The sequence below is a fragment of the Camarhynchus parvulus genome, chromosome 3 (assembly GCF_901933205.1).
Source record: "Camarhynchus parvulus chromosome 3, STF_HiC, whole genome shotgun sequence".
Taxonomy (NCBI): Eukaryota; Metazoa; Chordata; class Aves; order Passeriformes; family Thraupidae; genus Camarhynchus; species Camarhynchus parvulus.
The window spans coordinates 30,571,817-30,640,947 of record NC_044573.1 but is presented as its reverse complement, the minus strand read 5'-3'; the positions used below and the strand labels follow the sequence as shown (position 1 = coordinate 30,640,947).

General features: G+C 49.9%; 2 protein-coding genes across 5 annotated transcripts; one reads left to right on the top strand and one right to left on the bottom strand.

Moving 5' to 3' along the window:
- Positions 1 to 9,304: 9,304 nt before the first annotated feature.
- On the bottom strand, positions 9,305 to 19,575 carry MRPL14 (mitochondrial ribosomal protein L14). 3 transcript variants are annotated; one of them, XM_030945215.1, is made up of 4 exons: positions 19,531 to 19,561; positions 18,396 to 18,495; positions 12,313 to 12,399; positions 9,305 to 9,963 (listed from the first exon to the last, which is right to left on the bottom strand). In XM_030945215.1, the coding sequence occupies exons 3-4, from the start codon at positions 12,384 to 12,386 to the stop codon at positions 9,597 to 9,599; spliced, it is 441 nt and encodes a 146-aa protein (XP_030801075.1). In that variant the 5' UTR covers positions 12,387 to 12,399; positions 18,396 to 18,495; positions 19,531 to 19,561; the 3' UTR covers positions 9,305 to 9,596. The 3 variants fall into 3 exon arrangements, with proteins under 3 accessions (XP_030801075.1, XP_030801073.1, XP_030801074.1); XM_030945213.1 differs by lacking the exon at positions 18,396 to 18,495 and having other exon boundaries at positions 19,531 to 19,575; XM_030945214.1 differs by lacking the exon at positions 18,396 to 18,495 and having other exon boundaries at positions 19,559 to 19,572.
- A 79-nt stretch (positions 19,576 to 19,654) lies between these two features.
- On the top strand, positions 19,655 to 68,531 carry TMEM63B (transmembrane protein 63B). Of its 2 annotated transcripts, none has more exons than XM_030945005.1 (24): positions 19,655 to 19,829; positions 49,777 to 49,984; positions 50,608 to 50,687; positions 52,195 to 52,233; positions 55,728 to 55,818; positions 56,612 to 56,649; positions 57,396 to 57,538; positions 57,810 to 57,861; positions 58,148 to 58,256; positions 58,770 to 58,840; positions 59,621 to 59,701; positions 59,831 to 59,954; positions 60,049 to 60,182; positions 60,325 to 60,462; positions 60,738 to 60,891; positions 61,160 to 61,266; positions 62,026 to 62,112; positions 63,491 to 63,556; positions 63,696 to 63,858; positions 64,027 to 64,132; positions 64,267 to 64,434; positions 64,575 to 64,690; positions 64,914 to 64,994; positions 66,026 to 68,531. In XM_030945005.1, exons 2-24 carry the CDS (start codon positions 49,799 to 49,801, stop codon positions 66,188 to 66,190), a joined length of 2,499 nt encoding a protein of 832 aa, XP_030800865.1. In that variant the 5' UTR covers positions 19,655 to 19,829; positions 49,777 to 49,798; the 3' UTR covers positions 66,191 to 68,531. The 2 variants fall into 2 exon arrangements, with proteins under 2 accessions (XP_030800865.1, XP_030800866.1); XM_030945006.1 differs by having other exon boundaries at positions 19,655 to 19,843.
- Positions 68,532 to 69,131: the final 600 nt, after the last annotated feature.

Sequence of the window (69,131 nt, the reverse complement as noted above, 5' to 3'; positions counted from 1 at the left end):
TTCCTGCCTTCACGAAGGATGCTCTGGGAAAAGCTCCCAGACACCAAACCACACAATTCTAAATTACCAGGAAAGTTTTTCCATTAAAACACCCACTAGGTCTGTTTTCTGCTCCAGAGACAGCCATGGTAAACCACATCCAAGCCCTGCATGCTGCACCTGCCCACAGCCATATCCCTGGAGGAGTCAGAGGTGGAGCAGCCTCCAGCCTGGCACAGAGGCAGGTGACATGATGGCAAGAAGTACCACACTCCTATCCAGCAAGGATGTGTCCCACCACCTTCCCACCTTGGCTAGCAGTAGCCTGGCCATGTGGCCAGCACTGAACCCACCACATAAACCACAATTACATCTTAGGTAGCGTGGGGAGCATTTCCAGCCTGCACTGCTGGTTGCTGTGAAGAGATATATTTACCAATCAGCAATAGCAAGACAGAGGGAGCATGGCAGGAGGATAGGTGGCATAGGATGGAGGTGGGGAAGTTGTGCCACTGGACCATGGCAATACCTGGTGAGACAGCAAGGAAAGGGTGGAGAGTGACTACGTGATGCTTCTCAGGGAGAACTGATCTTATTAATAAAAGCTGCTCCTTCCCAAGGCCTTGATAATCTCTCCTGCTGCAGATTATTTACAGCTGTGGAATTTAATACTCCAATGAACAAAGCTCTCTGAAGCACAGAGGGAGCAAGCAGACTGTTAACCCTTCTGCATGGCACCAGGGGCTTTTGGCTCAGGTTTGACATCTCAATGCAGCTGAGCTACAGGCTGCCACAGCCCCAGCAGATCTCAGCACCTATGAGGCCAGCACCCAAGCCAGGCTGAGACTCAGTAGAAAGTCCAACCCAAAGCCCACTCAAACTCCTGGATTCTGTTAATTAAAAAGGCAGGCCAGTGAATAGTGCTTGGAGACAGAACTTGGGCAGGGCTGGGGGGCTGTGTTGCCAGTGAGGTGCTGCTGCATTGCACCACCAGGTAAGCACTTGACCTTCCAGGTACTGGGTCAATAAACTCAGCCTCCAGGGTGAGGAGATTGTCAGCCCTAGGTAAGTTATCCACGCCTAATGTTCAGTGCCAGGTGTGTGAGACCTGGGAGCCTTGCTGCAAGTCTGCCACACTGCTGGGGACACAAGTGCAGCACAGCCCTCCTGCTGCCTTCCCTGGGACCACAGAGCCCATGGCTAAAGTAGATACATTAGTATATGCTCTGCAACGTAACCCCTTCCTCAGAGTGTCTTGAAATCTGGCGCATCTCAAGAGGAGGGCATAGGAACTATCAGACTTGGCTTATTGCCTCAATGGCCCCTTAAACACAGGTGATTTGGAGGGGGAGATAATAGGGTGGGCTTGAGGCACAGCCTGGCAAAATCAGAGGTGAGAGGGATGTACAGGAAGGACTGGGTAATCATATGGGCTTGTCCCACCAGTGCGTGGGCCTGGTTTGAGTGTGTGCATTGCTGGATGGGATGGGCACAAGAGAGCAGCTAGGGTAAGGGGTGGGCTGACAGATGGAGAAAGGCAAACACCAGCCTCACGTGCATGCTAAAATCCACTGACCACCCCATAACATAGTGGCAGATTTTGGAGCCATGAATGCAGCCTGGGTTTGGTCTGCACCTCTCTTAGCATGCCTGTACTTCAGACATTCCCCAAGGACCACACAAATTGTTGTCTAGTTCTGCATATCATCCTTTAAAGGGTCACAGTAGCATCCCTGCCATAAACTAGGTAACTATAATCCCTAGACATGATAAACAGCCCCTATCCACCCCCCCTAGTCCATGTAGGAAAAAACAGAATTCATGTGGGATCTTTTGTCCCCACAGTCAGTAAAAGCCTGATTGCTGAAGTGCAAGAAACACAGAGCTTGTGCACAACTCTGGAGACTCTTGGGGTGGTAGTCCCTGTATATCTCAGCAGCACTCAGGCTTTGCACAGCCCCAGAGCAGCACAGAATACCTGCCCTAAAACCTCCTAGCATATGCCTCCCAGGTTATGCAACCCCATTGCTCTGAACTTGAAGCCCTCTCCCTGCCCTGAGATGCCATCTGCCAAGGATTTCTCAGGGCTCTTTCCCATCCTTCAACCATCCACAAAGCAGTAGCTGGAGGTTGTAGAAAGTAGTTTAGCTCAGCCTCAGGTGCGCCAAAATTTGCACAGGACAGCCCATCAATGCTGCATTTCCCCATTCTTAAAAGTCTTAATGTTTGTTCAGCTTCCCCCAGAAACACAAGGTACTGCCTGCCAGCCACACTCTGCATTGGCAGTGTTTTGCCCTTGAGTTTCCCTGCAAGCGAGGCAGGCTGGCAAAGTGGAGACACCAGCAGTGAAGGGAGCACAGGGAGTAGGGGAAGGGTGGATCCCACCCCCCAGAGCCTGATGGATGTTTGGAGGTCCTCCCCGGCAGGCAGGTGGGCAGCCTGGCTTCCCTCTACCCCAGGTGGTTCCACTGCCTGAGCTGTCAAGCCTTCATGAGGAAACTGCCTCTGCAGGGCTGCATTTGATGCCCTGGAGGTGCCCATGTCCTCAGCCCACCCCACTGCAGGTGAGGCCTCCTGGGAACCTATTCCTCCTCCACAAAGCAGAGCCAGGCAAAGTGTGGGACTTGTGAAGCCAGTTAAACCAGCTATTTACAGATGTTAGCATTATGAAACACAGATTGGAGGCGTCCTGGAGCTGTCTAGAGCCTCTGGAAGAATGTCCAAGAGCCAAGAGTCAGGCCCTGGAAACAAGGGCAAAGATAACATCTACCACCCTACCACTTCCTCTTGTCACTTTCTACTTCTCCAAGCAGAGTTTTCTGCTGCCAGTGAAGTGGAGACTTTCCTACCCTTCTCCAGACACCCACAGGGAATCTTGAGCATTGTTCTGAAGAGAAAAGTAAACATGATTAGGAGTAAAGCTCAGGTGGCTGGGCAGCACACAACCATTGTCTTTGCTCCAGTCAAGCACAAATACAAAACCCCAAAACTTGTCCTGCAGAAGTAATAGGTCCTCCTGCACTGGAGATGGGCACCACCTTCCCAAGCCTCCTGTGCATCCCAGGCAGATGCTTGGGGTGAAGTGTGAAAGGTCAGGACAAAACAGCACCTGAAGGCCCTCAGCAAGGCTCCCTTAGGGATGGCCTAAAGCACAAGAGTAAAAAACACATTCTGGTCTGTTCAGCTGTTGCCATCCCTGGTGAACCTAGAGTGGTATGGAGTTGTCAGTGCCTCCAGGGAACTGCGACTGCACCATCAGAGTGGGCTGGGCATCATTCACCCCACTGTAGCTCTCTGTGCCCCATCCCAACATGTGGTGCCTGTTTGAGTGAGCAGCACCAGGCTTGGCAGGACCAGGACATCAGGGAACACCTGAGCTCCTCCTGTCCCCTGAACACAGTGGGTGAAACATGCCCCCAGTAGTACATGCCACCCCTAATGTTTGACTGCTGCATTCCCAATCCACATTACTCATTTTGGAGCCAAGAAGGGAGTACCACTTCCAATCACTGCATCATATTGCCCCAGAAATGTGAGAAAGATTTACCTCACCCACGGTCAGCATCCAGTCTTACAAGCTGGAGCAACAAATCTTTTAATCCCAAGAGAGGTATCTAATATGGGAAACCACATTGTGGTGCCACAGTCACAACTGGGGGCCATCAGAGGAAGACATTTTTGTCCATGTCCGGGCCTTGGCCCTGGGGAATGGTCACCAGTGCCCCTCATACTCCACACCCATAGCCATAGCTATGAAAAGCAGTTCATTTGAGCTAGAGGACGGGCTGGATATGGGTACAGCCTTGTAACAAAAGACTGTGGATGTCCTTCCCAGGCTCTGCCTTAGGCCATGCTGTACCTTGGGGCTTGCATGTTTATTTTTAAGGAACTGCATTTGGTTCATGGAGTTTACAGCCTTCAGACACTTGCAAAGCAAGCTCATATTTCCAAGGCCCAAGGGACAGCCTGTCTTTGGTGTCTATGCCACAATAACTGGGCACATCACTCCCCAGTCTTCTGGGGAGGGTGTGTGTACTATTCACACTGAGTACACTCACTGTAGTCAGCATGGAGGTCAGCATCCAGGTTCATTTTGAGCTCTGTTGAGCAGTCAAGCCCTGGAGCAATGAACTTCATGAGGCACCTCATGTTTTGGGTGAAAGGAAAAATGAAAAAAAGGAATTTTATTTCCTCCAACAGCCTGTTTGATTGAACACTGCCTCTACTGCCCTCTCACAGAAGGTGAATGGATGTGCCTGATGTGTTTTCTCCACATCCTTCTTTTTATCCTTCTGTCATGAGCCCTCATTAATCTTTCTTCTTTCTAGGCTAGACACTCCTGAGCTTTCCAATTCTATTTTCTTGTTAGAGGGTGTATCTGTGACAGGCCTAGGAAAATTTCCATCCTCTATCCTTGATAAGTTCTGAGATAAGCTGACTAGCCTGGCATGCTCACTTGAGGCTCCACCACTGCAACAGCATTCAGACTAGATTCAGTGTCATTCACCACCCCATTTCTTATGCTGTAGAACAGGAGAAACTACACAGAAAACGAGGTGGCAAGGCTGTAGTTGGTGCTAATGCACTCAGGAGAGAGCCCTTTGGGCAGTGTCCACACAAGCTGTAACCTTGGGGCTCTGTCCTGGCAGCGGTGCCAGCCCCATCCCCCTTCCCTCAATCCCAACTCTTTGCTCCCTTTGCCCTCTCTGTGTTTCCCAATGCAAGTGTCCAGCCCACTGAGTTTCCCTGATGGACACTCTTCCCCTGCCCTCATCTATCATGAACAGTAGCTGCAGGACATAAACAAGTGTCCAGCTTTTTCCCTGTCCTCTTTGCTCTTCCTGGGTCATGTCAATCTTAGACAGCCCAGCCACATTCAGATGAGATGCAGACACTTTTAAAAAAAGTGACAGCCCTCACTTGTCTCCTCAGAAGGGCTCAGCAGGGTCCTGCCACTGCTTCTTTGTGCGGCTGGGTGGAAAATGCTGCTCAGCCTGCAAACCTGAGGCTTGGCATGCCTTCCCCTCAGGAAAGGAGATCTGGCATCTAGATGGAAGACCCTAGCAAGGAGTGACAGTGCATTCTGAGGCTTGTTTTGCATCAGGAGAGTGGCCCAGCTCAGGGCTTTGCAGGAGAGCCAGGCTGTGCCTCCCTGCTGCCCAGCCCCAACTCCTGTTTTACAGCCCCCTGCAACCCATGAGCAGCATCCTGCTGCCGTCTCTCCTCTTCCCAGCCAGCTGCCAGCCCCACGGGAGTCAGAATGATGCCTTGCAGACCGATCTTCCCAGTGATCTTCCTAGACCCTGACGCCCCTGGTTACCCAGCAACCCTCCGTGGAGACAGGGCTCATAGGCAGTGAGAATTCCCTGGCTCTCCCCGGCTCTTTTCCCGAGGGAGCAGGTTAGGCTGGGTCCCCCCAGATGCTTCCCGCGGCCGGCCGGAGGGCGGGCGGGCGGGCGGGCGGGCGGGGACCGTGCTGGGCGAGGGGGATTCTTTGCCGCCAGTGAGGCCGCGGGGCCCGCGGGGCACGGGGCAGGCTGCCGGGCACACACGGCCACATTGCCATCTAGCCTCCCGCTCGGGGATGTGCAGCTCCCCGCCCGCAGCGCTGCCAGCCGAGCGAGGCGGCCCGTCCCCGGCCGGGGTTTCAGCTCTCTCCCCCTCCTCCCAGCCCCAAAGCCACCAGCTGCTCCCCCCCAGCTCTGGGGTCCATCCACCCTGCTGGCACAGGGCCACGAGACGGGGCCGCCTGTCTCCCAGCCTCAGTCTCCAAGCAGATGGAAGACATCAGCTCCCTGCCGCATCCTTCCACGATAATCTGTCTCGCCCGCTTCCTTCCAGGGACACCTCTTCTCACGGCCAGTAAATCCCCAGTGCTTGCCTGTCTTTTTCCAGACCCCAGCCTCATCACGTCTTTCATGGGTAAGCATCTTCCCAAAGGCCATCTCTCCCTAGCCATGCAGGATGCCCTAAAAAGGATGCCTCTTCCCCAGCTCCCATGGAAGAATGTCTGGGCACAAAGTCCCCACCATTACCAGCAAATAGGCACCCTCTTGGGAGCTTCAGCTGATGCAAATCCTATATCCAAACATATGGGAATGTACAGTAACCCAAAGACCCAGTTGGAACTGAAGGGGAGAGGGCACATTTGTAATGAGGCAAAAAGACTCCAGGACTCTGCCTTTGGCTTCCCCTTCCCTTTGCAGCAAGTGGCAGCTCCCCCGGAAGCTGCACAGGAGATGAGAAAATTCTTCCTAAGCATGTGTCATCCCGGAATTTTTTTCCTATTGTTATATAGAAGCACGTTAATGCCAGAATAATAAACAGGGACCAGGGGAGAAAGTGACCGTCTGGCAGCAGCTGAGATAGGAAGTGTTTTGGTTTTTCTTCCCTCCTCTGAGGGATTCATTCCACCTGCATGTAGCCATCCTATAGGAAAAGAACCTGCAGGAAGAACTGCTACACAGGGAGGAAATCACATCTGCTTTCCTTGTACGACGGATGCAAAAGGAAAGGTCTCCCATTTGGAGAGAGTTAAGCCTAAGCAGACCCCAAAGAAGGATACCCCAAGCCAGAGCCCAAAAAACCCAGTAGCTGCTCCCAAGACAGCACTGGCTCACTGCTCAGAAGACTCTGGAACAGAGCAGAGCACAGCCTGGAAGCAAGCAGGTATTATCCCCTGTGCAGAAACAAAAGAGGGGACCTGGAAATGAGGATCCCTGAGCAGGGTCTGCCCAAAGGAAAAGATGGAGAGCCTGCAGAACCCTCATCAGCCTGGGCAAGGCACCATTCATTTGCCCCTGCTTGCACAGACTCTGCTGTTGCAGAGCCTGCAGCCATGGCAAGGCCCACAGCACTGGGATGGGTGGCAGCAGGCTATGGCCTCATCCACGAGCTGGACTCTCTCCCCTCGGAGAGATTCTGCTACAGGCAGCACCCGGAATTTGCCAAGCACAGAGCTGTCAACATAGGCCAGGGATTTCTGCTGAGACCATACTCCTCATCAGGGAAGACAGGTAAAAACTGCAGGAGACGCACTATGGGATATGCTTAGCTTAGCTGTCTGCATGTCTGCCTATTAAGCTCTGAGATTAAGGATTTCGTTCCACACGTATCAGTTTACTTAGAACTAAAGCATCACTTCACATTTTAATCTCAAGTATGCTGCATTGTCTTGCCCGCTTCCTCTCATGCCCTCTCCCCATGACCTCTTCCTCAGCAAAATGCTGGAAAGTTATTAGCAAATATTATGTGAAATGTTTAATATCCAAACAGCAGGGTCTGGCATCCCATGAGAGATTCATAGCCCCTATGGTCAGGACAAGAAAAACAAGGATTGTTTGCAGGCGCCCAGGTCCTGCTGGTTGATGCTTTGAGGCTAGAGTTGTTGTTAAGCAAAAATCTCACAGTAAAGTGTCCCTTCAGACAAGTTATAAACCAGGCTAGGCAGGAATGAGGTATTCAGCAGGGGTCAACTCTGCTTCGGCTCTACCCACTGACTGCACAGAAACAAAATACCCCGTACAAGTGCTACTTCAAATTCTACTCTCCAGCACTGTGTTAATGGAAGGCATTTTCCTCTTCCATTCTCAAAAGCACTTACATTAAGGAAGGCTGAGCTCCTTCTGTCTGCAGGAAGGCCAGGACAGACCTGTCAATTTGCTTATGATTGATTTAAAAATTATAAAATTATTTGTTTATGTGTTTATCAGGGTTGGAGGAGTTTCAAAAGTTACAGCAGGTTTTCTAAAGCAAGACCTCAGAGCAACTGAGTGGCATAAACACTTTCCCTAAAATTGCATAAAAGCATATACCCTTTTTCTACTCCAAATACTATCCAGAAACAAATCTAACCATGAAAAAAAGGGCAATGGACAATGTTCGAGACATCAGGCTGTGCCATGGCCTTGTGACACTGAAGCAAAACCCACCCAAGAGAGGGAGGCCAGTCACACTTTTCACTGTGACTGCCACGCAGAGTTTGCTCACTGTCCCACTTAGAAAAACAGCATAAACATCTCTGAGCACACAGAGCTCCTCCTGGAAGTTGACTGCACTCCGATCGACTGGAAACACTGACTTCAACCAGCCAAGCATCTGCTCTGCTGCTGTGCCATTGGGCACACACCTATGGAGAAGGCAAGCCCAGGGCTTAAAGGCAATGCCCATGGGGCACAGAGGACTTGGAGCAGCAGACCCAATGTTCCCCAGCCCTCAGACAACAGCAAACAAGGAACATGCTCCCAGCAGCATGATTCTACTTTCCCACAGAACTGAGTTCACAGGAAGTTTTACTTAGTGGGACAGTGCCATTACTTAAAGGTTAATATTGAAATTAAACCTATAGTGTAATCTTTTGTGTGTTACCTGAAGTAATGGAGTTGGAGGGGATCCAGGGCTCACTTTTTCCAGGGACAATGTGGATTTCACAGTGGCGACCATGGGGCAGATATATCTGCAAGGAGTAATTGGAGTGTGCAATAGCTCAGCACTGCATTCTTTAGATCTTCACACTGAGGCAATGCAAAGCCAAAGTAAGGCGCTTTCCCAGCACAAGAGGAAGAGGAGGCAGAAGGGCAAGGAGCAGCCAGCCACCACTGCCACCCAACCTGTGAGGAACAGGCCTAACTGCTGCTGACTGCGCCCCCTGCACCCTCTTCCCCAGCACTGGCATGTCTACAAGTGCTCTGCACTGATGTCCCTTCACCAGTCACCAGCACCAAGTTTCGCAGCAGCTCTTTGGCTCCTGGATCCCAATCAGTCCCGAAAGCAACAGAGTAGCATTTCCCCATTGCAGTGCCTAAGCTTAGGAAACTGGACAACAGCCAACCTCACCAACAGCCCACTAAAGATGATGTCTGACAGTGGTCCTAAGAAGCAGTCCAAAACCAAGTTTCTTTCTGTGGTCCTTTCAATCTGAACCCAGCCCTTGTATTTATCTGAGAACACAGTTTTCAGGGGTTGGTCAGGTGGAGAGCACAGGCTGCATCTCAGCTCATCCTTTGGCTCCCCCTTCAGCTGCCCTTCCTACTTCTGCTTCCCAGTCTCTGGTATGCCCTGTTCAAGCACACACCACTGACGGATGTTGCAGGCCACTGTGCCCTCCTGATTCTAATTGTTCCTAAATACTTACGCAAAGAGAGAAACTAGTCTCTTTATTTAATGTGCCCAAAGCACCCATAGTTAATTATGTATCTCTCCTACTCTACTACTTGTGAATCCATTTTGTAGACCTCCAGGATCACTGGGCCAGGGCTGAGTCTTATTCCTGGGGAACTGGGAAAGGCAGAAATAGGGAAAAGAGAACATAAGCAATAAAGCACAAGGATTTTCATGGTCTCATTTTAATGATAACAGACCAGATTAACACCACAGGAGGAATAAGGCTGAAGGACCGTTTCCCAAACATACCGCATGTGTTCTGTGAAATAAATCAACCTTCTTTTGGAGAAAAAGAAACTATTTCAATATTTAAATTTGTTGCTTGAAATTCTTAAAAGGGAGGAGATATTCTTGATGAACATCAGCTTTTTCATGTTTCACCAGTTTCTGGAAAAGGACCTAGAAGAGCTACTGCATGAAAGAATATGAGAGGATTGCTGAAGACCTCTCAGCATTCATACAAAGTTGCGGGCAATGGCCAATACTTTGGAGAACTCGCCTTCTCTTCTTCGCAGTGTATAGGGTATTGGTGTTCTTATTCTAGTGCCTATTGGGTTCCCATTATCTTCTATGAGTACCACATTGTTGGAATCAAATCTAGGCGTCATGGTGGGGCCAGGCATCTTGTGCCCTACAATTAAAGCCTTCTTCTTTTCTCCTTTGATAGCCAGAAGGATCTTATCTCCAACTTTGCCAACTCCAGTCTTGTTATACACGTGGATACACTTTGGTGGCCGGTGGTAAGGCGTGTTCCCCAAGGCGCTGTTGTCCACCACTCGCACACGGGTTAGTTTCTGTATTGCTCGGCATGCTCCAGTGATGCTACCAAAAGACAGAAGAGAATGACAGACAGATCTCAATAATCTTTGGGGAGCAAAGGCAAACCCAGAACAGAATCTTGTCATTACACAAGCCACTCAGGAGGCACCAGCAACAAATATATACCATATGGGTGACACACTGATGGAATTCAATGTGCTCTTTGAAAGCCAGATGCTACTCGGGGCTTTGCACACTCTTTACTAAATGTCAAATACAAAACGACCTTTCTACTCCAAAACACAACTAAAAGATGGCATGAAGAGTGGCTTGCATACCATGGGCTTTTTAGCAACTGCAGATGATACATCTTCAATCTACAAGCAAAAAAATGTGCTCACTTCTGTTTCAAAAAGCCTGAAGGAAGCTAAGACTCAAGTCAGGCTCCTTCAATTTTGTACACAGTACCCAGCACTAAGGACTTTTATGATCAACCTTCCTTTCACTGAAGTCTGTGAGTCTCACAGTTTATTTTGTTCTCAGTAAGACACCTGAGGTCCTGCTGTGGCTGTCCTAAGCTGTTCGCAACTAGAATCTAAGAGATCACCACTTTCCCCACGTAGAAGGAATCCAGAGAGACACATTCTCTTCAGTATACTTGCTTTGTGGGAGTAAGAAACAACATAAATAAACTGCACAATATTAGTTGTTAGGTCTGACTCTGAATATTCTTGGGAACAGCAGGAACATACTACCTTATAGAAACCATTATTCTTTTATTCAGTGAGCTCAAACTCAAATGATTTGTTGCTTGTCTTCAAATGACACCCAAACACAGACCATTGGAAAGGAAGGAAGATCCTCTCTCTGCTGCTGAACAAATGTTTTGCCATGAGGTTCTAGAAACATGCAGGGCAGAGCTGCAGGAATGCAAGCCTGCTGCCAGCTGAACTACTCAGTGAGAGCATATGGAAGCAACCTAGCCATTCATCTTGTTTTTCAGAAGTGTGTAAAGTAAAGAGGGACCATCATCCCTTCTTGAAGAGGAAAGACCTGTATTTGCAAAGCTATCTAAAAGATGAGCATGCACACCAAATGTGGTGTGGAGGGACATCAGCTGAAGCAGGAATTTTTACACATGTGAAAAAGGACAGTGGAGTCAATCTGCATTAGTCCAACTGCTCCAGAGGTCAAGCACTGCCTTTCAAGATCTGTTTCCCACAGCAGAGGCCTCCTTTAGCTTTCCTCTCTCTCTCAGAAGTCACTGATCTCTGCAACCAGCCATGCCATCCCATCCTCTGGCAGGGACTGTGGTACACCACACTCTCTCTCCTCTGCCCACCGTCTCTCTGGCTGCACAACAGGGAAAGCAGAAGGGAGGAGGCTGGAGAAAGAGAAGTGCTGTCACAGGAAGGGGCAGGGAAAACCTCGGTGGGACCAAGTGTACAACACAGCAGTAGCAAATAGATACAAATGTGACTGTCCAGGAACCACTAGACAAGAATAACTGCACTGGGAGAACTTTTTCTTTCCCTCTTTTTCTTGATTTCTGACACAGTCTTAGAGGAATACCCCACAAAGAAAAGGTCTCCCCATTAAATTTTCTGAAGTCCTGTTCACCTCTATGGACTGGACTTCACGTTCCTGTCATTGTCACTTATATATGCTTTAAATGTATGCTGGCCAATGCTCTCATGCAGCCCACTTAAAGAGAAAGCCAGAAAGACCTGGAAAGCTCCTTGAGATAGCTCCCAGGACTATCACACAACCTAGCCCATGTCTTAATCCCCCCTCTAGACAACAGTTCTGGGAATGACTATTCTCATCCTTTAAACTGAAGCCCTGACCCTTCAAAGAGTTAGAGATTCCCCAAATTGGCAGAGTGTACTGTGGGATTAAACTCTAAGATATATGCAAGCATTGTAAAATGTGAAGTTCATAAACTTAAAACTTTAAATGCCTAGAGCCTGGAGCAAGAAACAAAACAAAAATAAAATAGACACAGTTAAAGTATGAGAAAATTATTTTTCAGATTATTTTTATTCTAAATAAATGATAAACTGTTGAATAATTTTGAGCACTGTAATTGGCTCTGCATCAGCAGCTGTTGGGTTTTTTTAGCACTTGCATGAGAAACACAGACACTTTCAACTTCTACTTCCAGGCCCATGCATTGCTGTCAAAGGCCTAAAAGCCTCCTTACACACATATGAAAATGCAGAATGCTAGGAACCTGCAAATGGAGTGTCTGGGCTCACTTTTCAACCTATGAAAGGACAAGTGTAAGATTTTAAAAAAAAAATATTATCCTTTTGAATTACAAATGCTGTATCTTATCCTTGATCAATTTAACAGCATCTCTTTCAACCACGAAACATTCTGGAGAGAACAAAAGCAAAACGTGAAAGTTACCTGAACTGTCGCTGGATCACAGCACTGCTTAGATGGGTTAAGGATAAACCAACTCGTCTATTCAAGAGAGCCATTTGGTAGCCAACCCTGCATAAGAAACAAAAGAATTATTAACTCTGGAAAATGGACAGAATTTGGTTTGCTTTCTTTCCTTTACATGAATCATACACTAGGGCCTCAGCACCTGTTTAGATGCTGCAATCCACAGGACACAGAGTGGTAGCAGCAGCTGCAGCACACTACAAGCAGATCTACAACCCCTGCCTGAATTCAGGAGACAATGTAATTCAGACACATATACTACAAAGCTGGATTCAGTATCACTGCATTGCAGTTTCTTAGACACAGAGGTAAGGGCCCTTCTGTGTACTGTGAATCATGTAAAAAGAAGCAGGTTTGAGAATTTCAGATGTGAACTGGTTTAGCAGCTGCAATGCCCAGAAAAAGCCATCATGGTTACTTGTAAAAGCTACCAAAGTTACCTATAAAACCAAGCAAAAGGCCAAATAACCTACAGACTGGCATCACAGCTTTAGGAAACAATTTGCCAGACAAGAAACAAGTCAGAGCTCCATTGGTGAAGGCACGCTCTCTCTTGGCATACAAAGGTGTTAAGCAGCCTGTTATGAGACACAGTTACACCACGGCCACTCTTGCCCTGTTCAGGCTGCCCACGGAAGAGTTCCCTGTACCTTTGCAGTGCTCACTCCATGCTGCTGTACAACACTGCACACCACCCTGAGTGCAGCAGAGCTGGGTTACAAGGGTAACCTCACTGAGAGCCACACCCTCCTCCCTGCCTACGTCTGTGGCGGATCCCTAACCCCATTCTGTCAGACTGACTGGGACCAGCTTGCGTGCGCAGACACAAAGGCTTATCTGAACCCAGATCACTTTCCCAAACATCATTAGGGAGCCATGACCCAGATGGTTATGCCGGCAGATCCAAGTGAAGGAAGGAAACAACAGAGACCTAGAGCCAGGCCTCTTTCAGGCCAGCTCAGGTACAGCTAAGACTTTCCACCTGACTGCAACTACCACCATGTGACACAGCTTGCTGTGACCTTGGCAGTGTAACCAACACGTGCTCTGCTTCTCTCCTTTCAAAAGCAAACACTAAAAATCCATTGACCTCATCTCTCTCTGACAGTTCTGATGAGTTTTGGGCCAAACTATAGTAATACACTGTAAAGCCATTTTTTAGGCTTTATTTTTAAAATAAAGCTGAGTTAACTTCCCTAGGGAAAAAAAATACCCACAGAGCCTTCAAATAGACAATACCACAGCTCTTAATACAACCAAGTAAAGTCCAGCCTAAATCTTAATTCCTTCTTTTATTTTTTTTTCTCCAATGTGTTTGCTTACTTGGGGATGTGTGTGAGTTTTAGGGTCTGCAGCTGTTCTACAAAGCAAGTGTTACCTGAGAGCATGATGAAAAGCACAGGACGTGCACCACAGCTGTTCTGAGTGGTGCTACCTGAGCGAAGCACAGGCGGCAAACCAACTCTGTCAAACAGACAGGTTTGGAAAAGAACAGCAACAGCCAAAGCTTACATTTATTTACAAAAAAAAAAAAAAAGCCACTTTTCTGTGGGGTAGATGATCATCAAATGAGTCGAGGGCTTGCCCACACTGTCTCCTCTCAGAAATGTGACTCCAAAAAGGCTGTCTATGCCACATGTCTTTACCTGTGTGATCCTAATGCCTAATGACAGCAAGGCCCTGTTGCATTTACAGCACTGCTGGCAATCAAGGTCCAATACCTGGCCTTGCTGATGCTCAGATTCTAAGCAAGTTCAACTATGCTGACTTGCTTTAAGCCCACTGTCTGCCTGTGTCCTGTTCTGCATGTGAGTGTGCTGTCTCCCCATGTGAAAGAATCACAGTGAGCCTTTGGATCCCTCTACAAAACGCAAAAAAGCAGCAGCAAGTTGGCCTCTCTGTTGTCTTTCATGGACACTTCTTGGGGAGTTCAGATAGCACTGTCACCCCCATCTCTATTTCCCAGCAGGCATGGTAGCCTTGGTGGCTGGAGAAGGCATGTCTGCTCATCCTCATCACTACATATGGCCAATAAGAGGTCTGTGAGCTCATGACAAGGCAGGCACAGCTGCAGGCACTGCCTGCTGTCAAAGGGACAGCAGCATCAGGACCAGCATAGCCAGATGTGCTTAAAGCACATCTAAAATGTGCTCAAGTGTTGCATAAACTCTGAACTCACTCATCACTCATGGGAGAAGTCACTGTTTGTTTCTACCCCGTGGCAGCAGTGAAGGTACAAAACTACCAGCGGAAGCAGCAACAGCATTAAGTGTCCAAGGACTGTTTATTTTTCAGATGACTCAGTATCCCCGTCTCAGCTAAGAATCATTCCTCAGTACATTAAGATGTGTCACAAGCTAAGAAATTTCTTATGATTGATTATTTGGTATGAAGCATCCTGTTAACAACTGAGTAAACAGGGGGGATGCTTCCAATTAGCAGGAGGGTTCAGGGTGGAGGGAAGAGAAGAATGCATCTATGGCATGAAGAACAGCATTCAAGGGTGCAAGTGTGTTCACACACTTGAAGAGTGAATCACAACTTCAGCTATTGTAACATGCCAGCTTCCTTTCTAGAAAGGAACAGCCAATAGTCTGGGTCTGACTCCAGGTGCTCCTCAACCAGACCCAGTCCTAATTTCATCTCTCTGTGGCTGTGAACTTCATCTCTCCTGCCCTCAGTTTCCCCTATGGAGTTGCTAATTACTAAACAATTAAGCTTTGAGGGGCACAGAAGCCGTTCACTCTGGCACATTTGGTGCTGCCCCATGAACACTGCCAAGCTGGTGCCAAAATTGAAGAGCTGCTATAAATCGATGACAGCCATCAGCCCCAGTGCCCCCAGCACTTTTCTCCTTCCCAGCACACATTGCCTCACACCAGGGGGCCTTAAAAAGGCTCAGAGGAAGCTTCACTTAGGCACAGGAAATATATATGATCCAAGTTTGCTTCCAAAGGTTGCTCTTCACAGGTCACCAGGTTTCAGTACTCCTAGGTGTATGGGAAGAGTAACCCCATACCCTTCAAGCACAGCAAAATTTGTAGGAATTTCCAGAAGTCTGCCATCGGTACTACCCAACTGATACAGGCAGGAGCATACTCCAAAATACCCTGGACAGACAGAACACCACCACCTGCTTAGTACTTAGCCACTAATACACTCCTGACCAAGGATTTATCTTCGAAGGGGGCTTTGGAGGTCATCTAGTCCAATCTCCTGCTCAAGCAGGATTAATTTCCAAGTTTTCCATGCTAGGCAAGAGCAGTATTTAAACAGACACTATCCTAAAATGAGAAGCCTCAAAGACAACTATTGATATAACACTGATCACTAAAGCAGCAATAAAGAACCATGCAGAGGAATCTCTTGCTGTTTCTATCCTGCTGCCCCTAATTTCTACTAGTAGCTCTATCTCATGAAAATCACAGTCACAGAGACACTTTGCCCCTCTCTACATTATCTGTTAAAAGTTATCACAGACCTCAGACAAGAGCTCAAAGTAACATTCAGAAAAGGGTGAGGAATTTGTTAATCAAATATTCACTAAAATGACCCTATTTCTACTTCACTGAATTACTTTTGAGCATGCAGTGACCTGCTACTGCAAATACTCTTCTCAAGGGCCCTTCAGCCCTACCCCATTCAATGCAAAAGACTGACAGAGAATTCCAGCACTGCTCAACAAAGAAACTCTTCACCAGTTATAAACATATGGAAGTTATTTATCCACTGCACCATTTTCAAGTGCTCTAGCTATCACCTTCAGTGGTTTTCCTTGATATTAAAGAACTAACTTGTATTTGCTGAAATCTTGAGTGGCTTTTGAATGGAGAAATTCCGGAAAGTTTCATCCCAGCTAATAAAATTGGAAAACACAAAAGATACATGTACAGCATGAGTAGACCACCTCAGGGAACTGAGACAGAGCAAAGACATGTGCCAGACAAGGGAGAGAGGATTACATACTCACTATAAATGGACATCAGGGCACACAGCACCAAGAAAGGAAGCCCTGTGTCCCCCCAACATACACTTCCATCACCTCCCTTAAGCTGGCTTTAGCACTTATGTAAATCAGTCAGTTTTCAGCTAGCTCAGCCTTTAGGCACATGAACACTGCTGCAAAGGAATGTGGTGCAACACAAGACTGAGACTTCCCCCACTGGCAACCCAGCCTCATGTGGTGACATTATCTCCAAAGAAACACCAGGAGACTTGGACAAGAAAAGAATCTCTTGTCATTTTAGCAAAAACACTGGTATGCCTCAGAAGAATGGTCTGCATGAATCTGCTCTAATACAGCCATGGGAGCACTGAAAAGGTCTGCATCTGAACACTCCAGAAGCCAGTGCAACAGTGCTGACCAAGTTCTTACCAGTGGTGTGCACCCTAAAAAACAGTCAAGGCACCATTCTTACCCTGCCTGCATGCTAGAGTAAATGTAATTTTAAAGAGTGCTATTACCTGGCAATCCAGGAGTACTGTCCTTTTTATGTTTTGGAACTAATCCCTCCTCCCTATATTCCCAAGATCTCTAACTCCATAATAATTCAGCTACTCCTTTTCCTTCTTTCTGTTGGCAACTCATGCACACAGACAGGCCCCATGGAAAACCAATGGATGTTGCAAAGCAAATGCTGAGGCCAACTACCCAAAGACTGCTGTCAAAGCCAAAGAAACCAGATAAAAATATTCTTCACTTTTATAGCAGTGACCTGATCTGCACAGTCAAACAGTGGGGACCAACATCACCTTTATTCTTTTAAAAGATCAAAACAGACATGCTCCAGGCAGAATAAAGATTTGAACTGCATCTGTCATCCATCATTAAAACACAGGAAATAAACTCAAGACAGTACATGCAGCGCAAATGCCTAAACCCCTACTCTGCCACTGCAGGTCTATTTATAGACAGTCTGCCACAGTGAGCTGCAGGAGCCAACTGTGAACTGGGGGACTCAATCTATTCACAGCTCTCCTCCTAAAGGAAACAATATGATTAAGGGCTCTGTGTGTGTTAAAAATACACAAGATATTCATTATCAAGACATAATTGGTTTTATATTAATGACAAACAAAAAGACCAGGATTCACACAGAGGAATTAAGTCTTTTTAAAATCTGTTTATGAATAGGATTAGCTATTAAACAGGATATTTACTCATCCAAGTTACCAACAGAAACTCATTACAGGTATATCTGTTACAATTTTGAAGCAAAACACACCAAGCTCATTTTCTAGACCATGATCAGGAATGACAGATAACAAAACAGCTGGGTAAAACTTACTTTTGACATTTTAAGTATCCAGAAGTCACAACTCTAAAGTACTTATTGTCCTAATATCAGAACACCTAAAATCATCCTATATATTCATATTCACAGCACTGTACTAAAATAGGGAGGGGTCATTCTCGGTGCACGAGCAGAAAATTAAGATACAGAGAGGATAACTATCTGTGTGAAGTCAACAGAAATGAGCAGTAGGGCAGGTACTAGATTAGCCCCAGAAATTCCCTGTGAGGTTTGAGGTGAAGCCAAGAAAGGTCTCTCCCCTGCCTCTGCCTTTTGGGAATCACATGTGAATTCAGAGCACTGCCCAGACGACTGTAATTTTACACTGCTATCACCTCTCAAAAGTCTCTTTACTGGTTTTAGAAGTATTGAGGTGCCAAAAGCAGGACAATGGCGGAAAGCCACAAGACCAGATTTGGTTCCCAGCCCTGACCTAGGTGGCCAGCCCTCAACCAGTAAGGGCAAGGGCAATCACAACCCAGACAGACGTAACCACGCTGGGGGGAGCTGTGGCAAGGAGAACAACACAAACAAGAAGGAAGAGATGTGTAGTTGTGTCTCAACCATGAAAAAACGTCAGGAACAAGTGACCTAGACTAGTTGTTCACAGAACAAAAAACGATAGTGGCTCTAGGTCTTCCTGATAAAGCTGTACCAGAAAAGGATGCCTAATGCTGTTGGAATTCAGGCTTTAGAGAAACATGACCTGGAGACAAAGGCATGCTTGACAAGGCAGTACAGAGCTACCTGTAGCTTTGGTGGCATAAGCCTCATCTCTCGCCCAGAAACTTCCCTTAACTCAGTCTCTCTCTGTCCAAAGAAGACCCTCTCAGGCAAGCCTGGAGTTCTGGAACCAGAGAAGGCAACAGAGCTCAGATGAGCATGTGTCCTGCTGTTAAAAAGGCTGGCTTGCCCACCTGTTTTTACTACAAATATTAAGTTATTCATGCTTTTAAGAAATATGTCATACAGTCTTTTCCCTCAATTGCCGCCCCTTACTCACTGGACCTCCGAAAGAGCTTTCTGGAGAATAACCAGGAAAGCACAGACTAGTGCCCACACTTCCCGAGTCCCCATGACACACGCGCGTAAATGCCACGCTTGTCAGGACACGGGAATTTTGGTCTAACTTTGCTGCATGACTACTCACACCCACAAAAGCCTAACCCCAGCATCGCAGCCCCACGCGAATTTTGAGCAAAAAAATTCTCTGAACACGCAGGAACTTCGGAAGAGTGTTTTCCCCCTCTCCCAGGGCACGCTGCGGAGGCACGGACTGCACCCCAGTGGGAGCGCAGGCTGCAAGCGACACAAAGGCTCCAGCTCCCGGCTGCTCCCGCGCGATGTCATCACCCCGTGCCGCGCTGCGTGACACTCGAACTCGCGCCGCGCATCTTCGGGGACAGAGCAGCAGCTCATACTCAGGGCTGACACCTCCCAAGCCCCGGGCACAGAGCACCAGGGGCACCTGCAAGCGGCTCCCTCCAGGGCATGGGCGGCAGGGCCGGGACCCGGTGGCAGGGAGGGCCCGGCCAGCCCCGGGGCCCACAGTTGAGCACGGCAGCGGCACAGGCACAGCCCCAGCGCTGAGGCGCCGATCGCGCCCGGAGCCGCTCGGCCACAGGGCCGTGTGAGGGCCCGGCGCCGTACCCGGGAAAAAGCCAGCGTGCCAGGAGCAGGCCGTTCCGGCGGCGGGGCAAGGCCGGGTACCGGCCCTACTGGGCGCTGCGGTACCGAGCGAGGCTACCCTGCGCTGCGCTGCGCTGCGCTGCACTCGCACCGCCCGTCCCGTCCCGTCCCGTCCCGTCCCCGTCCCCGTCCCCGTCCCCGTCCCCGTCCCCGTCCCCGTCCCACCGCTCGCACCCCAGGCCCCGCCGCGCACCTCCGCGTGGAGCGCGCGCGCGCCCTACCGCCCAGCGCAGCCCCCGTGCGCACGCGCGGCACCGCGGCACCGCCCCCGCCACTGTGCGGAGCCGGCGGCCGCGCGCCCCGCCCACTGCCAGGGCCCCGCCCCGTCGCCGAGCGCAGCCGAACCCAGCCGAACCGAGCCGAACTCGGCCGAGCCCAGCGGTCGTCGCTCGCTGCCGAGGGCGGCGGAGAGCAGCGCGGTACCGTAGAGCCTGGCCTGGCCCGGCCCGGCCTGGCCCGGCTCGGGGAGAGCCCGTCCGCGCTTGACACGGGGTAAGGAGCCGCCGGTAAGCGGGCGGGAGCTGGGGCACTGCGGGGCGCGGCGGCCGCGGCTCCTCTAGGCCCGAAGGGTTTTTGCCGGCGGGGATGGGGGGTCCGCGGTGGCGCCTGAGGCCGTGCTGGGGGCGGGCCGGGCCGGGCCGGGCGCGCGGCCGTTGCGCCGAGCCCGCGGTGGAGGCGGCCGGGCCGGGGCCGGGGGCGCCGCTGCCATCTTGGGGCGGAGCGGGGCGGGGGGCGCGGTGCCCGTGGAGCGGCGTGGGCCGCCCGCCGCTCCAAGGCCGCCCGGGCTTTCCTTCTGTCCCCCGGGAGCCTGTCCTTTGCCGTCCCTCGCCTCGGCTGCTGTTGGGTAACCGGGTTTGTGCATCTCGGGGGTCGCCGGACCCCCGCCCGCGGCGTGCCCGGCTCTTCTGCGGTCGGCGCTTTTGTGCGTCGCTCCTGCAGGCACCGCCGTGAAGCAGAGCAGCAGGGGGGCAGGAGGGATGTTCCAAGGGTGGTGGGAGTAGCGCGGAGTTTTCTGATACTGCCCGGCTTATCCTCCCCTGGAATACTCGACAAAGGTTGTCGGATATAGCTCATGTCCGAGGCCAGATAGCCAAGCAGTCCCTTTTTGCTCTTGTCTCGGTCGCCAGCCGCTCCACATCAGTAAGCCATGTTTTTTTCCTCCTGCTGTAGAGTGCACCCTTTATGTAGCTACCTACTGGAGGGGGCATCAAGCCAAAAATCTGCAATGTAGCTGCAGTTACACCGGCGTTCTCAGTAGGTTTGGTAGCTCTCAGCTAGATGGAGAGCGGGTGTTTTGGCAATTTGAGGTTCTGGGCACCTCCCTCCCTTGCTCATCTCGATAGTACAAGTTAGAAACAAAAAGCCTATCAGTGTGTGCTCAGGGTGGCTAATTTAATTGTGTGTAGTCCTAGAGGAGTCCCTTCTCTCCTGGATTTGTCTGTTCCTGTGAAAGTGTTTTGCTCCATAGTGTCATTCTCTGGGGGAAGCACACACGGAAGGCCATGGGCTGTGGGGCAGGAGCATCCGATTAGCGGCGGTCACAAAGCTACTGAAGGGTTGCATGGCTCAGGCGCCTTTTGGGTGGTGCCGCCGATGCCCCACCTGAGTGTGGGACAGAGCCTTTGCAAGTGCATGGCAGGGACCAGTGCCCTTCCCCTCCAAACAATCACACTGTACAGTCCCTAATAGCTTTTATTACTCTTAATGCTTCTGAGAGAGGCAGAGCTGACTACTCAGCTCGTAACTGACTCCAGGAGGACTCCATTCAACCAGAAATAGCAAAGCATTACTTCTAATGACTGCAATTAGCTGGTATCTACCGAGGAAGGCCTTTTTCATCTTGAGCCTTTTAGTAGTAGGAATATGCTATCTTTATGGGGAGAGAAGTCCATTCTGCAGTCTTCACCTGGATACCAAAAGAGCAAAATAAACATGAAAGAACATGCCTTTGAGGGGATTGGGAAGAGGCTCTGGTTTGACTCATAAGTATGTTTTGTTGCAATAAGTTTGCTCTATTTTTGTCTGTTCCTGTCTTTGGTAACCTTGGAAGGAACTGAAGCTACTGTATTTTCTGGGGGTGTCAGTTTTCATGTCAAGAAGGCATCACCACGAGGCTTTCCAATGCTCCATTTTCTTGCCCTTTGACCAGAGCATAGTGTAACTGTCCTGAATTGTTCTGAAGCCATGAGTTGAGACAAGAAAAGAAAAATCCTGAGTGTGCTTTGCTTCTAGTTTGTGTGGGGGTTTAATTTATTTTTTTTCTTTCTGGGCTTAAAGTATCCTTGGTTATATTTTTCAGCTTTCTGCAGCAATAAAGTGAGCTAGGACCTTGCTTGGAGGGGTTTCTATATTGTTTACATGGAAAATAAATCTTCACAAAATCTCTTCATTCTGGGAACTAGAACTTCCAGAAGATCCCAGGTAGCCTGAGGTTTGCAAAAAAAGCTTGAGAGCTGGCAGTGCCCAGGCCCTGTGTTTTGTCTGTTGCTGATTACACTTTGTGTGAGCCTCCAGTCACCAGGAGCCCTGCAGCATCCTGCCGGCAGCTCCTCTGCCACCCGCCCATCCACGCCGAGGTGCAAGCCCAGCCTGCCTCCTTTCCTCCTTTCCTTTCCTGGAGCTGTGAGTGCTCCAGCTCCATCCTGGTGGTCAAGGTGAGGCTGTGTGCTGAAAATCCAAGGACTGCAGGCAACACCTCCCGCTCCCACCCAAGACAGTTGGGACCTGTGTCATCTGACGTGAAGCCTGCGCAGCTGTGTGGTGCTTGGGAAGGGAGGAGGCCCTGGGTGTAGGGTACTCCGTGTGTGCTGTTAATTCCAGACAGCGCTGGTTATGGATCCTGTGGCTGATTTGCATATCAAAGCATCTGAGAGCTCTGCCGTGGGTAGGGATGGGCAAGGATGATAAGGCTTGCTGGAGGCTGGGACTGGATCTTTTCCGTGGCTTTTGTGGTGCACAGATGAGACAAGAAGATGGGAATGTTTGGAAAATGGAGTTTGTATCCATGTCCTTGAATGACAGAACATAAACGCTTTTTTAATCTAGCAGCTGCTCTCCAGAGGGTGGGAACCAGGCAATTCTTGGTGACAGTCCCTTAGGCTGCTCCTTTCCTGCCTCCTGCTGCCACTGAGAGCTTGCTGGGTAGCCCACAGTGTTGAGCCCTGCAGGTGCACATACGCAACCCCCCTCCCCATCATCCAGCAGCTCCTGCAGCAAATGGCCAGTGTGCAAGCCTGCTGCTTGTTCTCCACACTGCCTCTCACACAAGGAGGCAGAGGCCCTGCTTGGAGCCTCAAAGGAAAGGGGCAGATTTCCTACTGCCTGAGCTGGCTCTGCAGGGCCTTTTGGGATAGTTGGCTGGGGGGGACAGGGAATGGCAGAGCCTTGAATGGGCCATGGCCTCTGAGATACTGAATGAGTCAGAGGAAGGTTTGGCTATGTCTGATCTCAGTAAAGCTGTCTGTTCTTCCTCCTGGCTCTGGAAATGAACCTGGGGAGCTTCAAGCTTGTTTGCAGGCTGAGCTGGAAACTGAACTGCAGGTTTCCTGGAAGGGAGAGAGGTGGGGGTTCCTGTATCCCTCTGCCACTTTGATCTCAGCAAGTGTGTTGCTGGTGCTGATGCTCTAGCCCCAAAGGACCACACCGTGGGGCAGGTGGCCTGTCTGAAGGTAGCTCTGTGTTCATTGTGGGAGTGCCTGCTGCCCAGAACTGCAGTCCTTGTCCTCTTTCCTGTGCCCTGTACAGCTCAGGCTCTTACTGGGATGGACCCCTCACTTTCCTATCCATAGGGCAAGTTGATTTGTGCAGGACCTGCCTTGAGCACAGCCTTCTCAGAAGGCACCTTTCTGCCTGCTTCCTTCATCTGTCAGAAGCATTCTGGCTTGTCCAGGGTGGTGAGTTGGGGGGCAGGCCTGATGCATTGCCTAGAAAGTTGGTTAAAAGGAGAAGAATAAAAATCAAAGAATGAGAAAGAAATGCATCTGTAGGTATGCATTCTGCAACAGAGAGAGGGTGAGACTGGCAAAGTCACTGCCAAGCTTGTAGAGCAAAGGCTTGCGGTATAAAATGGCTTTTCTCTGAGCCTGCAGGCCTGTGGTTGGCACTGCCTTCTCACTTCATGTCCTTCCAGCATGGAGCTGGGTGTCTGCCCTCTGCTCCAAATACAGATTAGCTGCAGGAAGCCTGAGGCTGGCTTGCTATGAGAGATGCAGAATCCTTTCCTCCGTGTTTCTCTGCACAGCCCTCACTGCCCTTTACAGGGCTATGTTTGCATGCTCCCTATGTGTTCCTTGCACATGATTGCTAAGCAGTCCTGGAAAGGCCTCTGTTCTCCCCATGGCTCTTGCATGTCGAAATTGACTGCCTGCCATTCTCCCTCTTCTGTTTTCACCTCCCTTCCTTCACTCCTTCTTAAAGCCAGGTTGGGGAATGGAAGCAGTTTTCCCGTATCCCAATGCTCTTGTCAGGCCAAGCTCTTGGAGTGGCTACACAGTTTATATGGGTAAGATAGCATCCTGCTGGCATAGCCCACTACATCTGAGCAAGGTCTCCTGTTCTTGATGTGCTTTGGTCTAACTGTTGATGCCAGCAGTCTCTGCCCACATGGTTATTGTGCTGGGAAGAGAAAGAGCTCTTCTTTTATGCATGCTGTTTTTCCCCAGAGAAACTGGCTGTTGGTAGTACAGGTCTGGCTTAAAGCAAGGTTTTGAAGAGTTCCATTTCTGTTGGCTGTTTGTGCTGTTGCATTAAAGAAAGGGCTGGATCTCTTAAAGAACTGTGTATTAGAAAGGCAACATATTGCATCAGCACAGGAAAAAGCAGTTAGAGGCAGGATTCATGCTGCCTGTTTTCAGTGTGTTCTGCTATTGCTTTTTCTGAACCACCACAGCCATGCTACCTCTGAGCAGCAAGCTGAAAAATCTCCCTGCCTTTCTCTGTCTGGAAGAATGACTGCTGTAGACCTTTCCTGTGTGTCTGTTTGCCCTCTCTCCCTGGAAGGACTGTATGTCCCCAGAGTTACCCACATCGCTTCCCTGGGTGTGCTCATCACCTCTGCACCCCTGTAATTCTTTGTGCAGAGAAGTTGCTTGCTTTGACACCCCCTTCGCAAGCAGTGCTCTCTCATGTTTCAGTGCAGGTCTCTGTTCCCAGCTTATTGCAGAGGCTCACTCTGCAGACAGCTAGCTACCACTAGTGAGAGGACCTCTGGCTCCTTCACCATGTGGTGTTGCCTGTAGGGAGGTGTTGTGCTTTCTCCTGTTGACCTGCATGGAAGAACTGTTCTGATGGGCTCCCTTAAATCACCCACCTGTCTCCTGATGTGTTGCTGACATGGGTCAGGGGGAATGTGCTATTCTTGCAAGTGCAATTTTGCACAAGAGTGCATTTGGTGGGAGAGTTGTGTGCTAGCCTGGCCTTGCTTTTGCCAGATAAACAATGGCCTTTAGGAGACTTTGTTTCAGAACCCTTCAAAGTCAGAGACAATCTTGGCATGATCTTGTGCTTAGAGGAAACTCAGATGGCAGCAGGCCTTTTCTTCTGCTTGAAGTAATTATCCCATCTGATGATTTCTGCTGGAGGGCAGAGAGCACCTGGCAATGACAGGGACTGGGGAGGGTCTCTGAAGATGGCCTCAGGATACTTGTGCTCTTGAGACAAAAATTTAGTGCCTTTGGGTCTCAAGGAAGATCTTAAAAGGGATTCACTCTTCATCTCCCTGTGCTTATGGCCTACAGTCCCTTTATGTGAAGCCGTTGAGTTTTGGAGGCTCTCAGGTGATGCTGGCAAAGCTGACATCAAGCATATCCAAGTGGGTGGTTTGGTTTTCCTGGGCTCTAACTCCATGCTTGAGGCATAGACCTGGAAATGAATTATTGTTGTGTGTCCGCTGAGCTGCGGTTGCTGCCCAAGGACTCACTATTACTCACAATACAGAAAAGGCAGCTTGAGTTGGCATTAGTCACAAAGTTATAAATCTGGGAGGAAGGAACTGGGTTTGTGGTGGATGTGAAACTTGGTGTGAACTCCCAGCTATGGCAGAAGGAGCTCATGCAGATCTTGGATAGAAGGACTTAGCTCCTGAAGGCGTGGAAAAGAGGAACAAATAAGATGTGACAGTAAGAGCTCTGTCTTCACCTTGCAAAGAAGATTAGGGATGATGAGTTAATTTTAACAAACAAATCCAAGCACAAATCAGAATAGGTGACAAGACTGTTTTGGTAAATAAATTAGATGTGGTCATATGGACAAAGCCTTATGAAATTTCCCTGACAGTACTTCCAGATTAAGGCAACTTTTGCATGGTGAGCAGCCACCAGAGAAAACATCTGGTGAAGGGACTATCCAAGGTTTGATCCCTTTGAATACAGGGGAAAAGAATGGGACTACATCCAGCCTGTCTTAATAAGGTAGAATAAACAGTTAGTGTTTATTCTGTTAGGGAGGTGGAAGAATATGCCAGTTAAAAATCACCAGCATCCATTTGTCTGGAACGTAGTGCATCAAGTTGGTCAACATCCCTGCCTTAGAAGATGGCCTGCCCTGGTAGGTGAGCGGGGGCGACGGACAGACGTAGTAGGTCTTGTCTTAAGTCAGCCTGTGTCAGTGACCCAAGTTAAGCCTTGTAAACAAATGAGAAAGGAGTAGGAGATGGGAAGCATGCCCCATGTGGACCCTCAACTAATGGCAAAACTGTATTCAAAAGAGTTTCTATCTGATGAAGAGACCCTAGCTAGGCAGGCAGGGTATTGCCAGAATTTGAGGATTGAGGATTAGTGCTCTACCAGGGAGCAGGAAAACACAAGGAAAGCCTTGTGCCAGGCTGTGTAAGGAGTGACGCCTCTAAGGTGCAGGAAGCAATTAGTGCTCTCCTGAACAGAGATGAAGTGTTGCTGAAGGGACAGGCTCAGATATAGAGGCAACTCTTGGAGAAGGATGTGCGCAAACAAGGGACTATCCAGCAAAGCAATAGAAATTAAGGTCTTTAGAAATATGATGTGGGAGGAAGGATGAGAAGGGCTGTGTAGCTTGAGTAAGAAAAGGTGGAGGAGGGAACTTCGTGGTCTTTAAGAATGTACAGCAGTGTACATTTTTAGAAAACTGTAGTTGTGATGAAGATGGGGCAGGAAGTCGCTTTACCTGTAATTAGGGAGTTCGGACTTGATGATTCCCTGTAATATCAGTTGGGATAGTGAAGCAGAAATGGAGGCTATGTTGAAGGGCTTTTTGGGGAGTTGGGGTGTATATGTTAGTTTTGGAAGAAATTAGTTAAAAGTCTATAGATCTGGATGACTTGCAACTGGCTGTGCCTCCAAGTAAATTACCTTGACAGATGTTAAGGCCACTTCAAGGCTGGCAGTTGTAAGAAACATTTTACGCCTGGAAAGGCAGCGATGAGTAGCCCTAAGAACGAGACTATTGCCGTAGATGATGCTGGGGAGATTGATATACAATACACTGTCTAAATCCAATGTTGGTGCTCAGAAAAGCCTGCTGAAAAAATTGAGGAGAACACAGAAAAGTTACAGTATTAGTCTGAGGTCTGAAGAGATAGATTTGTGGTGAGAAACATAAATAGATGAATCTGTTAATCTTATCAAGGCAAAGATGAAGGCGAGGCTTGGTTATCCTGTTTAAGCATAACATATCTTATGACTATGTATCATTAGCTTGGTAGAGTAGAAATGCTAGGCTATGAAGAGTGGCAAAAAAAAACTGTGGTGAGATGCTGGGATTGTGGTCTCCTTCAGAGCCGTGCAGCCAGCTCTGCCTTCTCCTCTTGTACATGTGGAGGTCTTTGCCTGTTACTTTTTCAGTGCACCTCTGTTCTCTGGGTTTCTTCTTCTCCTTGCTTGTTGTTCCTTAGTATCTAGGGCCTTTTGTTGAGACTGCTCTACCTTATGAGGAGACAGCTCCAGTAAAACAAAGCACTCACCTGGCCCCAGCGTATGTAGAGTGATGTCCTGACAAACCTACACCCATTCTCTGTGTATGTGCCTCTGGAATTATTCCCTACCGCTCCCTGTCCTATCCTGTTATCTGCCTCTGACTGATTTATAGCATCCCTTCTCCTGTGGTGCCCAGCTACTTTGCCAAGCAGGTACTTGGGAACAGCCAGCACCTAACAACTCTCCAAACTCATCACCCTAGCTGGTGAAAATGATTATGAAACCAAAGATGACCCTTGCCTCTGGTTCCTAGCAGTGCTTTGTCACTTTGAGCTACTAGTTTATTTAGGGTCATTAGGGCCTGTTTTCAGTCCATGAGGTGATGTTTCTTCCTTAGTCCAGTGAACAAACCTCAAATCGGAGACTGAGATACCACAGCAGATGGCTCACAAAAATCTTGCTACATCCACAATTTCCCTTTCACCCACTAATACTGTAATGCTGTTAAAAATAAAAATGATCCAGTGAGCTCGACAGGATGTATCCCTTGTAAATCCCTGCTGCATAGTGCTCCTGGAATCTCATGCTCTCTATCTTCATGTTTTATTACTGCCTGGGGTAGGAGGGGAATTTCAAAGCTAGTAGATAGCTCCTGACTATGGTTTCAAGTCAGGGAAGGCAAATGCTTTGATGTGCTTTGAGCAAAAAAGGGGGGAAAATCCCCAGCATTTCACTTCTTTTTTCATTTTGTTTTCTTCAAAGCTTTGTTCCATTTGATGAGAGCTCTGGTTTGTAGGGAATAATGCCAGTAAGCCTTTGTGTTTTCATCTGGGGAGTTGAGTGCTACAAGGTGGAACGGCTGAAGTTGCTCCAGGAGAGTCTTGTGCAGTAGGAGCTGTAGCTCAGCTTTCCCCTGGTGGGTAGGGAGTGAGGGATGCACCTTTGCAAATCAAAGGTTTAAAACCATGGTATGGTGGCAGTATTTGAGCATGGTCTGGGCCATGTCTCTGGGATGCCTTAGGTGTCTCCTCCAAAACACCTGCAGCTTCTGGCCTGCTTGATGTGTAGGACTACCTGTTTTGACAATTGCTCTGCTAATACATTATTTTAGCATAAAATGCTCCTGCTTCTAAAGTCTCGTTTTATTGCACCACCTTAAAACACTGAGAAGCAGTTTTGCCAGTATAACTGCACCTCTATCAGCAGACTTATGCCTGTGGAGACATGTTGATTGCTTGGGTCTTTGCTTCTGTGTCTGACACAGCTGTGCTTGCAGATGTCTCTGGGGGTGGCTAGATGTGAAAGATCAAATAGAATCTTTAGATGGAGCTTGCACATCTGGGCAAGAGAAGAGATGGGGCAATCTAAGTAGAGGAGGTGGGCAGTTTTGTTGAGCCTCTTTTCAGAATACATGGGAGTGAGTGGAAGTGTGTGTCTGGTAAACAGAGAACAAAGCAGGCTCATTCTGTCATTCTTACCATGCTCCATCCAGCTCCTCCTTGGTGCAGGAGTTGGATAGAGCAGCATTGGCTGTACCAAAAGGGGGGAAATGATGCTTTAAGTTTTAGCTTTTATATTTTTCAGATTCTGTGCTGCTTTAGTGTGTAGTTCTGGGCTTTATAGTAAGTGTTGATAAGCTCTCTTTACAGAGTAGCTAGACAAAACATTTCCTTTTCTAGCTTGGGACCAAGGACAACCTATACAAGTTTCAGGCCCAAGTGCATAAACAACAATGAACTGAAGAGAGAAGACAAGAAGGATGGGTCTTCATAATCTGAAGCTGTAATTAGACAATTAACTCCAATATGCAAATGGACCAAAACTTATAAAAGTGTGACACCTCGGGACCAGTTGTCCATTTTGTGACCATTTTGGGTTCATCTTGGGTGTAGCCCTGGCCAGGCTCTTGTACTGCCCAAGGTGTATCCATTGAGGCCTTTTAATAAGTACCTACTTTATTCTTTAACTCTGTCTGGCCTCTGTTCTAGGTCAGCCTTCTCAAGGCATCAGGACAGGCTTTGCTATTTGAACAACGGCGTGTATATCCTGTCTTGTGTTGTTTGCACTGCATTTCTTGGAGCAAGAAAAGAAATTTTTAAACCCATTTGGTGAAAGTAGGCTCCAACCCTTCCAAGCAGTGGTACAGGTTAGGGCTGCATGTTGTAGCTGAATAGGTGTGTGGGCTGGAAACTCCCAGCCTGGTCCTGAAAAACTGCTGCAGGGTGGTGAGCCTGTCTGGCCTGGGGCAGAGATGCCCACCTGCTCTTCCCTCTGTTTCCTTCGATTCCCTCTGGTTGTCTCCATCCTGTCAGTCATCCTTATCATCCTCTAATTGCATTGCAGCCCACTCTAGCATATCAGAGTATCCTTTGACTTGCAAGGAACATTTCTGATTGTGAAACCTGCGCTTTCTACCAACTCCTCCTTTCTGAGCTGGCTCTGGAGACTCCAGGAGCTCTGGGCCAACACCCTCTCCTCATATCCCAGCACCAGCGCTTTGCTGCCTTGTTATTCCTGCTCCGCCTTTGCGTTTAGACAGGTGTACATTTTCATACCTTTTTTGCCTGCAGGAGTCTCATGGCAGGTGGATTTCAGGATAAGAAGGTTTTGAGACTCAAATGTGGCTGGAGAGCAGTGGTTTGGTGTTGGGATTTTTGTTTCTTGGGTTGTTTTTTTGGGTTTTTTTATCTGCCTGTACTTCTTAAAATATGTGTGTTAGAGATGGCAGGACATGAGCAGCTGTCCCATTGCTTGGTAAGCGAGTAGGCAAAAGAAGGTCCAGGAGGAAGACCTGCTGGTACATGTTGCTGCCTGCAGTGCTGGGAGAGGAACCTCCCATTCCTTCCCATACTGTGGTACCAAAGCAAATACCAGAGGGAATAGTCAAGATGTGATTTCCACTCTCCTGATCTGGTGGCTGTAAGTGAAAAGAAAAATGGACAGGCATATGTGCTGTCTCTGTTGACATCCCCCACGGGGCTGGGGGCTGGCCTTTCCCTAACATAAAATTGAACCCTACCTCTCCAGACAGGAGAGAACTAAAGGAGAAAATGTGACAGTGAAGACCGGTGGCAGGTAGCAGGAGGAGACACTTAATAGCTGCATGAGATGTAGAATGAAGAGCCCATGGATGGGGCGTGGCAGCTGGGGGCACTGAGCAGAGCAGCCTCGCTCCACACAAAGGTGGAGGCTGCCTGCAGACGGGAGAGGCTGTGCAGGGGCTGGCATGGGGTCCCGTGACTCAGACTAGAGATGGATGGGGAATGTTTTATTTCCTCTTTCTCATTTTTTGTGTTAAATTTGCAGCTTGGTGCCACTGCATGCTGCCTGGAGGGCAGAGAGCATACCTGGTCCTGGAGAGCCTAAGCACTGACCTTGGATAGAAAATTAAACCAGCAGTGCAAAACTTCGCAAGGTGTGCTGCTGCTCACCTGGGCGTCTCGCTGTCTGCTTGGAGCTGACCAAGCTGGCAGGGGCAATGTGAAGCTTTGCTCTTGCAGTTACTCTGTCAAGCAGCTGGGAAACCATCCAAAAACATCTTTGGTTCTAATCCTGTGGCTAATTCCAAGACAGATGTTGCTCATCCAGGATAGGGGTAGATTCACAAGCCAGAGCAGAAGAGGGGGCAGCAGGGCAGTGACAGCTCCCTGCTGCTTTCCTGGACCTTAACAATGGGAGCAGAGGTCCATCACTCCAAGACATACCCTTCACTCCTACTAACTCAACAGGGACTTCAGCTGACTGTAGGGGAGAGTGCAGCAACAAGTACTTGTGTGCTGCTAGTATGTATCATCTGGAAAGTGGATTGTCTTTCCAGTAGCTGGAAATTGGCTGTGTCATCTCCTTAGGAGGAGCTAGCTGTATGTGATTCTGATGAACAGAGAGGCATGGGGCATATCAGCAGCATGCCTGTAGTCATGCAACTGTTCAGGGTGGGATGCAGAGCACAGGCAGGTTCTCCTATGCTGTGGATTCATGCTGCTTCAATGCTACTCTGCAAAGCAGAGTGTTGGCTCCTCACCCTGTGTCTCGGAGTGGTGGGGATGCCAGAGGCAGGCTGGCTGCATGGTTGGTAGCAGCAGGGAGTGAGTCACTGCTGGGGCGGGTGAGTCGGTGCTGGGAGGAGCAGGTGGGCAGGGGTGAGGATGGCCAGGAGCTGCTACATGGATGTGTGGGAAGCTGGCATAGAGTGGGCGCCCAGCAGTGGTACAGGGGTGAATCAGGAGGATGAAGGGAGCAAAGGATCATCCTAGGCATGGGCAAAGTTGCTGGTGCCTTCACCTCTGGTGGTGCATGGAGTGCAGAAACCTGCACCCCTGTTGATCTGTGCTGAAGGGATGGTACACAAGGGTAAGCTGAGTTGGATGGCTTATAGCCAAAACTTGTTACACAGTTGTCCAGCAGTTCCTGAACCCTGTGTGTCACAATGTCCCGTGCTCCTGTCATGCCTCTGGACTCCAAGCCTTGGCTGAACATGCACTAGAAGTCAGCTGAGGCTTTCTGGTAAAGCCCCTGACACCAACCCTCCCTCGCCTATTAGGAAAGGTTAAAAACTCAGAAATTGATCTGGCCCCTTAATGTAAATATGCATTCCAGTCAGCCCATTTGGGACTGGTAAGTGCAGTGGCATAAAAGACAAATCTGGGGAAGGGAGCCAGGAGGTCCATTATGAGTTTGGTAGGGTGGAAGAGATGTTGGCTATTTGAGGGCAGGAAAGCAATAACTTTCTCCAAGATGGAGAGGAAAATGTGAGGTTCTGAAGATTAGCCTGGCATCATGAGATGGCTGGATGCAGCCAGGAGGGAAAAATGGAAAATGCGGTGGTGGCTCTAGAAAGGGTCAGGGTCTGGCACTGATTGTTTTGCCTGGAGGGGCTTCAAGAATCCGATCTGCCACCATATGGGTGTGCAGTTCAATAACATCATGTGGGATCTGTTTCCAGCCATCCAGGATGGGATATAGCTTGGCACTGGAGAAAGTCTGCAAAATTCAAGGAGCCCTAGAAAGCCCTCATTTCTTGCCTTCTCTTGCTCAGGACTGTATTCTTGGACAGTATTCCAGGTGTGAGATGGTGCCTTGAGGAGCTGGGGTTGTAATCCCTTTCCTTCCCCTACCCGGGTTTGAGACCCATAGCAAACCTTGTCATGCTTATCTCTGCCCACAGCTGAAGGCTGGTGTCACTGGTGCCTCAGCAGTCAGATATCCTTGCAAGTCTTCCCAGGGGCACTGAGCAAATGGAATAACAGTGACCATCCAGAGCAGGCTGGGCAAGGGTGAGCAATGGGGGCTGCTTCCCCACCACTGGCTCGAGGGGTTGTGGTTCCCCTGGAGATGGGCACTGCCCTAAGAGGTCCTGTCAAAGCACTGTAGCAAGCAGCAGTGCTTTATTGAGCTGCTGCAGGAAGGTCTCAGGAACTGTCAGGAGGTTTTCAGAGCCTTCATTTTAAATTGGTGCTTCAACACCTGCTGACACTTAGTGCTTCTCAAGCCTGGAGCAGGCTGCAAGGGGATGCTGGCACACTCCTTTGTCTGGATCTGATCTCACACTTTCACAGGAAAGTGTTCTCAGAGCTTAGGAGTCTGATGTGAAAGAATAAGTGTGCCCTTGAGTCTCCTTGCATTGGTGAGGGAAGTGCAGGTGATCAGCTGATTCTGCAGCATGCTTCCCTAAGTAACCCTCCCACGATCCCCTCATCTTCCCACGACAGAAGAAAGTTCCCTTGCTCATGCTTCCTTGACTCATCTCATCCTCCACTTCCAACAGGAGTGTGTTTGGTGTTAGTAAACATCATGTTATAAATAGGCAACTGATGCTATATTGGGAGGAGTTTTCTGTGGTGAACACAGGCTTAGTGGGACCTGGGCCTGGAAGCTGTGGGTACAGCTCAGCCATGCAGGGGCATTGGTGATCCCTCATCAAGGGGCAGCTGTGGATGTGGCTGAGGGGATGCTTCCTGAGCTCCAACTTTTTTAACTGGCCCAGAGATGCTATCCAGAGCCTCCCACCCCTACCAGCCCTGCTCGGCTTCTCGCTACAAGGATGTTGAGCTACTGGAGCATGTCGAGAGAAGGGCAGTGGAACTGGTGAAGGATCCAGATCACAAATCTAATGAAGAGTGGCTGAGGGAGCTGGGGATGTTTAACCTGCAGAAAAGGAGGCTAATGGGGAACACATGTACCTACCTGAAAGGAGGCTGTAGACAGATGGGCAGTGTCTTCTCCCACCTAACAAGTGATAGGACTCGGGGCATGTCTTTAAGTTGCACCAGAGGAAGTTTAAGTTAGATTTAGGAAGAATTTCTTCACTGAAGGAGTGGTCAGGCATTGGAACAAGATGTCTGGAGATACGGTGGAATCCCCATCCCCGGAAGAATTCAAAATTCATATGGGTGTGGCACCTGGGTACAAGGTTTAACGGTGGATGCAGCAGTGCTGGGTTATCAGTTGGACTGGATGATCCTAGAGGTCTTTCCTAACATTAATGATTCTGTGAATCTGTGATATGTAGATTGATATTAGATAGGTAGGATTGAAAGCAGGTAGGATTCAGGAGAAAGGAGTGAGATGCAAGTGGCTATGTTGGGCTAAACTTAGCCCTGTGGGTCTGCCCGTGTTCCATGTAGGGACTAAAGTACTCCTGGCTGGCAGCAGTGGAGTAAAACTGGGAGCTTGGTAGCTGTCAGCTTCCTTCTGTTGAGATGGTCCCTGACTCAGGAGAAGGTGTACAGCCAGCATCTGTGTGGCTCTTAGAGAGCAGGTAACTGCACCAGGATGCTTTTGCAGTGTCCACTGGGTTGCCGAGTAGAAGGCACCAAGCAAGGGATGTCTCTTTGTTTGCTGAGGAGTCACACATACACATCCCTGTGCCGCTTGGAGAGCAAGTGTTGAGCCTAAAACAGCCCTGCTGGGGCTGTGGATTTCTGATGAGCTGCAGTAAAGAGTCAATGCACACACCTGGTGTGAGTGCATGAGGTGGATCCCAGCTGAGATGCATGTGGCAAAGCTGATCGAAGAGCTCCCAGTGTCGGCTCTGACAGGACACGTCCCTGCCACTCAGACCTGGCAGTCTGTCCCTAGCAGCCAGGGCTGGCACCACAGCCTCAGTAGAGACCCAGTTTCCGTATGTGGGGATTCTTGAAGGCTTTTACTGGGATGCCAGTCAAGTGGCATAAGCAGAGGGAAGGGTGCTGGTTGTGAAATTCCAGCCTCTTGACTTACAGAGCCGTGGCAGGATTACTGTGGCAAGTCTTGGGCATAAACAGGTGGGCAGGGCAGCAGCAGTAGTGGGGCTAGCCACACAGGACTGGAGGCTGGAGGAGTTGCTGCTCTCCTGCACCCTTGTGCTTTCCCATTTCAGGCCCTGGAGGACTAAGCGTGGCTGTCAGGTTTGCTCTGGGGGCAGCTGGGCACTGTCCTGGCCTGGGATGGATGTTTCCAGCACTAGCAGTGTTGGGAGGGCATATGTACCCTCCTCAGGAGGCTGTGATTCAAGGAGGACCTGTAAGTTGGCATGCCTGGATGGTCTTAGGCAGGGGACAGCTGACTTTGCAGCCTTCCCCTGTACTAAATATGAGGGGGACTGGGGGAAAGGATCAGCAGGCTTCCCTGGAAGCTCTAGGGAGGGTGTGGTGGTGGATTGCAAAGTACAAACTGAATCTGAAAGCTCTCCAGTTTGGGAGGAGGAGGCTTTGCTTGGTCTGCTGCTCGGGTAAGCAGTGTTGTCAGGCCTTACTCTGCATTGTCCAGGTTGCATTTTAAGCCCTGTAAACCTAATACTGCCTAGGGCTTTCCTGGGCGTCCTCCTCAGAGATGATTGGGGTGTGTTGGAAGAGGCATCCCAGAACAGCCTGATTGGCATGCAAAATGCAGCAGTGTGGCTACACTTTATCCATTGATAAAAAGCAAAATGTGCTGTGAGGTTTCTGCCTCATCAGCAGGTGTCCTTCCCTGCCATAATCTAAAAAACAAATGTTAGGAAGCCTCCATTATGCATTAATGGAGTTTGTCTCTGCCGTTGGTATCTGTAGGTTGTCTGCCCCAGTAAGAGTGCAGGAAATTCTAGATCATACAGCTGCTTGGGATTACTCTGAGGGAGCTTGAGTGCTTCAGTGCAGGAGACCTTTTCAAAATGCCCTTTAAGATCAGTGGAGGTCACAAAGGTTGTGTTGTGTGTTCGCGTTTGCCAAGAGCTGATTGGCTAGCTGATTGATGTTGATGATCCACAGCAAGTCTGGTAACAAGGTTCAGGTGTTTCCCACTATGTAAAAATGGCACAACTAGGATGTCCTAATGTTTGTTGATATAAATGGGAAAACTGAAGTTCTCCTTGTAGCAATTGACACTTATCAAAATACTGTGAGGTTTTTTTCGGTTTTTTTTTTTAATTAAAAGATAAAAAGAAGCCTTAGTTTGCCCTCCCTCTGTGGACAGTTTGGGCACCATGGGAGGCAGCTGTGCCGGAAGGAAACGGGAAGTGAGAGGACAAGCTAGGATGACAGAGTACTGGGATATGTGTTTATTTGGCCACGATGTGACTGAAAGAGAACCCTTTGGCCTGTCAAACTAAAAATGGAAAGGAGTTGTGTTGCAGAGCAAGGAGGCTGCAGTACCACTCTCCCTCTGTCTCTAGCCCTATCTGTGCTTGGGGAGTTTGGGCACAATACATGTAGAAAGATGCTGACCACACAGAGAGACATCAGCTGTGGAAACAGTCACACTGGAAAGGTGTGCTTGGAAAAATGACAGGTGTACAGACTTTAGCTTGAGGAAAGTGGAGGTAGGTAAGAGATGTCTTCTGTCAGCAAGGGATCTTCAGTCCCCTTGCTGAGAAGGGAGAACAGTATTTTTGAAGAAGCAGTGAGAAGCAGAAGTAATGAAATTTAGAAGCAGAATCCTGAGAAATGGCATGTTTTTCAAGCCTGCCAAAACCATTTCCCCAGGAAGAGAAGAAAGCTTTCTGGTCTAGGATCATTTATTTAGCTGGTTGCTATGAAGTGTATTGCAGGAACATATTTGTCATCATTAAAGAAAAATCCTACTTAAACTTCTTGGTCTTTGCTGCCTCTACCCTGAGGCACCCAACTGGGGCTAGGTTGGTAACTGCTGCACATAGCCAGAGTCCAGAGAATGGTCTTGGAAAATATCTCGTGCTTGAAGCAGAGCACAGTACTCAAGTTTGTCCGTTTTTGGGTAAACACTTTAATTCAGCCATGTACTTATGATGACTTCAGTAAAAGTGTTTCAAGATAAGTATGTGCTTGGGGGCTTTCCTCATTTCTTTTACATGAAGATCGTTGAAGAAATATCTTAATGACCATTATCCTGTACAGTTGCCAAAGACTTGCATTAGGAGAAATACTAAGCAGTAATCTCATCTGGGTTATTAATTAGTAATTTATCTCAGAATGCCATAGTCTACTAATCAGGGTTTTTTTCCTCCTGCTCTTGTGATGTGTTTGGGAAGGCCAAGCAAACTTCATGCCTATAAAGAAAATGCCTCAGCCACTGCTTTGGATGGTTTCTTTTCATGCAATCCCTGTGGTCTGTTGTCCCCATTCAGAAATGAGGTATGGAGCAGCATGTTCACCCCTGTGAACCAGCAAAGAACAGGGGTTTTGTCTCTTAAGTACTCTGAACCTTTGGAGTCCACTGGCTCCTTTTTATTTGGGTGACAGCCCCTCCTGCCCCACTCTGTGAAGCTGCACTTTGCATCAGTCCAGCCAGCCAGATGCCCTTTCCATAGAAGGTGAACAGTTGGGAATGTGATTTTTTGGTAGAAGCCCGTGGCATGTTTTAGTGCATCCTGGCAGTGTTGTGCTGTGGGCTGGTAACTGTGCCCAGCAGAGGGTTAGGGTTGTGTGGGGTGACCATCAAACTTCAAGACTTCACATAAGGATGAAGTTGGAGATAGGTGTCACCTCAGGTTTGGGGCACCTGTTTTCTTTTGACATTAGAAGTCATCTGTGGAAGCACAGAGATTGAAAGGCTTTAGGAGGGAAAGGTGGTCTCAGGAAATACAGCCAGAGTAAGGATTGAGGTGGAAGGGCTTAGCAGGGCAGCAGATGTGGTGGGATGGGAATAGCAGAGCTCTTCTGAGCGTGTCTCTTTCAGAGGTAACTGCTGCAGCTCCCATTAGGCTGTTCACCACTGCTTTTCCCTCTTTTTAGGGCAGTGCTTTCCATGGAAAGCAGCCTCCAGATGTGCAAGCTGCCTTACAGCAGCTCCAGGCTATGATGCTTAGCTGCTCCTGGGTATTCTCCAAACTCAAGCCCATGGAATGCACCCGTGTCCGTTTTCCTTTCAGCGCCACTGCCTGGAGCAGCAGAGCCCAGGAAAGTCTGGCATGCCTGAGGAGGTTGTTAGGTGTCTGATCTTAGTTCTTCTGTGTAATACTGGTCTGTCTGGGCTGGAGGGCCATTCCTGCCTTCACCTCCAGCAGAGAGGTGAAGGCAGGAATGCCTTAGGCCAGTGTTTGGTGTGCTCCATATTGCTTCTTGGGCTGACCTCCAAGCCATTTCCTTCATATCAAGTTAGGATTTTGGTGTTCTTAGTAGAGGTGAGCACACTGGCTTGAGCTGGGGCTGTGGGCAAGAGGAATCCAGGTTACTAAACTGAAGTTTTAATGGAGTCTTGTAGGCTTGATATTTGCTTGTGTGGAGCTGTGGATAAACAGTGACTCAGAGCAGCTTCATCCAGTTAAAGCACTATTTCTTTGTTTGCCCTAACATTGAGATAGAGCCTGCACGACATGAGGCTCACACTGCCGCGTCTTACCAAAAATGCAGGGCCCTCCTCCAAGCCCAAACAGCCGCTTTATCTCGCACGCCTTTATCAGTGGGTCTGGGAGCCAGGCTGCTCACCTTGAAGTACCACTTCAGTGTTCCTTGGTCTCTGCTGGATCTCAGTGCCCAGCGCCCAGCTGGCGCTCCGTTCCCTGTGTTCCCAAGCCAGGCCCAGCTCCTCTTGCCAAGCCCAGTGGGGTGGAGCGAAACCATTGAAAAGAAGAGCCCGATCAGCATCTCTCAAGTGCTAGTGGCTGGCTGAGGGCCCTGGTCACTGGTGCATGCCAGTGACTCCTGCCTGCAGACCCCAGCCCCAGCAGTCAAAAGCAGGCAGAGCTGCCCTGAAAAGTCAAGAAGAGGTAGGTGTTCAACAACCCTCATTTTTCCCAGCAGGTAGAGGTTGTTGGGCACCTGTCTCCAGATTAGATCTCTTTGGCAGCATCAGAGCAAATATCACGTAGAAGAGGAGTTGGGACATCTCTAGGTCCTGATGTGTTGAGTGAGGTCCAACAGATCTCTCAGGCTTTGGAGCAAGGACAGTCTCAATGCTCTGTTTAATGTCCATCTACCTCTGCTGTGACCTTTGTTATTTATTCAGGGCCCAGCAGGAGGTCAGAATTGGTCTCTTATAACATCTGTCTCTCTTACTGGAGTTCAGTAGCTGCTGGGACAGAGTGCAAAAGGGGAACCATGTGCTGTAGGGCCTCGAGGTTTTTCCAGTGGCACAATTGTCCTATTTGGACATGTTTGTAGTCAAGGTTGCCCTGCTGCACTTGGTTGTACTGGGTGCCATGCCAACCCTATGTGTAGTGCCCTGCTGCCATGGGTTGGGTTGGCTGTGCTGCTGTTGCTGGAACCCTGACTCTGTTGAGATTTCCCCAGCAGATGCAGAAAGCAAATTCCTAGATGGTCTCCTATAACTGTCCTGGCTTGCTGGCCACATCCAGACCTCTTGCTGTGAGAGCCCTTTGCTGATATCTGCTGTTGTTGAGGAATAATTGAAGACTTTCCTCCTTCTGCTGTGGCTGCCAAATCTCTTTACAACTCAGCATGAAGTCATAAAGGGAGCTCAATTTTGCTTGCTGCAGGGCTGTGATTACCTTGACCTTTGGTGTTCGGCTGTGCTGTGGGTCCTTTGTAGACCAACTCTGCAAGGCAAGCACTATCTTAGGAATGCTTCAAGGAAGGTGGGAAAAGGTGAGAACATCCTCAGCCTGCAAATTGTAAACACTTGAAGCTGCAATCTGCTGAAGGACCTTGGAAAAGAATCAGCTTTTATCTGTTACAGGAAGGGTGCTGGTGCCAGGATTTGAAGTAGACGTTCCTGTTTTAGGAGCAGCACTGAGGCTGCTCCTGCTGAAGCTCATGCAGTACCCTGGCAGCTTGTCCCACAGTGCCCACGAGGGAAGAGGGTTCCCTCTAGGCTTCCTGGTTTTCATTCTGGGAGTCTGCTGCTGGATGAGAGAGCCAGGCTGGTGGGCCCTTCCCTGCCAGTGCCAAGCTTCTTCACCAGTATGTGAAGGAGCATTTTTCTATGTGCCACTAAGCACCATCTCCAGGGATGCTGCTCTGGGCACATGGACCCATTTTGCCACTGTTCTTGAATTGATGCATGGTTTCAGTTTTCACATGTCCCTGTGGAGCAATTGCTCAAGAAGGCTGTAGACAGTTGACACTGCCCGAATGCCAGGCACCCACCAAAGCCACTCTCTTGCTCCCTTCCACAGCTGGACAGGGGAGAGAGAATGTAATGAAGGGTTCCTGAGTTGAGGACTGGAAGAGAGTGCTCATCAAATACCATCACAGGCAAAACAGGCTCAAATTAGAGATATTACTTGATTTTCTTGCTAACAAAATCAGAGCAGGATAATGAGAAGATGACACCTTAAAAACACCTTCTGCCCAGATCTACCTTCTATCCCAGTAATGCAGGGAAGACAGGAAATAGGAGTTTAGGGTCAGTTCATCACCTATTGTTTCTCCTGCTGCTTAGAGAAAGGAGTCATTCCCCTGGTCCACTGTGAGATCCCTCCCACAGGAGACAGCTCTCCATTAACTTCTCCAACCTGGGTCCGTCTCATGAGCAGCAGCTCTTTGTGAACTTCTACTACGTGAGTCCATCCCACAGGCAATAGCACCCCTCAAACTGCTGCAGCATGGGTCACTCTTCCACAGGGTGCAGTCCTTCAAGGACAGGCTGCTCCAGCATGGTTCTTCTCTCCACGTGTCTCTTGCAGGTTCTCAGCCTCCTCTCAGGCATTCACCTGCTCCAGCTTGGGTCACCTCCATGGACTGGAAGGTGATCTCTGCATCCCCATGGTCCTCCATGGACTGCACGGGCACAGTTGCTTCACCGTGGTCTCTACCACAGGTGACAGAGGAATCCTTGCCCTGGTGCCTGGAGCATCTGCCCTCCCTCGTTCTCCACTGGCCTTGATGTCTGCATACTTGTTCCTCTCACATGTTCTCACCTCGCTCTTCTCTGAGTGCAATTACAACTGCACAATAACTTTTTCTTTCTTTCTTTTTACATATGTTATTGCAAAGGAGTTACCACCATTTCTAATTGGCCAGCCTTGACCGGCTTTGGAGCTGACAGGGATTGGCTCTGCTGGAAATACAGGAAGCTTCTGGCAGCCTCTCACAGAAGCCACTCCTGTAGCAGCCCTTCCATGCACCCCCCTTCCTACCAAAGCTTGGCCATGCAAACCCAATAGAAAGAGGCAAGAAGCTTTTCTGAAATACCATCCAGGAGAGGTAGTGCCTCAATCCTGTGCATGCCTAGTTTGGTGGTGTCAGATTAGGGCAGGAGGACCAGGCAAGAGAGAAGCTTACCCCCAGTAACTGCTGGCTGCTCAAGCAGCTTTCATGCTGCAGAATAAGGGATAGGGATGCTCTCAGGGCTGATGCACTAGGGCGTTCTGCCAGCCTCTGGTGAGCAATCAGCTATGAAGTCCTGAGAGGTGGCTTGGACTCCTCAGAGAGATGCTCATTGCCACCATTTGGTGACTTGCATCAACAAGGAGTTTCCTTGGTGGGAAATGCTGATCATACTTCATAGGCAAGTGATTGTAATTGCACCAATGAACAGAATTCTTGTGTCTTTGAATACTGTGCTGCAAGGAAGTAGACTTCTGTCATGCAGAAGAGAGGAGGAGGAGGAAACAGTCAATGTGACCTTGAGAGACAAGATAAAAACCCAGTGTTATGAGAGACACACACATTTTTTGCTCAAGAGGAAAAACTGCGTGTAGATGAGAACACCCAGTCTGTGACTGGGGAAAGAGATATGAGGCCTGGGGAAAGATGAATATGTGGTACTCCCCTCTACACAAGGGGATTAAGATCAGAAGCTTTATGATGAGGTGAGGTTACTAATAAACAAAGGAAAAAGGAATGAGAGCTGCAAGACTGCAGAGCTCCTGCTAAAAACATGCCCCTGTGCAAAAGGGACAAGATGGTATTTAGTCACTTGAGAAATGAGAGAGACATGGAAAAATTCAGAGTAAATATGAAATCACCAGGGAGATTGGTTTGTGTTTATGCCAAGCCAGATGTCTTGCACCTGAACAGCTCTCCTTAACAGTGCTTGAAAACCAAAGTGGTATTTGTGCAGTAAAGATCCTGTATGAATAGTTACTCTCGCTTAAAAAATGAAGTGTGGGAGAGCTAGCCTGGGGCAGGCCCACAGGTTGTAAGGAAACTGCAGGCCACATGCAGGTAGTATAAATGATGATAATAGTCATGCAGGAGATAATCAAGATGGCAACCCATGAAGAACAGCCATTGTGCCAATGGAATCCATAAACTAGAAGCTGAAAACTACTGGTATTGTAAGGTCGTGAAGTCTCCATCCTTGTCTTTGCTAAAAGTCTACTGGGAATTGGTGAAGTTGCTGCTGCTGCGGTGTTGAGTGATAGGTGAGGAAGCCCTGTTATCTGGGTCTTACTCCCAGCCATATGATATGGTTGCCATATGGCCACTCTCTGCAGAATATACCATGGACAGTCCAGCACCTCATTGGTCTTGCTGCTCTAATGGTCTGTTGTGTTTATTGGATCACTACCAGTGTATGCCTACAGGAAACAAGGGAAGCCAAACAGGAAGTGGTATTCCTTTATAAAGTACAATCTGGCAGACAAACTTGATATCTTTCTGAGATTTATAGCCTAGGAACTTGAAGGGAAAGTGACAGGTAGATATGTTTGTAACTTAAGTGTTTGATTTGGTAACTAATGAAGCACTCAAAATTTACTGTAAATCAGGGTGGCTGTGATTCTACAATGCAAACAGAGAGCTGATTGATGTGGAGAACTGTTTGATAGATTGGGCTTTCTCTTGATGGCAGAGGATGAGTCCCTTGCCATGAACTGGGACACATGGATCGGTTCCTATGAGACACCATTGAGGGTGTCCATGTGGCATTGAGACTCCATAGTGTTTGTCAGTAAGCAAACAAGATGGGACTGGGACCTGTCCTTCATGGTGCAGGAATGCCAGGTACCATGGCAATGTTGTTCCTTGTAGCCAGATGGAGGCAGTCGAGCTGGCTTGGCAGCAGAACTGCATCATGGTGTTGTGTGGGTGTCGCTGTTCCGTCAAGCCTCTTCAGAGGGGAAGGGGCCATCATCAGCCCTTCCCTGATGGCCAGGCAGGAACAGACACCCCTTGCCCAGGAGCACCAAAGGGATGTGAAAATTGAGGCAGGAAGACAGCAGTGTGCGATGTGCAGTATGGGGGCAAAATGCAGAGCCAGAGAGACAGATTGCCCTTAGGCTGAGGACGCATTAGCCAGCTCTGATGTGAAGAGCACGAACGACAGCATACTGGGTTTCAGGCGGTGGTGCAGCCCTTCTTGGCACAGTACACCATGTTCAGGGCACCGTATGACTCGAAAGCATTACCATCAGATGGAGGAAGTTCCTGTACAAAAGAGGCATGAAAAAGACCTATCTGTTTGGAACTCAATCCATATCACTTGGCAAGGTAGAGAGTTTCCAGTGGGTGAAGACAGCGGGAAGTGCTTTGCTGATGTTCAAAGGCAAGGCTTTTGTGATTATCCTGGGTGATTTTGAAAGGGACTGGGTTGTGAAGTGGACAGGTTCCTGACCTTCGTGAAACTCAAACCTAGGTTTTACATGGATCCAAATGCTCCCCACTGTTATAGTGTACTACCATCTGTGCCAGGCACCGTCCCAGCTCAGGGTTACTTGTGTGGTTTGCAGTGCTTACAGCTGTGCTGGGAGCAGGAGCAGGGGTTCCTGAGCTTTGGGATGTACACCGTCAGCAGTGTGCAAGCCACCACAGAATGGTACTCTGAGCAGTGTGGGGTTGGGGCTGGCTGTGACGGTGACAGTACCTGCCAAAACCAGGACTGGGAGCTGATGTGCACTAAAGAAAGGCATGATGCCCTTTAGTGGCAGATATTTGAGGCCTGGTGCAAAGCCAGTTGGGAGGACTTCAGACCCAGGGCAAAGGTGCACTTAGTTTTTGCTTTGAAGAAGCCAAGCCTGCCAGACCAAAGCTTTGTAGGCCTGGTGTCTAGTTGGCTAGCTCATAGAGGTGAAGTGTGCAGGGTGCTTTGTATTGACTGGAGGAGATGGAAAGGAGACAAAGAGTTGTAGGGTTTTGGCAGGCCCTCCTCCTTTCTGCTGATACAGGACCGATCCCTGTTGTAGGCTTGTCCGTGCTTTGCCCAGGCTTGTTGGAAATGCACCAGTAGCACATTTGCTTCTTGATGCTTTTTCCCTTGGCCTGCAGATCACGTTTCTCCTCACTGCACCCAGCATGTCAGCACTTCTCCATCCCTCAGCTGCCTGAATGCTCTGTGCCAGGTCTGAGGCATGGTGCAGGACAGCTTTCCCACTGCTGTTTCTGCACCAAGAGTGCCATTTTCCCTGTTTAACTGTTGTACTCTGGGAAAGGCTTTGAGCTAACTTGTAAGCCCCTTTCTCCTCATCTCTCCTGAGGCTATTCCCTACTTGCTTAACAGAGTCAGACTATTCTTTCTGTGGCCTGCTTGTGGCTGCAGGTAGTTTGCTCAGAGCTCTGCTGGACTTTGCCGCTTAGGTGCAGGTAACCTAGGTGGCTGTTTGAGGGGACGAGAAGGCTCCCTGAGCCTTGGGTGCCAGCTGCTGTGTGAGGGTGCCCAGTGCCCAGTACAGGCAGGTCTGTACTGCCCTGGCAGGCAGAGGCTCGGGGTGGCACATCCTCTGGGCTCAGGTCCCTGGGGTCACAGTGTGGGTTACTGTGATTCTTGGGAGACCGGGGGACCCCAGATGAGCAGATCTGAAAGATACAGGCCATGTCTGAGAACCAAGGCACACCTCACCTCCCTGAATGCCATTCCCAAGAGATTTAAGAAGGTCTGGGTTTCTTTTTTTTTGAGTCTGGAAATTTGATATTCTAGCCCCAGACCTGCTGGTTTCCGGTTGCCTGTCTCTGCACCTCCAGGCTGCTGTGAGACCGTCACATTTCCATAAACAAATGTGTCTCTACTAGAGCATAATCTCGATGTTCTAATTACAGATGGAGTTACTAACATTTACTGGTGAGAAAACAAATGAACGTAGCTTGTGTGCTTACGTCGTTCGGTCTGTGAGCTCAAGCATCCGCTTTATTGATTTATATTTTTCTGCAGGCGTTTCTCAGGTCACCTCCTCATGTCTGGCTGCCATCAGTGGTGTGGCTGGAAGGACAGACACTTGCCCGTGTCAGTGCATCTGTCTGCGTGTTAGCTGCTGTCCAGCTCCTGCGTCACTCCTGCCTGAGTCCCAGCACAGCACTTCCTCTTTCTTCTTTCCCCCTGGTGCCAGGGGTTTGGCAGAGGACGTGAATGCTCAGTATGAGGGGCAGAGACTTCAGGGTGAGCTGGTGAGAATGGGAAGTACTCTGTTTGGGAAGACCTGCAGTGCTGTTTATGATGTCGGCCCTGGCCTTACAGTGCTGCAGCAGAGTTCAGTGTGGGACAGGTAGCCTCCTCAGCAGGCACCTCCCAGTCCCCTTCCTGCAAGTGGGATGACTCTACAAGCATCCTGATGCACACTTTGCAGCCACAGTCATAGCTGTGAAGGACCAAATCATATAATCTTGGCCTTCCCAGCCTCATTCTGTATTCTTTCTCTTTGCAATGGATAGATGGGAGCATAGAAGCTAGCCTGGTTGCTGTTTGCATCCCTCATTTGGGTGCTGACCTGCAGGCCAGGGACAAAGATGAGGAGGAGAAGTCCTACTCTGCCCTGCTGAGGTCACCAAGCTCTCAAGAACAGCAGTTCTCAGGGCTGTGTTTGCACAGGGCTTAACAGGCAGAAGCTGAAGCTGCAGCGCCAGGTGGGATGTGCTTTAGGGACTTCAGGTAGGAAGCTGTATGCCTCTGCTCCTGGTTCGTGTTGGTGAAAGCTGGGGACACTGTGGACATGCTGGTCCTGCTGGGGATGTAGGGGCTATGCTGTGGAGCAGGGAACAGGTTTCTCTGTGGATGGGAGAAGCTGCCTCTCTTCCTCCTTCCTGCTTTTAATAGAGAAGGGGATGGAGTCCAGTATTGCTGAATAAGAGTGGAAAATGCCTTTTGGCAAATCTGTCTTTGCTATTTTGAGGAAGTCAGCATTAATTATGCAGAGTGCAGGAGGGGAAGCCTCTGGGGTTTGCATGGAACCTGGTTTGATGTCCTGCTCTTACTGTGCCTTTGCCCCCACTATATTCTGTGGTCACAAGCCATGCTTGTGGTCAGGAAAGGGCTTGCATACCTTGAGCTGGTTCCCACCACTCCAGCCTCACAGCAGCTTCCCACCAGCTCCCTGCACCTTGTCTCTTGATGCTCAGGAGCTCATGCTGATGTTAGCATCTCAGCCCAGGCTGAGCCAAGCTTGCCCTGACCTACAGCCTTTACGGGGAAGGAGGGACCAGGAAAGGCACCTTTAACCATGTTCTGGTGCAGCACAGTTTGTGTGGTCAAAGATGCTCCTTTACCTGTGGTGGCAGCATAAGGTATAAGGAAACATGCAGGGTCCTACCCTAGAGGGAGACACTGGGATCAAAACAGAAAGCTTTGCAGAACTACCTCTGCCTTCAGTGTGTATTTGAGTTGGGGAGAGCAGCTGTTGCTAGAAAAATCCCCTTATCCCTCCCACACTGCTGGAAGGGATTTCCTTTCATAACTGGGAACACCCAGTATCAGCTGCCTGCAGGGCTGGCCCTGCACCTTGCAGCACAGGACACGTTGGAGCATCCCTGCCTGGCTGAGGGTGGGGACAGAGAGTCCCCTGGAGTGAGCAGCTGAGACCAAGGTGCAACCAAATGCAAGGAAAGACGTATTGCCAGGCCTATGGATTGCACTGTGCCCGGGAAAACCAGCCAGTCTCCTACTCAGCTGAAAGACTCCTGGGAAGGGCCTTTGGTGAAGGATACTAGCTAGGCACTATTGATAAAGACTGCAGAATTGGTTGGCAAAACATTTTTCTTAGTTGCCTAAATGGTATTGTAACCCCAGAAGAACCCTGGTAAGTCTTACCTAAATTGATAAAATGGCAGGTCACCTCTAGCCTGCTGCCCGATGTTCTTGCAGCTGGGAGAACTAGAAGGGCACAAGTGCTCTGAACATTCCTGTGAGCTTTTCCCAGCTTCCCACACACCTGAAGCACCTCTGTCTCCATGGGGAGTTCCCTGTGCTTACCAGCTGGGTGGGAGGTTGCATAACTAAGCATGATATGGACTGCTTCTGTGCCTCTTGACTCAGCTCATGAAAAAGCAGTGTAAGCTTTGGGCATTTGCCACATCTTTTCCATTGCTGGGTGTTCTGGCTGGCTTACTGAATAGGCTAGGAAGGTTTATATCCAGTCCATCCTCTAGGCTTCAGGGGAAAAGTATATCTCTGGGACCTGTCTCTCTGAAATGTGTCTTAAATTACCTATAGGCTTGCAGAATTTGTCTTCAGTATGTAATGGTTTGTATAAATAATGTTTATATAGGGCTGTGGGCAATCTGAGCTTATGAGCCTCATTACTTTTAAGAAAGACAACTGAAAAACTGGGGCTATAAAACATGCAAGAATGAGGTAAATAGTTAGGTGTCTGCAGAGGAAAATCGTAGTTCCCTGGTCTCTTGCAAGTCTTTAAATACTGTAGTAAAATAACAGCATCTGGCAAACTTGTGTAACTTGCTTGGATGTTCAGAAAACCTCTGAAATTTCTCACAGAAAACTATTAAGAAAAGTGTCTACTGGAGGAGATGTAGAGTTCTGGCTCAAAAATTGGCTGAGGTTCCACAAACAAAGGCAAGGGGTGAACTAGCAATTTTAATGTGACAAGAGCAGAGGGATGAGGTCCTTTGCTACTAATAACCCAGAAAAGGTAATATGCAGCAAGGTTCCTAGAATCTGTCAATACCCTGGAGTAATTCAGATTTGTCAAGAGGAAGTGATTCCAAAGTGACGCCATTCATAGTGAAGTGGTGTGAGAAGTTGAGAAGCGTGCAGCCAGGTGTATTGGAAGGAGTGATTTGCTCTGGGACATGGCTGGCTTCTAATTTACCTTGGCTACTCAGGGCAGTGGGAGTGCAGGCTGATGACAGAGATGCTTTTCTTCAATGGTCAAAGATGCCATCAGAGAAGAAAATCATGTTCAGCCATGTGAGGAGCAGTGTAAGGATAGATGCTGAGAGCATCAGAATGCTGTTCTGGCAGTCAAGGTAATTTCCCTACCCAGGATGGAGTATGTGATGGAGAAAGGTTCTGATCACCTTTCCACAGAAGAGAGAATGTGTTAGGAATGTGTGGGAGGGTGGTTAGAGCTAGAAGACACCTTGTGTCCTGGGAAGGAGAGAGCACTTAGGAGTGAACTTAGTAGGTCTAGAAAAAGCAAATGCTTTTCTTCTTTGTCTTTTTTCACAATAGAAGGAGAACTCAAGGCTGTGGTGTTACAGTAGGATTGTAGTCTTTACTCAAAATCTGGAAGTCATTGCTAAAAGTTTACAAGGTTCCCAAAAAGACGGTTGAGAGATATTTCTTTTTTTTCATTCAGTTCATCTAGATTGCGCTTACAGAGGGGTGTAACCATTCATGCTCCAAAGTGTGTGATATTCCTTTGAGTGTCATCCCATCATTTTTTCCCATCATTCCCCTAGAGCTTCCAAGTGTCTAGTTAATTCAGCCAGGATGAGTTATCCTGTCTTCCCGATTTATTCCCAACTGTGATCTCATGTCTTGACTTGTTTTTCTCCTGCTTTTCTACTCCCTTGTTCTGCTCTAGGCAGCCCCGCTCCACCTCTGTACCTGTGAATTATGTCTTAACATGCTGCTTGGTGGCGTTTCCAATTTAATTGACCCCCTCTCAATGCCTGTACCTAGCTGGGCTTTTGCTTCTCAGGCTGCCCTTTGTCATGGTGCTTCAGCTGGTTTGTAGCTGTGCTCCCGTTGGAGCTGAGCTGGGAGGGTCACTTTGTAGCGGAGCTCTCTAGGTCACCGCAGCAAATCATTTTGTGGTCGTTATCCAGCTAGCATTGTGCTGCCATGCTGATAAATCTCTGCAGCCAGGCAGGAGATGGCCAGGATTATACCCGTGAGCTGGAGGTAAGAGCCCTGCATCCCCTCTGCTAATGTCACCAAGCAATGCAGAGCTTGAAGGGCAGTGGTACTGGTAGCTTTCTCATCCTTTGGGCAAGCCATGGCTCTTTTGCCTAGCCCTGAGGGATGGCATTTCTGGGGAGAAAAAAAACCCAGGCATTGCCCAGAAGTGATACTGTGCTATCCATCCTTCCTGTATGGTTCATGGCTGTAGTGAAGGATTTGGGGTGGTTTGTGGATGCTGGATTAAGAGGAATGGTTTAGGAATCAAAAGCCTTTATACATCTTTCTGTTATCACTGTTCCTTTTGCAACTGATGGGATTTTCTCAGCCCTTTTCTGAAAAGTGGTTGTGTTTCTGCTGTCAGCGGAAATAATTTCTCTTGAGTTACTCAGTTCTCATTTATCCATTGCTACCATAGTCATCTCTGTGTTTCTTATGGAGCTGCTGTGCACAGAAGGAGGACCTCCCCATGTCCAAGCAGTGATGCTGACCTGCATGCCACTGTGGGTCTTGTAACAGTTTGGGGATGGCACTGAAATAAATAAAATATTTGACCAGCTAAATAGTAGAGTCTAAGCCTCCTTTCTGCCCTGTGTGCTTGCATCTAAATGGCCTCCAAGTCAGAGGAAGGAGAAAAAACAAGCAGGGGGTGTGACCAGCCCCTGATGGGTGCTCTGGGAGCTGGAGGCTGAGGCCCGCAGTGAAGAGAGGGTGATGATTCAGCCTAATAAAGCTAATGGCTTTATGCAGCCAGGCAGAGGAAATTGTGGGATCATGATGCAGCAACTGTCCTATAGCAGTTTGTTTCTATCATCCAGACGTGACTTCATGCCCCATCCATTCCACCCTTTCACTTTTTCCTGTACCTAAATGCTTTCCCTGCTGAGGAGGGGGAGCTGAGACACCATGTTCTCAGGAAGAAAAGCAATCTGTGAGACAGCTGCACCTAAATGGTGTGAGAGTGGACAAACAAGGGAGGGAGTTCTGGGACACCATGGTGGGACAATAGCTGCTGAAGCATATGGGTTCTTCTGGCACCACTGAACTCAGCAGGCTTCTTAGATGACCTTGTCCCTGGACCCTGATCCCAGGAAAATCCTGTAGCACAGAGGAGCCCAAGCTGGCAGGCAAGGTTGGCCCCCAACTCCAACAGGGCTATGTTGTCATCAAACTGGCATGTGTCTAACTAACTCTTTCTCTCCTTTCCCCAGGGAAGACGATGAAGCTGTAGAGATGCTTCCCTACGTCATCGCCACCCTGGGCTCAGTAGGGGCCCCCTGCAAAACTCCCACATGCAACAACAACAACAGCACTACCAAGGACTACTGCTACAGCGCACGCATCCGCAGCACTGTGCTGCAGGGACTGCCCTTTGGTGGGGTGCCCACCGTCCTAGCCCTTGACTTTATGTGCTTTCTCGTAAGTCTACCTACTGTTGCTTTGACACCTTCTCCCTTAATTAACCATGAAATGAGGACAGTGATCAGATGATTAGGGTTGAGGGCCCCAAATGCTATCCCTGACTTTGCTGCTGGCTGGCATTCTGGCCCTGATCATGTCTCACAGACACTGTGGGCTTAGCCACTATTGACTTAGCTCCAATAACACCACACTGAGCCCCATGGAAGGGTGTTGCAGGATGGGGGTGATGTTGGGTGAGTCCTGCATCCCAAAACTCCCACTTAGGTTGCCAAGTCCCTGCAGCTTTATCCACCCAATGGTTTGCATTTTTCTGCTTAGAAGCTGTGGGACCACAAATCACGTAGCCATAATTGTGACTTACAGGAACCTCAGGGCCTTTTAATCCTGTGGGGCTACCTTAGCTATTGTGTGTTGCATCCTGGACCTCTGTCTCCCACAGCTATCCAGATAGTCTGATTTAACAGTCCGGGGGAACTTTTGCTATCCTGTGCTCTCAGTGTGCTCTTAACTGAGGACTCTGTCCCCTCCTACTCTCCTTGTTCCTGTGGCTCTGTATGCAGAGCACAAGGACAGAGTTGGACAATGCCTTTTCTCACAGCTTCTCTTTTGGTCTCTTTCAGGCACTGTTGTTTGTCTTTTCAATTTTGCGTAAAGTTGCTTGGGACTACGGACGCCTGGCCCTGGTGACTGATGCTGACAGGTAGGCATGGGAGAGTGGCAAGGGAATAAGATGTGAGTAGTGCCTCTCCTTGCTGTGAGGCAGAAGAGATAAATCCCATTTTGTGTGCCTGAGCAGCTGGAGAGGAGAAGCAAATGTTCCAGTTGCATCCCCCGAGCTCCAGGAATAGGAAGAAATCCCCCCTTACTGGCTTTTTTGTTACAGCATTGTTCTCCCAACACACGGAGTGGTCCCCGCTGGCTCCATATCACTTATGGTCCCTTCAGTGACAGAGATGTGCAGGGGCCCTTACAGAGGAAGAGCAGATGGAGGGAGGAGAGGAACAAGAGGTCACAGGAAGGGTGAGGGCTGCCACAGTAAAGGTTTTGTTAACCCTGTAAGGTGTCTTTGTGACTCTGCTGGATGCAATTCTTGTTAAGAGCACTTCACAGTAGTATGCTGCTCTTCCAGGTGTGGTACTGCTGTGCTGATGCCAGCTTAGCTCTCATCCCAAATGCTGATGAATTGATCTGGGTGCAGATTCTTCCTGCCCAATGTATTTGTGAGCTACAGTGTCCATCAGCAAAAGCCAGGGCCCATTGGGGATAGCAGCTCTACAGCAGAGGGAGTATTCCCTGCACAGCAGTGGAAAGAGTTGTTTTTTTCCAGCATCGAACCAGAAATTCTCGTGGTTTAAATAAGTGGTCCTGGATAGGGTTAGATAAGAGGGTCCCTGTGGCTCCTCTGCCCTTCATTTCCTGGTCTGGCTGAAATCAACTGTACAGAGGTAGTGGAAGGGAAACAAGGAGAAGGAATAATCATAGGAGACTTCAGTAGGGAGAGGGCAGCAGGGTTAAGCAGTCTGGATCCAGGTGCTGGCAGGAAGCCACGGGAGCTGCACAGCTCTGTCCTCTGGTGGGGAGGGAGGGCTGGTTTTTCTCTGAGGCAATGCTTGAGCACCTTGGGTGCAAGGCAGTGCCAGCAGTAGCTGTAGGCAGAAATGCAGAGGGGCGACAGCAGTTTGGAGAGGAAGAGCTGGTGAGCACAGGGAGAGGGACAGAGTGGCTGTGGATCAACGGGACTGCAGTTGCAGGAAGGAGCCCATGCTGCTTGGCTCATCCATGGGATAGGGTGAGATTTTCAGGAGAGGGGTGCATGTGTGTTTGTTGCCTGGGTGGGGAGGAGATATATGGAAGGGGAGCTCAGATGGCAGCCAGGCAGTCCCGACAGTCTGTCCTACTCCCCGTCACCCAGGAGCTCTCTGCAATGTCCATCGTCTGGACCCAGGTCACCTTCCCAGTGAAGCCAGCTTCCCTTCAGCTGGCAGCAAAGCATTCTGCCCCTGGACCAGTGGTTATTCCAGATCACTGTAACTTGAGGTGTTGCTGGGCTCTGGAAGGAAGGTCTTCTCCAGCCTGACCATTGGCAGGTTTCTTTTCTTCAGGATGATGGGGGAGCCATGTTGCATGCATAGTTCCCTGCAAATGGGGAGAACTCAGCACCTACTCCCGTGGTTGTAACCTCTCCCTTTCTGTTTCTGTGCCCCCAGGCGCCGACGCTGGGAGACGGAAAGAGAGGAACGGGAATAGTATGTTGTTTTTTCAGGGTCTCATCTCTTCTGTTCCTTGCTCACAACCTCTCTCTCCTTTTTTCATGCAGCTGTCTTGCTTCTGAACTAATCTAAATGTCTGGGAGTTTGGGCATGAATTTTGTGTCTCTCGGTGGATTTGTGCTCTTCTTTCCCTCCCCTTTGTGTCATCCACTACCACAGCTGAATGCACCCTGGTTTTCCCCTAGTAGCCCTTAAATGCTACTTGAGAGCAGCAGTGCCAGGAAGCTCTCAGTCCTGACCAAGACAGAGGGTGCTGTATCACATGCCCTACTCTATCTGCTTGTGTCCAGATATCCTGCCTTATCGTGGAAGCAAACAAACTTGCTTGCCTGAGCTCATAGTACACTCAGGTCACCCAGGTGCAGGGGAGGCTACTTTGCCTGGTCCTTCTTGTGCCAGGTTGCCACAAGAGCTGTTCCCTCACCATCTGCAAAGGTCGGGAGATGCACAAAGAGGATCTGGCAAGAGTACTTCTTTCCTTTTTACCCATGAGGTTGCTGGGACCAAGGCAACCTTTGGCCCTTGTCCCTTGCCACCTAAACCTACACCCAGCAAGGAAGCACCCTTGATTTCCTCTCTTCCCCGCTGGAAGAAACCTTTTACCTCAATGCTGCTGAAAGCATCCTTTGTCACCTTGGCCTGATGGTGCCCATTAAGCCCTGCCAGGGACTGTCCTCCCTGTTTTTACTTCTTTCTTTCTGCTTTTGTGCCTAAGAAAAGACCATTGCCTGTACCTTGCTGACGGGTTGGGTGGTATGTGCTGCAGAGAGGATGATCAGCTGGCAGTGCACAGCCTGCCACAGTCACTCCAGCCACACTGATTTGTGTATGAGGCCAGGGCAGCAAGCTGCAGCCTCCTTTTCCCACTTGCAAAGCAGGGACCTGCTACTGCCTTAAAGGGGGTGCCTGATTTTCGCAGCTGATCCTTGTCCTTGGGAGCAGAGCAGTTGAAGTTAAAACAGAACTAGTGGTCACTGTGGTACATGGCACAGAGGGGACCTCTTGCTCGTGCTTGACTGCTTCACTAGTGGTTGGCCCCGCTTCAGGTGTGTCTGGCAACTTTTCACTGCTAACATCTTGTGGGGGGAGTAAGGCAGAGGTAGTAGAGCCATCATGCTCTGGGGACTTTTTAGGGAGCCACTTCATTTATCCTCACAAGAGGAGACAAATGCTTGTCTCTCTCCAGGGGGCCACTTCTTTCTCCTCCTGTTTTTCATTTGAGCTTGCTGGAGCCATCTGCTCTATACACACCATACATACCACCCCTAAAGCTACTGCATGAGCTGGGACAGTGTTAGCAGCCAGAAGCCTCCAAAAACCTGCAGAACTTAGCAAGGAAGTCTCTTCTGTCTGTGCTCCTTCAAGGCTAGTGGCGCACTCCCATCCCAGCTGTTCTCTGCTGGGGAGTGCAGTGATGAGTGATGGGTTAGGAACATGGATGTGTCACGTGGTGCCCCCAGCCCCTGAATGTACAATACTGTTCTTTGTGAAAGAGGGCATCCTCCTCTGATGTGTTCTCTTTCCCTGAGAACCAGCAAGTGCCCTTGTCCTGCGACTTGTCAGAGCTTGCAGTAGCCATCAACAGTCTCAAGTGGCAACTCAGTCTGCACTGGGAGGTCATAGCAACCCACTTGCACCTCTGCATATGAGGGAAGTGATCACAGAGCCCTGTGCGGCTTGCCACCTGTGCAACCACCTCCAGCTTCATATCCCAGCAAGCCCTTTCCACAGCATGCCTGGCCTGCCCTCTTGGAGCCTGTGATTCCTTCAGCCTGAGGCTAGCTGTGCCTCAGATCCTGCAATTCTCCTTCCCTGGCAGGGCCTGCACCAAACCTGCATCATGCAGGGTCCCACCTTAATGTTAATTTGGGGAAATCTTGCTTTCACCCACTTGCACTGTCAGTGCTTTACTTTAAAAAGTCTCCATCCAGGTGCATCTGCTGTTGGAGCTCCCTATTCAGCTTTCCATCTTTGGCAAGGTGTTGCATCCTCTGTCTTCTAAACACTTCAAGTCATCGTGATTATTGTCACTGCATCCCCCTGCACAGAGCTGAGGTATCCTGGTTATCCAAATGCTCATGGTGTCATCATGCTGGGCTTTTCCCAGGGCAGAAATTTCTCTTCAGCAGAAATTCACCCTTGCTCCCTGGGCCCAGCTGTGAGGCCTCTGTGATTATAAAGAGCTGAAGGTTTGGGAGCTGGGTCGAAGGTGTCTCTGTCCCTCCAGCAGAGCAGACTGTGGGGCTGTGCAGTGGCAAGGCTGCACACCACTGTCTAATCTGCACTGCTGTAGTCCCCTGACCTTCAGCTAATCTCCTTTCCCCTGTCTCTATTACTTCCAGCTAGGAACTGGAGACTCAGCAGGTGCTACTCTGCTCTGAGAGAGGCCACGTGTCTCATCCACTTTCCTTCCGAATGCTCATGAGGATCTCTGCTTGCTCTCTTTCCCATAGTGTCATCCACCTCCTCTCTAGCACTTGTCTCTCGGCATCTGTTTCTCTGTGTTCTTGCCCATCTTACCCTCCTTGAGCCTGTACTGACTGAAGGGAGTCCATATTTTCATTTGGTTTTTTCCCCTTTGTTTCTAGCCTTCATCAGTCATCTGTCTTCTTGCACCTCCGAGATCCCAGGCTGCAGTTTGCACCTTGCAAGTGCTCTTTAATTTAGATCTCTGATTTCTTGCCTCCTTTTCCAGCTGCCCTCTGCCTCTGTTTGTAGTGGGGGCTATCGCCAGCCTTGGATGCTTCTGCTGCGGGTTCTTCATCTAGGTCCCTGCCCCTGGCTGGAGTAAAGCGGTTTTATTATATTCACCCCTTTTGTTTTCTGGTGCTTTAGCAAGGAGACATTCAGTCCTAGCTGTGTGTCCTGCTCCTGCTCAAGAGATTTCCATGCTTGGAGGCTCAGCTGAGGCTGGGAAGCAGGTTGCACTGAGCCTGGCTCCAGGCAGCTGATTTTTTCCTCCTGCACTGAAGCACTAAGGGTGAGGAGGACTGGTGTAGCAGGATGCAGCCCACCAGACTGCTTCCTTCCATTTCCTGAAGATGAGTGAGATCCTCCAGGACAGGAGCTGCTCCCAGTGCCTCTCCAGCTATGCCAAAGCCAGAAGGGCTGTGGCAGCCTCCAGTTCTCACTTCCTTTCTGTTGTCTAAACCCTGTGCTAAACAGACCTCACCTCTCCTCTGTGGCAGCCTCTGCCAGCCTCTCCTTGCAGGGACTGCCATATTGGGTGCCTTTCAGGAGGTGCCTAACAAGTAGCATCCATGGGCTAAGCCCATGGGCTTTGCCTGGCTCAGCATACCATCTGAGGAGGGTTCTCTCTTTACTGCTACCTCTGATCTTTCCTCTCTCCATCTCGCCGGGTGCAAACTGACCTGAATTAACCTCTTGTCTCCTGGGTGCTCGTGGTTCCTGGCCAGGCTGCCTCTTCACATCTTCTAACTTTCTCCCTCACCTCCCACTTGTCATTTTAGCGTAGCCTCCGCCCTGCATTCTGACAACCATGACCGCTATGAGCGCCTCACCTCCGTCTCCAGCTCTGTGGACTTCGACCAGAGGGACAACGTGAGTAGCCACAAGAGTCAAACGCTTTGCCTTTGCGGGGCCAGGAACCCACAGCTTGGCTCAGCCAAGGGCTCTTCAGAAGAAACACTTTTGCCTGTTCCTGGGCCTTAAGTCCCACATCTTGTAATGTGTGAGTGTGGTATAGAGCTCAAGGAACTCTGCAGCTCTTAGACATGTGCTAAAATAAATAGGCTCTAGATAACTGTGGCTTAACAGACATCTGTCCAGCCTATAATCTCAGCATTACAAACAATTCCTACTTGCCAGCTCTTCATCACGCTGGCGTCTTTCTCTACTGGCTTTTTGCTTGCTGAAGGGGAGGATAATGTGTGTGATGGAGAGGGGGTGAAGCTCCCCCAGGTGTCCTTTGAGGAGCACTGCCTTGGCCCAGCCTACCTTCCCAGTCCTTACAGGGTTTCTCTTGTCCAGCATGATGGCTGAAGTACCTGTATGCTGAATTTTCTGGGTGTGCCATGGCTTTGGAGAGCTTCCATATTAGCCAGGAGCCCATGGGTTGCCTTGAAGGTTGGGCTGCCAGTTGGCAGGGGAGAGCCACACAGCAGAGTCCAACCTGTGTTGTGCTTCATGGAGTAGCACTGTCACCTCCTTCACCTTGGCTTTTCTGTGGCTCTGCACATCTGGGTGCTTGTAGTCTGCCCCCCCTCCCCTGTCCCCCAAGCCAAGTATGTGGAGGTACAAGGACACCAGCCTGGTCCCTGGAACCTTTGAAGGAGGGAGGTGGTATAAAGGAGCACTGAGTGTAGTGAAACTGTCCTGTTTTCTTTTTGCACAGGGTTTCTGCTCCTGGCTGACAGCCATCTTCAGGATAAAGTGAGTGCCCCAGGACCTATATGGGGGACCCACATGGGGAAGGAGGGGCAGTGCAGGGTTGTTGGGACACCCACTGCAGTACAGCTTCATGAAGTCACTGCCCTTGCTGCAGCCCCCTCTCTGAAGAGCACGAGTGAAATTTGTCCTCTGGTGAGGACAAGCAAAGACAGGACTATGTGAGGAGTCCTAAAGCCAAAATAAGGTCTCACAAAGTGAGTCTGTGACAGGGGAGAGAACCCAGGCCCATGGCTGCCCCACCTCAGTCCCATCTCAGAAACTGTCCCCTGCTCTGCAAAGATACTCATCACCCTGGCACTCTTGCTAGAGGTTCTGTCTCAGAGGTGGCTATGAGGAGGATGCAGGGAGATGCCCTCAGCTTGATGAAGAACAGGAGTAGTGTCCCAAGCACTTCTATTCAGAATGCTGTGGGATAGCATCAGCATTTGAATGTTATCAGGGAAGGCAAGGCCCACCTGGGTATAAGGTGTCCAGTTGCCTCTCCTGAGGGACAGAGAGCAGGGCCATGGGGAGCAGGGCTGGGTAATCATTGCACAGGCAGGTTTCTGCCCAGACTGCTTCAAGCCTGAGTGCTGGGCTCCCAAATCCAGAGTCTGGCTACAGCTCTGTAGGGCAGAAGGAGGGGTGCTGTGTGTGCCCAGATCAGGAGGGCAGCTGCAACCCTGTACTTTTCCCCAGCACTTGAAGAAATGCAGAAAATTGCCTGACAGCTTTTCTCTCCTTGGCAGGGATGATGAGATCCGGGACAAATGCGGAGTTGATGCAGTGCACTACCTGTCCTTCCAGAGGCACATCATTGGGCTGCTGGTGGTTGTGGGTGTGCTGTCCGTGGGCATCGTGTTACCTGTCAACTTCTCAGGGGACCTGCTAGGTGAGAACAAGGAGCTTTTGGCTGGGCTGGGGCATCTGCTTTCAACACCATGTTCCAGACCATTGGGTAGCAGTGGAGGGCAGAACAGGACTAACACAGACAAACCCTAACTGCTGTCTCACTTTGACTGTAGTGCATCCACAGGATCATCCTGTGTAACTTGGGTTTTTTAGGTATTCTGCAGGTGATACTCTTGCTGTAGCTCACTCTAGTGGTGCTCTGTCCCACTCAGTATAACTGAACACATTTGTGTCTGCCTCTTTCTCTCTAGAAAACAATGCCTACAGTTTTGGGAGGACAACTATCGCTAACCTGAAGTCTGGGTATGTTTGGGTAGGGGTGGGATGGGTAATTGAGGCCCTCAAGGGGTGTTTTGTAAAATATTCACTTGCTGCAAAGCCTAATCTCCTTTAGGTTGTATTTCTGCCCCTGCTGTGAAGCTACTGTCCCTGCTCCAATTTCCAGGCTGAGCTCCTGGAATTTGGTTGTAGGGGATCTGTGTGCTATGCTGAATACACTCATACCCCCAGTGCCTTCAGGGCCTGATCAGCCAGACACAGACTTGTAGTGGCAACCTTGCATTGACCTTTGTGGTCTCCCTTGTGACAGGAATAACCTGCTGTGGCTGCACACCACCTTTGCTTTCCTGTACCTGCTGCTGACAGTGTATAGCATGCGCCGGCACACTTCCAAGATGCGCTACAAAGAGGATGACTTGGTGAGCAGGATCTGGCCACTCTCCCAGACACATTTTCCCATGCCCTGTGGTCGTCAGGTAACCTTGGCGACAATGCTGAGCACCTCAATTTCCACAGCAATTTTAGTGCTGTCATGTTTTGGCTGTTTTTATTCTGCCTGGCCAAAGGCAGGTCACCTCCAGAGCAGCAACCATGACTGCCTGTGGAGAAACAGGAGAGGCCTGCACAGGGTAAACATGTGGAAGGACCCCATTCTTCCTTAGGGGTTGTTCCAGCTGCTTTTACCTTCTTCATTTCTGAAGGGTAGCTGTGTTTCTGTTCAGGCACCTGCAGTGTAAGTCCCTAGCCTGTCAATCTGCAGTGCACCCAAGTGCAGAATGACTACAACCAGCAGAAGCAGAGGAGAAGGGGAGCCCTGGTAGCTAGAATTGATGGGGCCACCCTTTTTCATCACTGACGCAGGTCTTGGGAGGGGGTCTTGCTGCAATCTGGTCTTTTACACCATCCACACCTACCTCTCCTCTTCTTTCCAGGTTAAGCGAACTCTATTCATCAATGGGATCTCAAAATACGCCGAGCCAGAGAAGATCAAGAAGCATTTTGAGTAAGTCTCACTGTGTCCCTAAAGACTGCTCTGTAGCAGGGATGTTTTTATTAGGGTAGTACTAGTGTTATCTGGAATGGCAATAATACATTGAGAGCAGAGAGCTAAGCAAAATCAGTGAATACCTTTATTTTGGGTCGCTCACTGTTATTTTTCTGCTTCTTATCTGAATTTGAAGTATCCTTTGTTTTGTGCCTTGGGAAAGGGTCAGCCATCTCCTGTAGAGCCATAGGGGGTCAGTGTGGTAAGCAATGGACAGGGCATGTCTTAAGTCGTAGTTAAGTTCACAGATGAGATACAGGCAGGAGGTGCTGAAGCAGTGACTGTGGGATGTTGTGCTGCTGCCCTCATCACAGTCTTTGTAAAAAGTATGTCTGTTTCACAATGACATTAATTATTCTTCTGTCAGAACCTCACTGTCAGCGCTGTGGTAGAAAAGAAATGCTTTGTACCCCTTGGGAAGCCTTCTGCCTCTTTCTGACCACAAGTCTGTGAAGGCAGAGGGGGGAGTGTGGGGTCAGAGAGGCTCCTTGTTGCTACAGGGCAGAAGTCCAGAAAGGCTCCTTGTTCCAAAACCTCAGGGATGTAGCATTTGCCCTGTGTTTTACGTCAGCTGTAAGGAACAGAGTGTGCAGGCTCCCCTGCAAACTCGTGGTATGCATCACTGTGCTCAGCCCAGGACACTCTTCTCAGGGCCAGAAAGAAGTCTTGACCACTTGGAGTTTGCTTGAGGGGTACCTTTGGTGCCAGTTGTGATGAACTGATGCTTCTCACCCACAGGGAGGCCTATGCCAATTGCACTGTCCTGGAGGCCCGTCCCTGCTATGATGTTGCCCGGCTGATGTTCCTCGATGCAGAGAGGTAACCTCTATTTTTGGAAAAAAGGCAGAGTGGGCTGATGTTCCTGATACCCCCTCAAGTCTGGTGCCACAGAGCTTTTATGAGTCACCCTCTTTCTTTCCTTTCTTCTCTTCCGCTCTCATGTTTCAGGAAGAAAGCTGAGCGTGGACGAATCTACTTCACCAACCTGCAGAGCAAGGACAACACCCCATCCATGATCAACCCCAAGCCCTGTGGCCACCTGTGCTGCTGTGCCATCAGGGGCTGTGAGGAGGTAGGGGAGTGCTAGAAGTGTTGGGCAGAAGTTGGGTGTCCCATGGCTTGGGTCCCCAGATCATCTCTCCTCTGACCTCTGTCTGCCTGCTCAGGTGGAGGCCATTGAGTATTACACCAAGCTGGAGGAGAAGCTCAAAGATGACTACAAGCGGGAGAAGGAGAAGGTTAATGAAAAGCCTCTGGGGATGGCCTTTGTCACCTTCCACAATGAGACCATCACAGCCATGTGAGTGCAGATGGTCCTGCCCTCCCCAAGAAGGTGACTTGTCCCAGCCTTTGCTTTAAATCAGAACAGCAGCGCTAAGGCATCCCCTCAGCTTGTGCCTGCCAGCCTTTTGTGTCAGCATGTCCTTCTTTCTCTTATCCAGAATCCTCAAAGATTTCAACGCTTGTAAGTGCCAGGGCTGTGCATGCCGTGGGGAGCCCAGAGCCTCCTCCTGCAGTGAGTCCCTCCATGTCTCCAACTGGACTGTCAGTTATGCTCCTGACCCACAGAACATCTACTGGTGAGCAGCTCTGTAGGGTTCAGTGGCCCTGCCAGTGGGAAAGGGGTGCACCCTCCCTTTCTCCCTCTCCATCTGCTCCTTCAAGAGCTGAGTGAGTTGTTCTTGCTGAAGCCCAATGTGGCTGAGCTAGAGGTCTGATCTGACTGGGAGGGGGAAAGCCTTGGGCTGGCATCCCAAGTGCTGTTCACCAGGCTGGGCTGTGGTGTGCAGACAAAGCCCCACACCTGGTATTCTGTCCTGTGCAGCCATCCTGATGTCCTCTTTCTCCCTCCCAGGGAACACCTCTCCATCCGGGGCTTTATATGGTGGATCCGCTGCTTTGTGATTAATGTGGTCCTCTTCATCCTTCTCTTCTTTCTCACCACTCCTGCTATCATCATCACCACTATGGACAAGTTCAATGTAACCAAGCCCGTGGAGTACCTCAATGTAAGGACTTTGGATGCAGGTGCAGGGTGGGTAACACAGGAACCACCCCAAGGCACAACATCCCCGGCAAAGCTGGGGATAGGGAGAGAGATTGTCATTGTTCCCTGGGTCCTGTCAACCTGACCACGAGGGAGGTGCTGAGCCTGGACAGGGTGCAGTGGCAGTCAGAGTGCTCGGGCCTTGGCATCAGCAGAGGCAGCTGTACCTGTGGCTGGCACAAGAGCTGGTTCACCATGTAACGTGTGATTTCTTCTCTGCCTTGTTGCAGAACCCAATCATCACCCAGTTCTTCCCCACCCTGCTGCTGTGGTGCTTCTCTGCTCTTCTGCCCACCATTGTATACTACTCTGCCTTCTTTGAAGCACACTGGACCAGGTAAGGACAGCCAGCACCTCTTCTTATCTTCTTAGTGAGCTGATTGGCTGCTGGATGCTTCTGACTACATAAAGCTATGGACTGGATCTTTTTGCTTGAACTTCTGTCTTCCACTCCAACATGGTGTTATGTTGCACTTCTTGGGCACCTGGGGACTGCTGTGGACAGTTGTCCTGCCAGTCTTTGGCTGCTGTTGTGCAGCGTGGTTGTCTGAGCAGAGCTTGACAGGTCTACAAGAAGAAGAAGGCTGGGAGGAGTTGGGGCTGGTCACTGTGAGAAATGCTAGTAGCAAGGGAAGTCTTGGCTCAGATGAGCAGGCCTGGATGCTGTGCCTGTACCATGTGTAAGATGTAGCAGTTCCAAGGGAAAATCATTTTAGTTGCTCTGGCTTCTGGCCACAGGGAAGGCATTTGAATTGCAGAGCAGTAGAAACCTGCTGCTTGTGAGGCACGTTCCCTGCAGGACACTCAGTGTAACCTTTGTTTTCTGGTCTATGTTGCAGGGACTGGTGGGGAGGGTGTCACCAGCTCTCGGGATTGCAGGTCAGGGAAGATGATTGCAGAGCCCGTGAGACAAGGGGGAAGGAACGGAGACCCAATAACGGATTTCAAATATGCTGGAGGGAAAGGGGATGTGTATTAGGAATGGACAGGGTGGGATTTAGATTAGACATTGGGAAGTGCTTACTGATGGAAAGCCATTGGGAACACAGTTTATGTGGCTGGTGGGGTGAAAGGTTAACAGCCTCTCTGTCCTCAGGTCTGGAGAGAATAGGACAACCATGCACAAGTGTTACACCTTCCTCATCTTCATGGTCTTGCTGCTGCCATCTCTGGGCCTGAGCAGGTAGGAGTTGTGGGAAGGGTAGGCAAGTACAAAGATGTGGAGCACAGAAGGGGTTGAGATGCACGCCTGATTGTTCTTTTCTTTTTACAACATCCTTTCCTCACTGCACTGGTGCCCTGGCCACCATCCCCTTGGGAGACTGCTATTTCATTTTAGTTGAGGGAGAGCAGACCAGACCATACATGACTGGGTCTCTAGGACTTTACTTACTCAATCTGCAGATTGACATGTGCCATGATGTTACAAATAATGCAGCAAAATTTGGCATGGTAGTTGAGTACCTGTGAAAAGTCTGCTTGACATTTGCTGGTGAAGGAGGCATTCTCCACCTCTGTGCTCAGTGTGCAGTCCAAATTTTGCACAACACTAGTGAATTCTTCCTTTAAGCCAGAACTTGAATAGGTTATGCTGCTTGGCTGGGTGGGATAGTTTGGTACAGAAGTACTCATGTGTTTGGGTGTATGCCTTAAATGTTCCTGCAGTTTATAAATTGCCCTGTAGAAAACACTGATGCATCACCTGCCAGCCATGGGTGTGGGCTCTAGTGCTGAACAGGGGCCAAGTAGGGGAACAGTGTGAGGAAGAAAAAACTGGGGAGTGGATGGGGGGCAGGGAACTCTAACTGTGCTTGTTGATTCTTTACACATTGTGGGGTCAGGGATCTTTAAGAGCCTACCTAAATTCCAGTGGTGATGTCAGACAAATCTAGAGAATAAGACAAACCATCTGATAGTGGCAGAAGAATAGTCCTTCATCCCGCTGGGTGACTACATGTTTGCAACACAGATTAAAAAAGCCTTGTTGCATGTAAATTTGCATCTTGGGCAGGTGAATGCTCTCAGAATGTTTGCATTTTGACTACAAAAGAGACCACGCTTCCTTCTGAGGAGTCAGTCCCTCTGCTGTTGCCTGTTGAGCTCTGCACTCCACCAGTGTCAGAGGATTGGATAGTTTTATATTAAAAAATCAGAATTGAGGAAAATGGGATTTGTTTCTTCTAAGGGAATTTTTAAATCTCTTGTAGGAGGGTACCTTGTACATAACCAATTTCTTCTGTAGAGTCAGTCATCTGTTCCTTACATGGATATTGTGCCCGAACAGAGGAGAGAGGAAAAATATTGATAGGATCAGAGTAAAGGGATAAAAACATACATGAATAGGAAGCTTTAAATCCCTTTTTGAGTGTTGCATTGTTTAGTTCCATTGTATTTTTTTCTAATGTCCAGTTTACATAATTGCTGGTGACACACTCCACAGGGAACAATACAGTCTATGGTCAGAACTTTGGATGCTCCTAGAGCAGCTTCTACATATGTCCATTTCTGTCTGTTGCTGCTTCTGATGGTTCATCTTTTCTTCTTGCCTTCTTCCCCCACAGCTTGGATGTATTTTTCCGCTGGTTGTTCGACAAAAAATTCCTTGCTGAAGCTGCCGTACGATTTGAGTAAGTGGCGTTGAGCAGAAAGGCTTTGTTTACAATGGGAGGAGGTTCTTGTTGGCATCCAGAGGTTATGGGGACTCCCAGCTGCTGCCCTGCAAGGAGGGAGCACCCCTTGCAGCGGGCCGTTGCTGCATCTCCCCAGGTGTGTGTTCCTGCCAGACAATGGGGCTTTCTTTGTCAACTACGTTATCGCCTCCGCCTTCATCGGGAACGCCATGGACCTGCTGCGCATCCCTGGTTTGCTCATGTACATGATACGCCTCTGCCTGGCCCGCTCGGCGGCTGAGCGGAGGAACGTCAAACGAGTATGTAGCGGGGCTGAGGGATGGGTTGTGGCTGCACCCAGGGAGGGGAGTGCTGCAGTGGGATCCTGATGGGGCTCACCCGGTGCTGTGCATAGAGCTGGGTGTGTTACATATACCCACTCAGCTCTCAGGGTCCTCCTGCTGATGGGTCTCCGTTCCCTCCCACAGCACCAGGCCTACGAGTTCCAGTTTGGGGCTGCTTATGCCTGGATGATGTGTGTCTTCACTGTAGTCATGACATACAGCATCACCTGCCCCATCATCGTCCCTTTTGGTAAGCCATACCCCTCTGCCTCCCTGTGCCAGAGATGGAGGGGAGGCAAGAAGGCTGATGTGGGAGAGATAGTTCCTCTCTGTCTAGCAAAGAGGCTGATGCCCCACTCGTCTGTCTTTCTTCTCTTCTCCTAGGGCTCATGTACATGCTGCTGAAGCACCTGGTGGACCGGTACAACCTGTATTATGCTTACCTGCCTGCCAAGCTGGACAAGAAGATCCATTCAGGGGCTGTGAATCAGGTAGTGGCAGCCCCCATCCTCTGCCTTTTCTGGCTTCTCTTCTTCTCCACAGTGCGCGCAGGTGAGCACTGGGCTGAGATACCAGCCCTTAGCCTCCTACTGAGCCACTTCCCTGGCCAGGCTCTGATCTCGGCAGCCTCCAGCCCCAGAGCATGGTCACAGTCCTTTTGACACTGATACTTCTGTTTTCCTTTGCCTCAGGGTTCCTGGCCCCCACTTCCATGTTCACCTTTGTGGTCCTCGTGATCACCATTGTGATCTGCCTGTGTCACGTCTGCTTTGGGCACTTCAAATACCTCAGCGCTCATAACTACAAGGTGAGGCAAAATGGCTGGGTGCAGGACCCTTCTCCTTGGTAGCACAGCTCAACCACAAAGCAGCAGGGGCTCTGAGGGGTCCCAGCCTGCTCTTCAGCAGAGCCTGTCAACCCTGACTTCACAGAGGGGATAGTCCTGAGGCTGTCTCTGCTGCCTGTATATTGCTGAGGTGGGACAGCAAATATGTTAGCCTGGCAGTCTTAATTTCTCCTTTTCTCTCCAGATTGACCACACAGAAGTGGATGCCATGGACAACAGGCAGAATGGGAGACCTGCCACCAATCTGCCGGCTCCCAAATCAGCTGTGAGTCATTATCCCCACCTCTGTGCCCTGGCACACTCCCTGCCTGAGTTTGGAAAGGGGGAGGTAACTCCCTGTCTGAGTACCTCACTCCTCACTTTTCATTTTTCTGAGTCAGCACCTGGATCCTCCCAGTGAGGGTGGGAGGCAACTGCTGGGCACTGTGCCCCTCACCTGCTCTCGGTGAAGTGTAACCCCCACACACACACCCCTTTCCCGCTGCTCCTCAGATGCTGTGCATTTACTTTCCATCTCTCTTTCGGCTGGGACGGTGAATCCAGCCGGGTCAGTCTCCCTTCTCATTCTGCATCTTTGCACGCTTGCACGCCAGCAGAAGCTGTCACCCACCAGGCTTGTCCTAGTGCCAACACAAAGGCATCTCCGTGGACATTGCCTTGAAGGCCATGGAAGTACTTTGGGGACTCTTCTCTCCCCTGTCCAACGTTCTGAGACCCCCAGAGTCAGTTTTTGGAACTTCACCGTGGCTCAGCTGGCTCACTCCAACTGCTTCCTTCCACGAGGTTTTTGTAGTGGGAATCTATGCAGGGCTGCAGAGATGGGGTAAAGCAGAGCCTCCTGCTTCCTCAGAAGAGCAGGGCTGGGGTGTGCACATGTAATCCAGGCTCCCTCCTAGGCTCCAAACAGCTAAGAGCAGCAACATTTTGCCAAAAGGAGAATCCTTATAAGAGGCAGGCAGAGCTTTAAGACACATCTGCTAGCAAAAAAGGAAGTGCAGTCTTCCAGTTCACATGGGCTTCAAAGAGCCTGAGAAGCCACATTCTTTCCTAGCCCAGGTGCCCTGTCTCAGGCTGCTGGGGTTTGAAACACATCCGGTGTTTCGGGGCTAAGCTCCACTCCTGGTATACCCTTTCCTGGTATATTCCATGGAGTCTGGACACTTCCTTGCCCTCCCAGCATATCCCCACGCTCAGCCTCATGCATGGTGCTTAGTGTGTTGTGCTCTGCTTCCTGGAGAAGTTCCCTAGACTCACGTGTGTTTCTGCTCTCTCCCTGCCCCTTGCCTGCCCCGACAGAAGTACATCGCCCAAGTGCTGCAGGACTCCTCGCCGGAGGGCGAAGTAACAGAGTCGGAGGAGCAGGGATCGCAAGATGAGGAGCTCATTAATGCAGACGGCATGAATGACACAGATTTCCAGTCGTGTGAGGACAGCCTGATAGAGAATGAGATCCACCAGTAGGGACCTCAAAGGGCGGGAGGGGAAGGAGGCCCAGGAGCAGGGCAGGCTGTGCGCATGGAGACCTGGGAAGAGGCACCTGAGGGTGCTGGCTGCTGCCCTCACCCTCCCGCCCCCAGGGCCGCTGCCTTCAGTGAGGGCAGGGGCCCTGCTGCAAGCTCTCCATCTCCCTGCCCCTCCACCCCTGCGCCAGCCCGCTGCTCGGCAGGCATGCTCTTTACTAGCTACCTTCTTCAACGCATCCCTGGACCCCAGACTCCCAGAGGCTGGGGAGGAGGGGGCCAGAACCCCCGCGGTGCTGCCCTGGAGCTGCAGGGAGGAGGAAAGCTGGGTGCTTTGTGGGAAGGGGCATAAGGGGAACATTTGGAGTCTTCTGAGCAGGCGACTGTATCCCCTGTCTTTCTGGTGAGAAACACTAATAATTTATTAGATTTACAGGAAGGTGATAAATGAAAAACTTCAGTCAGTTTATTGGAAACCCCACCCAGGGTGGAGCTGGCTTTTGTTGCACCTTCTCCCTGTGCCTGCGTGTGCCCTTTCTCAACTGCTTCCAGCATCCAGTTGGTGTGGCATCCCAGGAGCTGGTCCAGGCCCAGGGGTGGTGACAGGCTTCCCCCTCACCGCAGGGATGGTGATGGTGACCCTTACTTCATGGTCAAGGGTGGCATCACACCAGGGAAGGGGCACTGGGTTGACATGAGCTAGATAGGCCCTTGCAGGGTGAGGGGTGCTGAGGGCATTTCTCGTGAGCAGGAGGAGGCGCAGGCAGCCTCTCCCCCAAGTCCTGTTCCCTCCTCCCCCAGGGGCACAGGCAGGGGTTTGCAGCATCATTTAAAGTGGCATTTTTCTTTGCACATTTTACTCCCCTTTCAGACAAATCAACCTGACCCCCATGTGGTACTGCAGCCCCCCTTTTGCTAGCCTGTGTCTGCACAGCAGGTTCAGGCTTGAGGGTGGGGAGGCTGTGTGGGGGTCTCCTGGGTGCTAGGGAGAGGGGAGAAAGGGTCTCAGGCTACAGGCCCTCAACACCCTGGAAGATCAGCACTGCCTTGTTGTAATGAGGCCCCATGGGCTTCCTTCCCTGAGCTGCTGCAGGGTTTTCTTCCAGCTGAGGTGGTGAGAGAGGGAGGGAGCCCTGGGAGAGCAGCCCCTAGGAGCTGTCTCCAGCAAGGACCACCATCTTCAGGAGCATGAAAGCCTCATGGGACTGTGCTGACTTTCTTCACCTGCCCTGACTGGTGTAGGCTCCCCTGCCACCACCCAGCCTGAGAGGGAAGTTGTTCCTCTCCTACCTCTTGCTCTTGCCCCCTTCCTGTTGATAGCTGTGTCCCAGAGGCAGGCAGGGAACAGGATGGGTGGGAGAGGTGACTGGAGCCCCTGGCACATGGAAGGACTGACCCTATTTAAAGACATTTTGTGAGGTTGTTTCTGGTCAGTATCAGTTGCCCTCAATTGCTTCCCCCTTACCCTTGTGTAAAATGTAAAGGAAAATAATAAATCCCTCTGCTATTTAGCTATATTTATTTCCCTCAAACCCTGCCACCGTCCTGTTTGGTGCTCATTGCGGACACTATCACCCTCCCTTTGCCTGTCATCTGTGGGTGCTGTACCAGCTCCCTGGGGCTGTACCCTGAGGCCCAGGTGAAAGGGGACGGTCATTTACCTTTTCAATCACCCGTGCTGGCCCAGGAGCTCCAAGCACTTTAATCGACCAGAACAAATGAACTGTCAGCCCTGCCCACCTCAGCTGCCAGGAACGGTGGTCACATCTTACAGCTTTTTTCCCCTGTGCCTTCCACTAGAGGAAGGGAACCGGACCCACAGAGAGCAGGTGGGGGGCTGCTCCAGGGAGGACATAGTTGCCTTTCCTACAAGACTTCTATAGGAATCCCAGGCCTGGAGAAACAGGTGGATGGAACAGAAGAGGTGTGGGTCTTCAGTGCATGGGGAGGGCAGGTCACACCAGCTTCCAGGGCTCAGCTGGGGCTGGAGCACACATGGGTGTGAAGGGGCATGGTGAGAGTCACCTGTCCCTTCCAGGTAGCGGCCAGGAATGAAATGAGCATGTGAGCTGAGAGTTCCCAGTCCACTCGCAGGCTGGGGCAGGGGAGATGTCGATCCTGCTTCCCTTCTTCTCACACCCACCTACTGCCCTTGCTCCTGGTCCAGCAGGTGGGCTGGGATGCCATGGTCTCTGTAGGTACGGCTGTGCTCCAGGGCTGCCTCTGTGGCTGGCAGGGCCCTACCCACAGAGAGCTGTGTATTCTGAGTGGCACTGTCTGTGTAGAGATGTGTATAATACCCTGTATATATTTGTGTACAAAAGAAAAAAGGAAAAAAAGGAGCCATTGTTTGCAGTCTTTTCTTTGTGGAGTGGGCTGGGGGCTGGGACCTGGGAGGAGAGGACCCCAGCTGCTGCAGGAGCATGCGTGGTGCAAAAGGCGGGGTGGGGAGTAGCGTGAGCACAAGCCCTGCCCTCCTGCCAGCAGCTCAGCCATGGCTCACACACTCTCGCAAAATGAATGGCTTTCCCTCTGACTTGCAGAAGCATCAGGGACTTCACTGCTAAAAGCAGGTAGAGGGGGAGCTGTGTGTACTGAGGCTGCAATGTAAAGAAGATGGTTTGGAAATGATGTGGTAGGGGAGTTCCACTGGTAGCCTCATGCCACGTGTCAGCCCACCCCTGCTGTTCCAGTAGCAAGTTACACAGCCACTCCTGCACTGTCCATTCCAAACCTGGACACCTGGTTTGTGTGGACAGCTACAGCCTTTGGGAACACGTGAGGGGTGCTAAACCCCTGGAGCACAGAGCATTGCTTTCCCAAACAGGATGCTGCTCATGTGTCAGCTGTGCTGGGACAGACAGCAAGCAGCCAGCCCCCAGGATGCTCCCTGCTGCTCCCTGTGCAGGCTGGATCTGGCATGCTTCCCAGGAGCCTGCTGC

What these genes read in the sequence shown, in the direction of transcription:
- MRPL14 (XM_030945213.1), bottom strand. Translation starts at nt 12,386, where the DNA reads ATGGCTCTCTTGAATAGACGAGTTGGTTTATCCTTAACCCATCTAAGC. An exon ending in GTGATCCAGCGACAGTTCAG is followed by an intron (nt 9,964 to 12,312) that starts GTAACTTTCACG and finishes GTCTTTTGGTAG; the next exon opens with CATCACTGGAGCATGCCGAG.
- TMEM63B (XM_030945005.1), top strand. Translation starts at nt 49,799, where the DNA reads ATGCTTCCCTACGTCATCGCCACCCTGGGCTCAGTAGGGGCCCCCTGC. An exon ending in GCTACAAAGAGGATGACTTG is followed by an intron (nt 58,257 to 58,769) that starts GTGAGCAGGATC and finishes TCTTCTTTCCAG; the next exon opens with GTTAAGCGAACTCTATTCAT. An exon ending in ATGTTCCTCGATGCAGAGAG is followed by an intron (nt 59,702 to 59,830) that starts GTAACCTCTATT and finishes CTCATGTTTCAG; the next exon opens with GAAGAAAGCTGAGCGTGGAC.